Source organism: Monodon monoceros, unplaced genomic scaffold (genome assembly GCF_005190385.1).
Source record: "Monodon monoceros isolate NGI ecotype Baffin Bay Population unplaced genomic scaffold, NGI_Narwhal_1 Super_Scaffold_15, whole genome shotgun sequence".
NCBI classification, from domain to species: Eukaryota; Metazoa; Chordata; class Mammalia; order Artiodactyla; family Monodontidae; genus Monodon; species Monodon monoceros.
In genome coordinates this window covers 80,797,851-80,869,939 of record NW_021703771.1, presented here as the reverse complement: position 1 = coordinate 80,869,939, position 72,089 = coordinate 80,797,851, and the positions used below count along the sequence as shown (strand labels likewise).

General features: G+C 43.6%; 2 protein-coding genes across 4 annotated transcripts in view; one reads left to right on the top strand and one right to left on the bottom strand.

The window, feature by feature from the left end:
- Window positions 1–4,417, bottom strand: part of WTAP (WT1 associated protein) — a 28,434-nt gene extending 24,017 nt beyond the window's left edge. The window contains exon 1 of one of the 3 annotated variants that reach the window (XR_003793691.1): window positions 2,275–2,456. The gene's annotated coding sequence lies outside the window, so the exon portion shown is untranslated. Of the gene's footprint in view, window positions 1–2,274; window positions 2,457–2,568 lie in introns of those variants that run through there. The other 2 variants (XM_029223678.1, XM_029223677.1) reach the window with 2 other exon arrangements.
- A 21,549-nt stretch (window positions 4,418–25,966) lies between these two features.
- On the top strand, window positions 25,967–36,578 carry SOD2 (superoxide dismutase 2). Its single transcript, XM_029223997.1, has 5 exons — window positions 25,967–26,066; window positions 26,484–26,686; window positions 29,911–30,027; window positions 31,874–32,053; window positions 33,790–36,578. Exons 1-5 carry the CDS (start codon window positions 26,044–26,046, stop codon window positions 33,933–33,935), a joined length of 669 nt encoding a protein of 222 aa, XP_029079830.1. The 5' UTR covers window positions 25,967–26,043; the 3' UTR covers window positions 33,936–36,578.
- The last annotated feature ends 35,511 nt before the right edge of the window (window positions 36,579–72,089 follow it).

Genomic DNA, 72,089 nt, shown 5'->3' with positions numbered 1-72,089 from the left:
TAACAGAGAAGCAAGTACCAGCCAACACAACTTCAGTAAGAAATCACGTACCTTGCTGAAACTAATCACAACTAAATGTAAGAAACTAATAATCTGACACTGTATTAGCCTAGGCACTATAGTAGAAGTGTACTTGTTAGGAATTGGAAGACCAACTTTTCTTGACTATGTTATCAGTCATGTGATCTTGAGCAAGTCACTTTCTCTAGATTGCAGTCTCCAAATCAGCAAAAAGAGGATACCAGTTTTGCCTGCCCCACAAAGTGCTACAAATGTCAGTGTTTTAAGTGCCATAAAGATACTATACAAACAAAAGATATTCCAAATAAAATACTAACATTGACATAAAAGAGAATTTTAATGTGTATTTAGGAAAGATTAAAGTAAATTCCACCAACTACATTTTCAAGAGTTGAGAATGTTTATTTATAGCACTGAATCTAGCCTGATACACCGCCTTAATATCTAATGGGATACACTGTTATAGGAATATTGAAAAGTTTTGCTCTAGTAAGCTTAGTAATAGAAAATACTTAGATGCAGAAAAATGGAAGGTAATAAAAACAAGAATAAAACCAAATACTATCTATATCTTGCTTTGCAAAAGCAAAGCAACAGAAAATTTTTAAGAGCAAGAAAAATATTTTTTTTCAAGAGCAAGATAATGTACAATTGAATGAAAATGATCAACACCTCTAAACAAAGAATATTTTCAAGGGAATTCCATAATTACACCTATACATACATACAAGAGTGTACGGACTCTGAAAGCTGTAACGTACTGTACAAATACAATTATTACAACTCTCATCTCCATGCCACAAGGCTGCTACGGATTTTCTGTATTATACCAACCCATTTCTGACAAATACTCAAAATTCAATCAGGAAAGCTATATATTATGAAGTTCTATAAATTAGATGAGCTAAGTAAAAAACAGCAGTGCCTGGGATACACTTTTATCAGTACTTTTGTCCTTTGGGAGTTAGAAATTTAGGTAGTTTGCCTAAGTTCCGCCACTGAGAAGTGAAAATACTGATCTCTTAGCTATACCTATCTGCTTAAGATAACGTAAAATCTGAACGCACTCTAGGAATACAGCCACCAAAACCCTTGAAATTGAACCTCCTCTTTATCACAAGCCCCAATTTCTTTCCCAATTTCTAATGGACCGCAATTTCTTTCCCCAACTTGCCTAATTAGATGCTACTAAATGGCATGTGTACATATATAACATTTAGGCATCTTGAAAAGATTTTCACGGTAGCTTTATACGGGGTTTTAGATGTCTACAGCATGTTTATCTGTCATAGAAATCTTAATGGTCAAAGTTTTTAAATAAAAAACCCGGTCGATAATCACTTTGTTGTACACCTGAAACTAACAACATTGTAAATCGACTATACTTCAAAAACAAAACAAAACAAAAACCCGGTAGGGCTTGTGGTGACAGGCGCGTGACTTCCACGTATCTTCCTCAGCAATGGAATTAACTAAATTCTGAGAAGGAAAACTACATGGACAACTCAGGACTGTAACATGATCATGAAAGTATTTCTTTATCTTTTTAAATCTCGGGCAAAAGAATCGTTTCTTGCTTTATAAACACGGTTATTAAGGATTTTAACACAGTCCTCTAGGATCAAATATCCAACTGACTTCATCAAAACAAACTTGGACTTTTCCACTATGTGCTCCCTACTGACTAGTGAAATATGGTTTAAAAAATTAATAACAGCCTTACAGGGATCCGACGTGGGACTCTAAAATTTCACGAAAACCTCTAATTCAATAAATAATTTTTCTCTTTTTAATTCAGAACGCATGCCATCATTTAAAAATGGAAGTCTACAAGACAACGCAGCTGCAATATTAAGCTACTGCGCGACGTGCGATTTGATCAACGAACGCTGCTTTCCTTCCCCTGCTGAACTCGTTCGTGCCGCCAGTCCTCGCGCTCCGGCCGAGGTGGGAGCCGGCGACACCGGGGCGGGGACTGGACGCGCACCGAGAAGGCGGCCTCCGATTGTCGCCCGCCCCGCGGGAGCGCCCACCTAGCCCCCGGGACCCTGAGGACGGAGGTAAAATGGCCTCGGGGTGGCGGAAGTGTCCCTGCAGGCGGAAAAGCGGCGCGGCTAACGGGAGGCCGGCGGGCCCGGGAACGCCGAGTCGCCCCCTGTGCTCCGTCCGCCCCTTCCCGGGCCAGGCGGCCGCGCCTCAGCCCTGGGGACCCCGAGATCCTCGCCGCCGCTCCGGCGAGCGGCCCGCACCTACCTCTCCTGACGGAGGCCGCGCCGGCGCCGCCCAGTCACATAGGCTGACCCCGTGCTACCCGCTCGCTGCCCAGGCCGCCCGACCCCGCTGCCGCCAGCCCCCGCGCTCCTCCTCCCGCCACAGCCCCGGCTCTCCCCTTTATTTGCAGGTCTCGCTGCCACAAAATGGCGCTGAGGGAGGAAGCGAGGTCCCGTCGCCCCACCCCCTTCCCGCTCCTCCCGCCGCCCCGCCCCGCGACGCCGCCGGCGCCCGCCCGCTTCTCCGCCCCGCCATGTTAGCGCCCGGCCCACTCACCGACCAGTTGTCTCACGGACGCGGCCACAGCTTTCCGCCCGCCGGGCCCAGCCGCGGGGAGGAAAGGCGAAAGGAGGGCGCCCGCTGAGGGCCTCGAGTCGCTACAGGCGGAGCTGCGCCTGGTGGCACGCCCCGCGGCCGCTGAAGCGCTGCGAGCTCGGCGGGGGCGGGGAGGGAAGCGGGCCTCAAGGAGTGGTGAGCCGCGAGGTCGCAGGTCAGCCGCGGGGCATCACGGGAAGGGCGGCAGGGGTCGCGATTGGCGGCGCCGGGTGGACACGCTCCCCGGGCGGACAAGCTCGCCGGGCCACCTGCGGCTGCGGCGCTGCCTCTGGCGGAGGAATCTGGGCGAAGGCGGCGTGTGATTGGCCGTCCTTTGGTACAGCATCCATCTGTGATGCTTCCGCGCGCTGTCGGCAAGGTGCAACCTAAGGAGCGACACCGTGGGCGAGGAGTCCGAGCAATTGAGGCTTCGTGAGCCGTTGCTGTTTGAAGTTTTGAGAATTTGGAAACCGATGCTCTTTCTTCCGTCAGGAAGTGCTGCCTCCTGGACGCTTGGTTCGTCCCCGCCTTGAAATCTCGAGGCGAAACCGGGGAGCTATTGTCTAGTACGTGGAGGTTTTACCTATGTCAGCAGCTCTAGGGGCACCTTGCTAACGCAGAAGCGAGGGGAAGGCGAACCTTGTGAGGTTTTAATGGAGCCGATAATATAAGTTTTTTAATTCGAATATACGCCCTTACGCAAGGCTGTGTGTCATCCGGACCGTCGCATAAGACCGATGGTGTTACCTGGTAGACGTGAAACAAGTCTCATACTTCCTACAGGGGTCAGGTAATCTTTTGATTGGGCTGCCCTTATCCAATTTTACCCAAACCGTTTATCCCCAAAGGAGGTGTTCTGGAATGAGGTGATTTATGGGGATGAGATTAAACTATACTCCAGGTGGTCAAAGACCAAAATCCGAAGAGAAAAATGGGCAAGGACATGAACAGACATTTCACACAAAAGACCAGCAATGGTCCGAAACGTAAAAGTCTGTTCGTCCTCACTTATAATGGAAATGCACATTGAAATTACACGGCAGTGGAGAAACAGTGCTCGTAAATTTCCTGGTGGGAATGGGAAAATGATTCAAGCCCTGTGGAGTACCAAAATTATTATATGCACTTATTCTTACGTCTTGCAATTTCACTTCTAACCCTAACCTTATTCTGAAAATACACCTTCACTTATAGAAGCAACATGTAGGCAGGGTTACTTGTTGTAGTGTCATAGCAAAAGTTATGAAATAACTCAAATGTCCATTAATAGGGAACTGGTTAGACACCGTACATCCATAACATGAAATACAATGCAACCCCCCCCAAAAAAAGAATGAGGATGCTGTTTATGTGTTGCTTTTAAATGCGTCCCAGGCTATGTGGAAAATTGGAAGCATATCCTAGAAACAATAAAAATGGTTACCTATAGAGAGTGGTGGGGAAAGGTGGAGGCGAAAGAAATAAAAGCAAGACTTCTCTGACTTTGAACTTTTGAAGTTTTAATAGCCAAAAAGTACATTGAAAAGGAAACAAACCCAAAGTTGATAGCAAATTAAAATAAACTTAACTGTAAGTCACATTGGTAATGCAATTATCTTGTTACACAGAGAAAGGAATTAATTCCCCAGGGCTTTTGGACATAGTACTCTAAGAGAATTATCTGTGGTGAGATACATTCTAAGGTTGAGAAAGAACTGCAAAGGAATCTTCAGCTTCGCTCAGTGGTTTATAATTAATGGTAATTTTGTTGCTGTGGTTTGAAAGTATGTATATTGTAGGATAATACAAATATTTTCTTTCTTTTTTTTTTTTTGCGGTGCGCGGGCCTCTCCCGTTGCGGAGCACAGGCTCCGGACGCGCAGGCTCAGCGGCCATGGCTCACGGGCCCAGCCGCTCCGTGGCATGTGGGATCTTCCCGGACCGGGGCACGAACCCGTATCCCCTGCATCGGCAGGCAGACTCTCAACGACTGCGCCACCAGGGAAGCCCCAATATTTTCATTTTTAATGTACAAGGCTTTAAGTGTAAGAGAAAATGAGGTACAAATATAAGATCAAGGAAGTTCAGAAAAAACCTGTAATACATTTAAATTGGATATATCAATTTGAGCGTATGATTTAAAAAGTAAATTTACTGCTTCTGTGCACCGAAAGGGCCTAGAAGCACTAGGGTGATGACCAAGTGTCCCAGTTTCCCCGGGACTGAGGGGATTTCCCCAGATGCTGCACTTTGTGTTAAAACTGAAAGTGTCCCAGGCAAACAAGATGGTTGGTCGCCTTACAGTAGTAATAAGCACATTTGCCATGCCTTGGTTTCTAAATTCCATTTCCACTAAATAGAACCAGAGCTCCTTGGAGAATTGGCTGATTCCTGTTCTTGAGCAGGGAACGTGCAAGATGAATCAGACATTTTGTTGTGCCTGAATGTAAAGGTAGTGCTTAGGTTAATAAAGATAGGTCAACAGGACTTAGGAGAATAGGCAAAACTAATCTATAGGGATAGAAGTCAAATCTGGGCTTGGCTAGGAGTGGAAAACAGCAGGAATCGGTTGGAAAGGAACACGGGGGAACTTTTTGGGGTGACGAAAATATTGTAAATCATGATTAGAATGGTGGTTACCCAGTATATACATTCGTCAGTATTCATCAAACCGTACCACTAATGAGTGCGTTTAATGTAAATTATACCTCAGGTTTGTTATACCTCATATAACTTTTACCCTCATGTGTATGTAAATGAACCTCAGTAACGCGTGAAGACTAACCCAATGAGAAAAGCAAAGACTATGTCTTCAGAGCTTGCTATAGGAAGAGAGTCAACCATGATCACTTGCATTTTGGCAGAGACTCAAAGGCAAGCAGAGGAGTGGGAAGGCTTCACAGTGGAAAAAAGAAGGGCTTCAGCTGTGCCCTGTTGGAGGCTGTTGGCACAGAGGAGCTGGAGGTGGCTAACAAGAAGCAAGGCATTCTACGCGGTTGGATAGGGCTGCATATTCGGCTTTCTCTCGTTGGTTCCAAGTTGGAAGTGGGGACAAAAATTAGAGAAGCAGTCAGATTTTAATCAAGTCCTGGCCATTTTGAGCTGATTGTTATACTCATTGTTTATCTTCCTGGATTGTTACTTGTGATAGCAATCTGACTTCCTCCAAGTGTGACTTACAGCAGGCTGGCTTCCGGGGCTGGTTATGGAAGCTGAGGGGATTGGTTTCCTGGGCACGCTGCTGCAGGTTGTGGGTCAGAATTCTTGTTCCTTTTGTGGTCTGGCCATGTCCTTCTGTATATTCAGTCTTCAGAAGTAAATTTTTATTTTTACTTTTTTATTTATTTTGGCCATGCCCCGTGGCATGTGGGATCTTAGCTCCCCAACCAGGGATCGAACCCTCGCCCCCTGCAGTGGAAGCGCGGAGCCTTCACCACTGGACCCCCAGGGAAGTCCCCAGAAGTAAATTTTTAAAAGACACAGGAACCAGCTTGAAGGGTCTCCCACAGGCCAAATTTAAGGCAAATTTTAGCATCAAAAAGAAAATGACTACAATTGACTATAAATACTGAATAGATAAAAATCTGTGACTCTCCAGTTACACTTGATGAGAGACGAAGGGGGACTGTTCCATCACTGGAAATGGCTATCACATCAGCTTCTTACTCTGAAAATTAGTTATTAAAAGGAAAAATATCGTTTGCTCTGCCTTCCTTAAAAAAGGAAAATTGTGGTTCACTCTGGGTGGTTGAGGAAAAACTCTTCTTTACAATAGGGTGCTAGCGGGCTTCCCTGGTGGCGCAGTGGTTGAGAGTCCGCCTGCCGATGCAGGGGACGCGGGTTCGTGCCCCGGTCCGGGAAGATCCCACATGCCACGGACCGGCTGGGCCCGTGAGCCATGGTCGCTGAGCCTGCGCGTCCGGAGCCTGTGCCCCGCAACGGGAGAGGCCGCAACAGTGAGAGGCCCGCGTAACGCAGAAACAAACAAACAAAAAAACAATAGGGTGCTAGCGAATAAATGATATAATTAGAAGGTAATTATTATGCAAGTCCTAAAGAAAGAATTGATTCAGGCAAGGATTATTAATGGACTTTAAAACCTTTATGTGGGACTTCCCTGGGGGCACAGTGGTTAAGAATCCGCCTGTCAGTGCAGGGGACACGGGTTCCAGCCCTGGTCCGGGAAGATCCCACATGCCGCGGGGCAGCTAAGCCCATGCACCACAACTACTGAGCCTGCGCTCTAGAGCCCGTGAGCCACAACTACTGAGCCTGCGTGCCACAGCTACTGAGCCCGCGTTCTAGAACTCGTGCTCCACAACAGGAGAAGCCACCGCAATGGGAAGCCCGCGCACCGCAACGAAGAGTAGCCCCGGCTCGCCGCAACTAGAGAAAGCCCGTGCGCAGCAACAAAGACCCAACGCAGCCAAAAATAAAAATAAATAAGATAAATAAATTTACTAAAAAAGAAAAAGCTAATGGTGTTTAGTCTTCTTTGTCTTTGCAGACCACAAAGAACTCCACAGGTACTCTAAAAAATTATATATGATTAGATTTCTATCATAATTTTTACTAGTACTATTTTTTATATATTTAAAAAAATTTTATGTGTTTATTTACTATTTAATCAATTTATTTATTTTTGAATGCGTTGGGTCTTCGTTGCTGTGTGTGGGCTTTCTCTAGTTGCAGTGAGCGGGGGTTACTCTTCGATACAGTGCACAGGCTTCTCATTGCGGTGCTTTTTGCTGCGGAGCACGGGCTCTAGGTGTGCGGGCATCAGTAGTTGCAGCACGTGGGCTCAGTAGTTGTGGTGCACGGGCTTAGTTGTACCGTGGCACGTGGGACCAGGGATTGAACCCGTGTCCCCTGCATTGGCAGGTGGATTCTTAACCACTGTGCCACCAGGGAAGTCCCACTAGTACTATTTTTAAAATGCTGTTTCATTGTACCTATCTCTTTGAATATAAGGCTGAACACTTTTCCAGGCTTTGCTTCCTTGTATTGTTTTGAATCGATATATTTGTCATACGGGCATCCCTGATGGCGCAGTGGTTGAGAGTCCGCCTGCCAATGCAGGGGACACGGGTTCGTGTCCCGGTCCGGGAAGATCCCACATGCCACGGAGCGGCTGGGCCCGTGAGCCATGGCCGCTGAGCCTGCGCGTCCGGAGCCTGTGCTCCGCAACGGGAGAGGCCACAACAGTGAGAGGCCCGCGTACCGCAAAAAAAAAAAAAAATTGCCATATACCCAAGAGATATTCACTAGATACCTGCCATTATTGTATTAAGTACAGTCTTCAAAGAGATTTTATCTCCCAAATAGTAGCTATATATTTGGATTTCAATCATTCTGAATCCTTGGTGGTAGCAGGGAGCAGAGATACTAGAGGTGTAGGGAACTCAGACTCACCTGTTCTTGGAAACAGGCTTGTCCAATTACTAGGAAGTCCTTTCACTAGTAAAAATAAAGGTGACCCTTGGAGATAACTTCCGTGTCTTGATCTCCATTCATTGTAAATAACAGCGCTTTCTGAAAAGGAATCAGTGTGCCAGCATTGACTAAGCAACACCATCCCCCTTCCAACCTCCACCAGGGTACCATGGCACAACTGCTGGGAGCCATGTGCTTCTTGCTCTTGGTCCCCTCATTGTGTTTGAGTCATCAGCCCATGAGATGAATTATGGATGCTATGAGCCAGTGTTTCTTGGTAGGAATGCTCTTGGTATTTTGAGTAAGACAAATCTTTTTGTGTGTGTAAAAGCGTACTGTACATCTTAGGACATTTAACATCCCTAGACTAACTCACTAAATGCCAGTAGCCCCTTTCTTTTTGTGTGACAACCAAAAGTGCCCCCTCTATATTTCCAGTACCTCTGGAGGGGCAGGATGCCCCTGCTGAGAACCCTAGTCAATTGTGGGCATTGTGGTCTTTACCAAATAGTGGCGCCCGGTCTTCTTGCAGGCAGAATTGGCCAGTTGACCAGTTCTGGCCAGGACCAGCGGATACCTCCTGGGGCTTCTGAGAAAGAGTTTCCTCGATGACAAGAGACATGTGCATGAGGAGAAAGTGCTTTTTCCCCCCTCCCTTCTTGTCTCTTAACTGGCTGGGAGGGGCTGTGATCCTTGCATCTGTAGAAACCAACTTATGACCATGACGTACCAGGTGGGAAAACAGAAGCCAGCCAGCTAAGAATGCAGAGTAGAGGGTGGAAAGTCCCTGGGTCCTAGATGACATTGGTAAGCTTCCAAACTAACCCAGGGACTGCCAGCTGTTGGGCTTTTTATGAAGTAAAATAGAAATGTTCTTATATTTGAAACCACTGTCCATAGGATTCCTGTTACCCATTGCCAAACACATCGTGACTTACACAGAGAAAAAGCATATTTACATGATAAACAAGTTAAAGAAAACGGAAAATTACCAACAAAGCTAGGTTTTTCTAAGGAATATATATATATATGTATAAAATAAAGGAATTTACCTGCAGAGAGTTGACTGTTCAAAGTCTTAAGATATGAATGAATTGTGTTTCCTTTACTGAACCCACGCATCAAAATAATTGTCCTTCCTGCAGCATTTTGCTTTATTGTTGCTTTGACATTACTTTATGACTACAGCCCTCATTGTTCAGCAGTGCGATAAAGCAGACATTTCAATTCCATCATTCACTTCCAGAAAATCAGACTTTACAAGACACAGACTTGGGCACATTAAAAATATAAGGAGCTTGGAGAACCTTATATTCAGAACTTTTCAAAATACTATTCTGTTTGCTCTGATGCTCACAAACTGTGTTTAACCTATGGGAGCAACAGGTAAATTCTGTTGGGTCGAACACTCAGTGAAACCTCTTCTAATTTTTAAAAAGGAAAGCTGTATGTTCCCCACAAATTAAAGACCTACTAGCTCAGGAGACGGTCCATCTGGAAACCATATGCCCGATTCCCCAAGACAAACTGCAGATCTGTGCTTCTGCCAGAGAAGTGCACTGGACTCTGGGCAGTTGTTCTAATACTGACCGTGCTGACCACCTGCTACAGATGTCTGTTAAGAACAATTGCAGACTTATTTTCATTGCTCTTTCCTGCCTTTATTAACCTCCTAACTATTTTCCTCTGTCCCACTCATCTGTGTCTGGTGCTGCCAGCCAAGTCCAGGCCTTCATCTTTTCTCCTAGTTGGTTCCCTGCCGCCCATCAAAACCATCTTGCACACAGGAAGCAAGCCCTTTTCTAATGTAACTGAGCAAGGGCTCATGTGGCCGCAGTGCAGAAAGCCCGACTCATAGTGGGTGTTTGCAGCAAAGTAAGGGCTTATTTGCAGGGTATCAGGCAAGAGAGTGGGAGACAAGCCTCAGGTCCACTCTGTCTTGGACTTTGAGTTAGGGATGTTTTAAAGGGGAAGAACAAAGAAACTGGGATTAATCATCGTTTTGTGACATTTCTGACGAGACGTGATGGGGCGCATTCAGGGTGGTATGGCCGTGGATTTGTGACATTTCCTAATCGTGGTTTTAGGAGCCAGGATGTCTGCGGTTTACCATTCCCTGGCCAGGTGGTCCGTGGCTCCGGGGTCTGTGAGCTCAACTTGCCCCAGAGAAACAACCCGAGTCTGTACGTTAATGATAAGATCTTCTACAACTTTAGTATGTTAATGATAAGATCTTCTACAACTTTAGTACATTAGACGTTATCGATACAGCAATCTCAGGCATCTGACTCTGGTTGGTTAGTGTTCAGTTAGCACAAGATGGAGATTGGAGGAGACAAGAAAGGAATTGAGGTCAGAGGAGACAAGCAAGGCAATAAAGTTTGGGATAGAGAGATTAATCATGAACTCAGCAGGGGAACTCAGTTTTAGGGAGACTCGGTTTCACTAATACAATTCCGGGAGAGTTCCACCTCTGGAGAAACGGAGTAGACAGCCTTTTCCATGTCACTCTGTCTAAGCACAACTTAAGATCCCAGACATTACATGTGAAACAACCACAAGCAAGCACGTTGGCTGGGGACCTCAGGACCCTGGGCTTTGTTTTTGCTTCATAAACCCCAGAAGCAGGCAATCTGGAAAAACCAACAGGTGCTGACAAAACATGCTGCCGCAACAAAAGCCTGCCGCCTGTAACCAAAGGACCAGGGAAGGGGCAGCCCAGCAAGACAGCCTCTAGACAGCAACCACTGTCTCCATCATTTACTCCTGCAAAGGCTCTTGATCTCAACCCCAGTGAGCCTGGATGGGATTAATTGGAGAAGACACCAGGGCTGGATTGCCCCACAACCTTGACACTGGAATCAGAGTCATTTGGTACAACTTTTCAACAAATTGCAAAAGAGAAAGTGCTTTATAGTACTCTGGGAAAGAGCACCACCTAGTGATGAACCAAAAGCAAAAAATGTAAACGTAAATACTGTGCTTCCAAGCCCTCGGTCAAAGCCAAGTCAATGTGGGTTGTTAAATCATAACCCAATCCCAACCTGGGGAGGCAGGCGGGGGTGTGCAGTCAGGAGAAGAGACTGATGAAGCCCAGATGGAATGTGCTAGAATGTTGCAGTTCAAAGCTGGGCTCATCCCTCTTGGGATGGGAAAAGTCTGTATGAGATGTGTCACCCAGTGTGGGGCTCAGAAATCCAAGGTGTGGCTGGGTTTCTGGAGAGGAAAAAAAATACGGGGGAAGGTATAGGCAGAAAGAGAGGTGGGAAACTATGGCCAACATTTTGCTGGATGTTTCCATACGTTGTTTCATTAGTCCTCACAACCAGACATCTAGAGGAGTAAAGGCTTGTATTTGTCGCGTTTGACAGATGGGAGAGCTGAGGCACAGAGATTCAATAACAGCACAGATAAGGAGGGGTAATCAACTCGGATGAAGTTAAGCTGATTTCAGAGTCCACTCAAATGTACACAACAGGCTTCCCTTAGGGACATATGCAAAAATAGAAACCTTTGGCAAAATAATGGTCCAACTACGGCGAAGCGTGTGACCTAGAATATGTTTAATTTCATCAGACTGATATTTAGATAAAATGTCCTCTATTTGGGATATCCTTATTTTCTGCCCGCAGACCCTTGAACTGAATAATAAGTCTCCCTCTCAGCAGAAGAAACCTTAGATACAGAGGAAGGGGATTTTGGTTTTGGTCCTGGGAAATAAATGCTGAATATAGCCAAGCAATCCAATAAGTTTGAGTAGTGCTTCTGCCCCAGACAGAGGAATAGCCAAACGGTAATGAGGGCAGGTTTGGGTAGGAGGCAAGGTAAGAGGGGCTGCAGTGTCCCCAGAGTCTATCCTAATAAGGAAAACCAGGCTGTCCAAGGCCATGTCCAGAAGACATGGAAAAGTTAGATGTGTCTTGGCAAACAAGTGTTTTCAGAGGCCCATTCTGGGAGCAGGGCCCAGCAATGATGTAGGACTGAGGGGGAGCCATGTGGTGGTACCTGCTAGTTACATTCCCAGTAAGACCCCAGGCAGAAGCCCAGATGCAGAGAAGGGGACCAAGCTGCTAGAAGAAGGGACAGGTGAGGGCCAGGAAGTGTTTGCAGGCCTCAGACATTGGAAAAAGGGAATGAGTAATACATACAGGATCAACACCAGCAGACACATGTGCTTGTTGTGGGAAGGAATCTTACTAGAAGGCATTAAAACGAGGTAAGTATTTAATAAGTTTTTAAAGGATGAACCACGGTATGGCGTTGACCAAGGCATTTTTCTGAGCTCCACTACGTACTTGACTTCAGCCTTGGCCTTTGAAAAACTGGAGTCAAGTGCTATCTTCCCTGTCATTTGGGCCATCTGACCTCGTGCTGGAGAAGTGATTGTGTAACAGCTAAGGTTACCACCATATTCAACTGGAGTAATGACGTCAGCCATATAATCAAGGCGTGTTGTTCAGATTAATTTGAAACTCTAGAGAGTTCCTAGATATAGCATGGGGTGACAATCTTCCTATGTTCTGTGTTCATTGAAATTCTATCAGTTGTATAAATGAATATTCATTATACAAGAACTTTAAAGGAGCTAAATACATCTCCCTTATTAAATATCATTATTTAAATTCTTATAAACATTTATTGACTCAAAAGAATACAACAGTCTTCTTAAAGTTACCTACTTAATATTTAATATTGTTATAACTTTCAGCCTATCTTCAAATGTATTTAACCTTTTAAAAGTTCTTAATAATTATCTTTGTACATAAGATGCATGATTAAAATTAACTTTCATAATCACCATTAAATGTTATGGTATTTAACCCTTGCAGTAATAAGTACACACTTATACTTCAGTTGACAATGACAGTTGTCATGAGGTATAGCAATGACCTCATCAGTAATCTAGCAGCTGACATGCTGAGAAATTATTATAATATGAAGTATTTAAAATTACTTTAAATTTAAATTTGAACAACTGCTGAATGTTTTAATAAGAGAATAGTTTTATTTATTTTGAATAAAACTTCAGATTTATTCTTGAATTCCAAAGGTTCCTTCTGTGATGGTGCTATTTGTTGTTGACCAAGCATTGATCATAACAATTGGCTATTAGACATTCAACTAAAGTGTGCATTGATTGCATTTCTAAAGTCTTTAGAAAGTGACTAATAGAATTATCATCATATTTCTTGGTATCCTGTGAATATTCATTGACATCTTAACACTTATTACAATTACCAGTTATAGAATCCTTAATATATGTATTTGTGTGTGTGACAGACACCTGTTAAATACCCACCAAGCCCATTTCCTCCTCTTCCTTGGCACGGAGGTCAGCTACATGGTCCTGCTTCTCTTACAGTCAGATGCGGTGCGTGGCTGAGCAGAGAATGGTGTGTGGGCAGAGGGGATGTATGGCACTTCCAGGCTGGGCCCATTACCACCTTTCTCATTCTCTTTGCCATCTACCAGCCGGTGGAGCGGAAGGCAGGAGCATGCACGCTGGCCTGTGTGATGTAAGCCCTGGAGAAGTGGGAGTCTGTCTGTCAGAACAGCTAGTGCTACTCTTACTAATAGTCTTCTAAAGGAATTTCAAGAAATGTTTGAAAACAACTCAGGAAGCCATTAAATGTCTAGAAGCATCTAAGTTATAACTTTGCATACTCCTTTATAAATTTAAAGGTCACGTCTGGGCTGATTGGGGATGGGTACTCTTAGGCAAGATGCTGGCATGAGCAAAGTTCCTCCTCTAAAATTGCACCAAAATGACTCATGGGACAGACTCATGGGGAGAAAAGTCCAGATTAGTGCTGGAAATCTGGAGGCCACTCAAAGGCCAGAAATATGGGAGGATTGCTGGTAGATGTAGCATCGATGTGTTACCATCACATTGAGTAACAGTGACTCATAGTATGTGGTCATAAAGTGACTTCCTTTTTGTCCCCAACTGTGTCATTATATTGGCCTGGTGGACTTGTGTTTTTCCTTGCCCCTGGCCAAAATGCTGGCCCCATGACCATTTAAAAAAAAATTCTTAGTTAATAAAAAGTCATAAAATCACTTGAAGTCAGAACATAGGCACTATTGTAAATGTCCAGTCCTGTGTCATAAAACTCTGATTTAAAGTTGGGACTTTGCCTCCTTCAGCACAAGCCTGTAGGAAGCCAGCAGCCCGCAGTGAAAGAAAGGTGGGAAGCCGGTGGGTGTTAGGTTTCCCTCCTTGTTCTTGCGTTTCTCCTCTTCTAGCAAGCGCATTGTGGCTTCAGACTTCTCCAGGGATCAAGCTGCGGGAATGTGGAGGTTCTGGTACTGTTCTTGGTGGTGGAGTGGGGGGTTCGTTGCGGGGGGGTCTTACCTGACTACCACTGTCTTGCCTGGCCGTTGTTTAAAGTGGACTCTTTATCTCCTGGTTTTGGAGACCATCCTGATGCTGAGGATTTCTCACTTGGGGTTCAGTCTGAAAACCGAGGGACTGCATCGTGTTCCAGGGACACAAGAAAAGAAACCCAAATCTCTGCCTTGGACTTGAAAAGTTGAGGCTGAATCTAAAAGAAAACCAGGCCAATGGAAACTCAAAATTTAACAAAATGGAATTATGTCCCAAAGACCAGACCTTTAAACACAACTTCCAAAGTGTGATCACAGAGATATTTGTTCTTCATTTAGCACGAATAGATGAAAATCTTCTTCCATGTGATCAGAAAAGTTGGAGTCACGCAGACATAGAAAAAAACTTATGGTTACTAAAGGGAAAGGGTGGGGAGGATAAATTAGGAGTTTGGGATGAACAGATACACACTACTATATATAAAATAGATAAACAACAAGGACCTATTGTATAGCACAGGAAACTATACTCAATATCTTGTAATAACCTATAATGGAAAAGAATCTGAAAAAGTTATATATATTTGTGTGTGTGTATATATATATATATTTACATATGTAACTGAATCACTTTGCTGTATACCTGAAACAAACACAATATTGTAAATCAGTTATACTTCTGGGGACTTCCCTGGTGGTCCAGTGGTTAAGAATCCGCCTCCTAGTACAGGGGATGCGCGTTCGATCCCTGTTTGGGGAACTGATATCCCACATGCCGCGGGGCAACTAAGCCCATGTGCCGCAACTACCAAGCCCGTGCGCTGTGGAGCCCACGCGTCACGACTAGAGAGAAGCCTGCGTGCTGCGATGAATATCCCGTGTCCCGCAACTAAGACCCGACGCAGCCAAATAAATTAATTAATTTTAAAAAAAGTTGGAGTCAGAATAAAATGTCACACGGTTACCTTAAACAATGTATTTTATTTATTATTATTTTATTTATTAATTTATTTATTTTTGGCTGCGTTGGGTCTTTGTTGCTGCACGCAGGCTTTCTCTAGTTGCGGTGAGCGTGGGCTACTCTTCGTTGTGGTGCACGGGCTTCTCATTGCGGTGGCTTCTCTTGTTGCGGAGCACGGGCTCTAGGCACGCGGGCTTCAGTAGTTGTGGCACACGGGCTCAGTAGTTGTGGCTCGTGGGCTCTAGAGCAGAGGCTCAGTAGCTGTGGCGCACGGGCTTAGTTGCTCTGCGGCATGTGGGATCTTCCCGGACCAGGGCTCGAACCCGTGTCCCCTGCATTGGCAGGCGGATTCTTAACCACTGCACCACCAGGGAAGTCCCAACAATTCATTTTAATATAAACAAGCAAATGCATATTCATTCAATACTTTTCAAATGAAGAGACAGAATTGATGCATGGCCTGTGAGTTCCATTTTTAGTTCTCTGAAGTGGAGTGGGAACTTAGACACCTAAACAGCAATCTGATCCTTTATCTGTTTCATGATTTTCCCGATGTTGTATACTTGTTTTGCCCACATCTAATTGAACAGCGATTGTTTTTAGTGGCTCACCTTTACTGTCTTCACAAAGCATTCAATTTAGTTTTCATTAAAATAACTTCCTTTCTTTTCACACTCATTTTGTCAGTTGACAGAGTACTTAATTAAATTACATAATTTCAATAACTAGTAAATAAGTAAGACTAGAAGTGAATCTGTTTTGGGAGCAAATACACCTGACTCCTGGTAAAGTGACTCAGACTGTTGGGGGCAGTGGCGAGTGCTCTGGCCTGATCATTCGTGGGCCATGGGCATCCGTCCCAATGCTCTACAGACGAACAGGAGAATGTCTGTTAATCTAGAAAGTTGTTGAAATAGACTGTCTATTAAAAAGCTTCTACTGTATTTCTTCTGCCTGAACCAGCATGGTATAGTGGAAAAAGCATATGAATCTTGCGGTCAAACAGACCTAGGTTTAAATCTTGTATTGTTTCTAGTTCAGTGACTTTAGGAAAATTACTTAATGTCTCTGAATCTCAATTTCTTTATTTGTAACAATTGGTAAACTATTCATGAGAGTTAAACAAAATCAGTTAGGGGAATTGCCTAGTGGCGCAGTGGTTAAGAATCCACCTACCAACGCAGGGGGCACGGGTTCGATCCCTGGTCAGGGAAGTAAGATCCCACATGCCACGTGGTGTGGCAAAAAAAAAAAATAAACAAAACCAATTAGTAAAGATTCTGGTATGTAGGTGCTCAGTAAACAATAGCTGTTGTTGTTATTTTATTATTATTATGTGTGGTTGTTTACCTGTTGGTCTTCACTTAACCAAAAATCTGGTTTTGTTGTGCCAGTTAGATGTCTTCCATTTCATCCCTAGCTGGGCTGGCCACGCTGCGAAATGAGTCTGATTCCTGGGTCTGCAGCCAGCTGGCTTTGTCATCCTCCTCTGGACTTCCATGACTCAGCTACTGTGACTGACTATGTGGTGGTTACAGACAGTGGGGGAGAAAGACTCTCACCATCTTCCCGTCCCGCGTGCCAGTGCATCAGAAGGACCCCCGCTGGTAAATGTTGCTGCACCACTGGCTGCCCGTGAGTCCCCCGAGGATACGCTATGTGGAGTGGAATAGGCTGGCTTCTGGACACACAAGTCCAACTAGTGGGATTAACTGGTTTCTTGTCTGGAAAGACCTAATGGGTCCACCCCTAATGGCACTCAACATAGCATGGGGTGACAGATCTGTACTGTGACTGCTGACCCCTGGCTAGGCCACCAGAATGTTTCTTTTATTTATTTATTGCTATTTTTGGCTGTGCCATGCAGCAGAATGTTTCTTTTGAAGCCAGGCCTTCCCCTCCCCGTGGAGGTGGTTCTGGGTTTGTGAAAACCAGGGGTGGCCTTGCCTTCCTTATAGCTGGACAGGATACTGCTGCCATTGACTCCCTTTCCATTGACCCAGTAAGTGCTTGGCTCCAAAACTTGCCCACATCCTGGCAAATGACTGTTGTGAGCATGCTAGGTATCTTACCCTTGATACTCCTTGGCTGCGGCTGTCTGGATTGTATTGTGGTATCTGGTTGCAGGGCCCCCTACGTACCTGACCCCAGGGATATCGCGGAAGAGGAGTGGACCAGGATCATAAGGGCCGTGCAGGGCACGTAGGGGTGGAGCGTGTGGCCAGGCCACTCAGGATGGCAGTTCTCTTGCTCTCGTCCATCCCCTGCTCTACCAGGGCCTGCTTCACCTACACCTACTCACATGACTGACCTTCCTACTACTAGCCCCAGGCCCCAGCCGGTGATTATTATTATCAAAGGGGTGGTGAGGGGCCTGCCCCTCTGCTGGTTTCCCTGGTAACTAATGAGCCCACCTGAAGTCAATTCCCCCCACAACTGGTCATCTCCCCTTCCTCCTGGGGGTGAAGGCTGCCTCCATGTCCTGCTGAGCACCCGTGGGGTGTTGCTCCAGGACCTTGCTTCCCTCCCCCTTCCATTAAACCATTGATGTCAAGAAAGAAAGGAAGAGAGAGGGAGGGAGGGGGAGAGAGAGAGAGAAAGAGAAAGGAAAGAAAGAACGAAAGGGAAAGAGAAAGAAAATCTGGTTCACTGTCCTGTTTTCCCACTTTGCCCAATGCCCCAATGTTTTGCTCACAGCTGCTCAAATAATGCCTCCCAAAGGACATTAGTAATTTTTCACAACTGTGTTTACCCTTTTGATTGAGAAACTTGTGGGTGATGATGTATGGTTGTTTTTTTTTGCAGGTACACACATTCTTTCCCAGATTGTTGGCATCGTTTAGCCTAACTTTGCTCCAATTTATAGGTTTTCTGCAACTATGTTTTTCTTAGTAACAGTTACTAAAAACTTCTTTAACCCTTAGAAGTTATTTGTCTTGCTACTAATTGTAAGTTCATCAGACCAAGCTTCAGGCCAGGACTGTATTGAGGCTGAGAAGACTTGAACATGGAAGGGCTGGGGTAGCATCACATGCAACGGGCCAACTGTGCCCAGAGCATCACCCACCTGGCGCCTGGACCTCTCTGATCTCCTTCTGAGCCCTTCTTGGTCCCTCATTCTATTCCTCAACCTTGCTTTCCGTGATCTGGCATCTCTTTGCCGACTAACTCACTTGGTTTGACATTTTTGTTAATAGTTTTACCTCTAGGACAGTGGTTCTCAACTGGGATGACTTGGCACCCAAGAAACATTTGGCCACGCTTGAGGCATTTTTGTTGTCACGAGTGGAGGTGGGTGAGGGCTACCGGCATCTAGTGTGGCGTGGCCGGGCGGCAGGTGAATAGCCTACAATATGCAGGACAGCCCTCTCAGCGGGAGGGTTATCTGGTCCAAAGCGTCAGCAGCACTGAGGTTGAGGTTGAACCCCCTGCTCTCTAGGTTCTGGCCTTTGACCCCAGTCTCCAGTCTTTGAGTGGCCTCAGGCCTTCCTGTCAGCACCCCCAGACACCACTATCCTTCCTGGGTGACAGGCTCCGCAGGACTATGACAGAGCTCCCGAGGGTGAGGGCAATGGCTCGTTCTACCCCGAGCTCACAGCAAGCTCAGCACCCAGAGGACTGTCCGTGCAGGTGGTTTGATGAGCAACAGTAGAACGTGAGTTTAAAGCACTCATTGAAATCCATTCTCAACTACCCTCCAACTCAATTAATTGTGGCAGCTGCTACTGAAAGCAAGATTATGAAATCCCCGAAGCCTGGAGCAGAGGTGGAAAGGCTCTTGTTTCGGGCGCGCTGGGCAGACTGGGCAGCTTTTCCCATCAGGAAATACAGAAGAGGGACTGAGGAGAAATAAGAGCTGCCTCGGGCTTTAACAGAGTGTCGGGCTTGATCCTTCCCAATTTTGCTCCCCCCTCACGCCCTCGGAGAAAGGGGGTCAGGGGGTGAATGCAGCTTGTTCATTGAGGGTGAACTTGGACACCAGAGCCCACTTTTCTTTTTTGGCCACGTCGCTTGGCACGTGGGATCTTAGTTCCCCGACCAGCGATTGAACCGTACCCCCTGCAGTGGAAGCCTGGAGTCCTAACCACTGGACCGCCAGGGAAGTCCTCAGAGCCCACTTTTCGTCACCACGTTTCTGAAGGTGTGGGCACCAGCTGGTCTTAAAGGGAGCGTGGTGAGGAAGCATGAACCAGACTGCCCTGGACGCTGCATGACTGGTCAAAGGAGCATTCACCCGGAACAGGGGCCGGGGGCCAAACAGAGGCATGGTCCTGCCTGGGCAGGGGTAGGGGGGTCTGTGGCAGAGAGCCAGTCGGGGTGAGGCTGAAACAGACATGTCTCCTTTACGAAAACTCGCCATATGTGGGGACTGTTAAAATGGAGTTGAGTCAGGCCAAGAGAGACTGCACTTCTCCCTCAGCCCCTTGTGGCTGAAGCTGGCGTCGCTAGGACCTGGGGCCAGGTGACACCTAGGTGGGAGCCCTCCGAGAAGGGCCATCCCTCTGGAGTGCAAACTCCCCTTCCTCTCCCTTCAGGTGGGTGCAGTCAGCCTCTGAAGGAGAGGGGAGGGCCAGCGGGAGTCCCAGGTGGGAAGGGAGACCCTGTGATTGCGATGATAAACTCCACAATGGCTGACATTTTGATAACCAGATTGGCTTACAGAAACTACTGACCTGCTGTATTAGTTTGCTTGGGTTGCCGTAGCAAAACACCACAGACCGAGGGGCTTAAACAGCAGAGATTTATTTCCTCACAATTCTGGAGGCTGGGAGTCTGAGATCAAGGTGTTGGCAGAGTTGGTTTCTTCTTAGGTCTCTCGCCTTGGCTTGTAGACGGCCTGCTGCTTGCTGTGTCTTGTCGTGGCCTGTGTGTGTCTGTGTTCTTACCCCTTTTTATAAGGACACCAGTCACACTAGTTTAGCGCTCACCCCAGTGGTCTCGTTTTACCTTAACTACCTTTTTAAAGGCTCTGTCTCTATACGTTTGTTTTCTAAGCCTGTGAGTCTGTTTCTGTTTTGTAAGTTCATTTGTATCATTTTTTTTAGATTCCACATATAAATGATGTCGTATGATATTTGTCTTTCTCTGTCTGACTTGCTTAGTATGGTGGGGTGGGGAGGGATAGGCTGGGAGTTTGGGGTTAACATAAACACACTACTATATATAAAATAGATAACCGACAAGAACCTACTGTGTAGCACAGGGAACTCTACTCAATATTCTGTAATAACCTATATGGGAAAAGAATCTGAAAAAGAATGGATAAATGTATATGTATAACTGAATCACTTTGCTGTACACCTGAAGCTAACACAACATTGTACATCAACTATACTCCAATATAAAGTAAAAATTAAATTAAAAATAAATTTAAAAAAATTAAAAAGTGCCTGATACAAAAAAAAAGTCTCTGTCTCCAAATACGGCCACATTCTAAGGTATTGGAGGTTAGGACTTCAACACATGAATCTGGGTGGGGACACAATACAGCCCATGATAGCTGAATTAAGTTCTAAACTGGTCTGGGATAAAATTAAGATATCTGCTCAAGGGGGACCGGAGTGTTTGGGGCGAAATGTGGAGAGCAGGAGATCTGCTGGTTTGTGCGTCACTGAGAGGCTACTCTTCAAACGCAATAAAAGAGTTACTGATCAGCCTTCTTTCATAGTCAGCCAGAGCATCTTATACCAACGAAAAGCTGACTAGTTCCTTAAACTAAATTAATATCTTAAGGTTAAAAATACCTGTAGGCTTATTGTACATGCTTTTATCCAATTACCCACCAAAGGGCCAGTGCAGATGTAAGCCAGCACCAGAGTTAGGTGATGCAGGCCAGGATGGGGAGTGTGCTGGGACATGCCTGAGATGGACCAAGTTCTGGCATGAACCTCCGTGGTATGTGAGGCCGTGCATCCTGCATATCTCCTCTGCATCCCTCAGGGTGGGGATGCAGCCCCTGGCGTATGCTGGCCAGAAGACGTACCTGGCCTGAGCTCCTTGTGCTTGGTCATTGCCCTCAGTGGTCAGTGTCAGTTCATCTTGGGTAGCGCTTGAGAGTTATTCTTAGAACTGTGCCCATGAATTCAACCTCACTCCATGATAAATCCTGGGCTATTAATTGGAATTCTGTGGTATAATGACTAACAAATCTCCCCACCCCTTACACAGAATGCCTTGCCCATGTTGTGTTTTACCTGGTGTGATGGTTAGTTTAAGGTGTCAACTTGGAGGATGTTTTGGATGAGATTAGCATTTAAGTCAGTGAATTTCTGGGTAAAGTAGATTGTCCTCTCAAATGTGGGTGGGCCTCATCCAATCAGTTGAAGGCCTAAATAGAACAAAAACTGACCTCCCTCAAGCGAGAGGGAATTCTCCATCAGATTGCCTTCACACTGGCTGCACCACTGGCTCTCCTGAGTCTCCAGCCTGCTGGGCCTCACTACAGATTTTGGTTGTGCCAGCCTCCGTAATTGCATGAGCCAATTCCTTATGATACATCTTTCTCTTGATATATACACCCAACCTAGCCGTTCTGTTTCTCTGGAGAACCCTGACTGACACGCCTGGAGTGATGATGATGGTGGGTTGTTCATTCCCCTAAAGGGGCGGACATTGCCTCGTTTTTATGGAGGGATCTTATGGAGGCATTTCCTGGACTCTAAATAGGAGACCACCTTTCTTTTCACCCTTCCTCCATTCTGTTCTGGTTTCTCAGGTTCATGGCCAGCCAGTCTAATTCTCTCCATAGACAAGGGTGGGAAAGTCAGTCAGGTGGGATGGTGCCAAGGGAAGCTCCAGGAAGCAGGGTCTTCCCTGAGGCTAAGAAGCAAATGTGATTGAAGGGGCAAATGGCCCAAGGGAGAACAGAGGACCAGTTCAAGCCTCAGGGCCAAGAGCTAGGACCTGAATCGTTTGCAAGAGTTGAGGCCGGAGATGAATCAGGAGTTGAGAAGACAGGAATAAGCTGGGAAACAGCATAGGAGGGGGAAGTTTCAAACACTGAGCTGCAAACAAGACAGGGTTGAGTTCAACTTTATTGGGTGCAAGGGATGTGGCAGAGGGTGTGGCAGCTGTTTAAAGGCACAGTGATGTCAGTGTTAATAGAGCAGTCCATTCGAAGCCCAGCTCTACTACCTACTGGCTCTGTGTGTGACCTTGGTCAAGTCACTATCTTTGTGCAAAAGAGGAATAATAAGCCACTCTACAGAGATGCTGTGTGAATTACGAGATGATGTGGAGCATTAGAACCTGTACCCAGCACACACTGAGGATCTACTCAATTACGTCAGTTCCCTTCGCCCTTTGTGGATACGATCAACTGACCACCCATCTTGTTCAATAACACACTTCTATTCTGAGACAAGCTTCCCCTATCCGTTCTAGTAGTTAATGTGTTCTTTGAGGATGCAATCTAATTATAATTAGCCCGATGATGTGGGGGAAAAGCTCACTTTGAAACCTTTGCTAATGATACTATATCTCTACCATCATTTTCTCTTTTAGCCTAGATCACTGAGTTCATTTTGGCAATTTAAGTACTACTCTCGGTCCTATTAGCAATCCCAGTTACGCAAAGGGAAGTTGGTCCGGCAGTTCTCACTTAGATTCCTGCCTGCATAAGATTTGTGAGACAAGGGACGAAAAGGAAAAGAGAGAGAGAAAAAAGAGAGAGTGTAGCTAAAGTCATTCCATAAATGGTCAGAGCTCATAACCAAGCATGTGAAAATATGTCTTGTAGAAGGATATGTGGCAGAGACTATTTTCCAATCCACTATTCATTTTCCCTTTAGTTAAGGAATTCCACATTTTTCTTCTTTTTTTTTAAAAAATTAATTATTTTTTGGCTGCTTTGGGTCTTTTTTGCTGCGTGCAGGCTTTCTCTAGTTGCAGCAAGCGGGGGCTACTCTTCCTTGCAGTGCGCGGGCTTCTCATTGCAGTGGCTTCTCTTTGTGGCGGAGCACAGGCTCTAGGCTCTCGGTCTTCAGTAGTTGTGGCTCGCGGGCTCTAGAGTGCAGGCTCAGTAGTTGTGGTGCACGGGCTTAGTTGCTCCACAGCGTGTGGGATCTTCCCAGACCAGGGCTTGAACCCGTGTCCCCTGCATTGTGAGGCGGATTCTTAACCACTGTGCCACCAGGGAAGTCCTCCACATTTTTTCGGACTGGAAATGTCCACAGGTAAATGACTATGTTTTCCAGCCTCCTCTGTAGTTAGGCGCAGCCTTCTACCTAAATTCTGATTGGAATTTGTTGGGTGAATCTACTACAGAGGATCCTTAAAAGGGAGACAGGGACAAAAGGGAGGCCCACCTTTTGTCCTTCCCTCTTCATGGAAAGAAGGTGAAATGGCTGGTGCTCCAGAAGCTTTAATGGATCATGAGGCAACTCTGAGGACAGAGAAACCTGGTTCCTTGATGACTTCATGGCACTTTCATCCCAGCCCTGGACTACCTACTCCAGATCTCTTTTACGAGGGAATACGCTCTTCTGTGTTTGAGACACTGCAGCTGGACCTGTTATTAGAATACGAATGCAATTAATAACTGGCTCAGAATGAATTCCTCTCAACCCACATTTTTCCTCCTCCAGCCAATGTGTTGATCCAGACTGTGGTGGGTCTGAGGTGGCTGTGAAGTAGTCTTGGGAAGTTTATTGAAGGGAAATCCATAATTATGGTGCCCAGATGTGGCAGATGACATCCTGAGCTGGCCAGAGGAATTTGGGACAGACTCCAGTCAACAGTAATTTAATACCTTGGGCCAACTGAATGAGTACTTCTTATAGTGGTCAACTATAAAAGAAAAAGAGGCCTGTTTACTGAGTGTAAGAAATTTCTCAATATCTCCTATAACCCCCAAGCCCTTGGTCTCAATCCTGGTTACTCTTGCAGTTGGGGTCGTCTTCTGGAAGGATGTAGCTGATGAGAGATATGATGTTAGAGACACTTTTACTTGACTGCTAATGTCACCTCCCCACACCCCAATCTTTGTTGCATGCTCAGAAGGGCATGTGGGGGGAGTGTGGTCAGTTTAAATCTCGAAGTGTCTTCATTAGTACAAACAAGAAGTACATCGATGCGGCCTGACTGGGCACAGTGTCCTAATAGTGATGTTTTGTTCTCACTGGAACAAGCCCTTTTATTAGTGACTGACCCGTCACTGAATTCTGTTGTTTCATCCTTCAAAATGCTTTCCTTCCAGTTCCAACAGCTATTACCCTAAAACCGGCTCTTAGAACCTCATGCTAGGATTCATGCAACAGTTTTCTAACTAGCCTGCCCCTCAAATCAATGCCAGACTTGCTCGCCTGAAAAACTGCTTTCAATGTGCTTCACTTCAGCTAAAGTGCTTTCCAGTTTCCTGTTACTAATCACATGTTTGAGTTTTAAGGACATCCATCAGCTGGTCCCAACTTGAATTTCCTCCTGCATCTGGTGACATGCTCTTACATTCACCTGACTGTCAGCAAGCCCCGCCCTTTCTGTGAAGCCCTGCTCCGTGGTTCCCCTTTCTGTCCCCCTTGTCCTCCCAAAGCTTAGTCATCCTTGGGGCAGGGGTGGGGTGAGGGTTGTGAAGGGGGTGCAGGAAAGTAACTGAAACTCTATTCGGCACCTATTATCTGCTTCCTTTCATTTTATTCTATTCAGTAAAGGCCCAAGTCAGGCCAGCAACAGTGTAAAGCTTTCCTAACTTCTTTACAGGGAAGAGTTACACAATTCAGGATTGTTTTGTTAATTGTTGAGAAAGCATTTGATACTTACAGCTCATAGATATAGGACACTGCAGGAAAGAATCCTCTGTTGTACTTCTTTTATATTCTCCCAACAAGCACTGAAGACTTGACTGCTAAGGCCTGGTGATCAAGAAAGTATGAACTTTGGGTTCTAATCCTGACTCTTTCACTTATTAACGGTGTGACCTGGGCAACGTGCTCATCAAGCTCCTTGAGCTCATTAACCGTCACCTGGAATCAATGATACTTCTCCTGGGGTGAAATAAAGATAAATGTATGTAAACTCTGCAGCGCAGTCCCTGACACGTCGTGAGTGCACGGTAACACTATTATCAGGCCTGGCGGAGATCCCAAGGTCAGTTCACTGGGAAAGAAAGGTCACCCCGGGCAGTGGTTGGAGGGACACTGGCCCTACACCATACCAGCGCCAGGGCCCGCCTTCCTGGGGGACCTGACAGGCCCGCTGGGGCGCTCCGAGGCCTCTCAGGGAAACACGAGTCTTTCTTCCGGGGGTGGGGGGTGGGGTCACCAGACCCCGAGGCTGCACCACCGCAACCGCAGGGAAGCTGCAAGGACTCCGCTCCCAACAATTCCCTCACACGCAGGCGCAAGCTGAGTCTCCACCTGCGGGCAGCGCTGGGCGGTACCTTCGTGGGGCGGAGCCTGGGGCCGGACCATCTCACACGGCGTGGGGACGGCGGCCTTTCCTTTGGCGATACGCCCAGAAGCGCGCAGGGGGGCACCGCGGTTCGTCTGGCCGCTGGGGAAAGTGCCGAGTCTCCCTTCCTCGCGTTCCCTGGGCCCAGAGCGCGGGCTCGGGGCCCTTCGCCCCCTGTGCCCCCGAGTTGGAAGCGGCGAGCGCAGGGGGCGGGGTCGAGGCGGGCGCAGGGGGCGGGGCCGCGGGGGGCGGCGGTGTACTTGCTGCGCAGCGCGCAGCTCAAGTCAGTCCTCGGCAGTCAGCGCGGCGGTGCGTTTCGAGCTCTAAGAGGCCTGCGGGCTGCGTCCACCATGTTGTGCCGGGCGGCGTGCAGGTGAGGCGCCGGGCGGCGTGCGCAGCGGGGACGCGGCCCCGGCCCCACGGGCGAAGAGGCGCGGGCGGTGGCCTCGGCGGGTCGGCGCGGTGGCCGCCGCTGTCCCCCACCGCCTCCCGCTCTGCCTACTCTCTCGCGCCGGCCCCGCGAGGTCCAGGGCACCTTCGGGGACCCGGCGTCGCAGGGCGTGGCGAGAGGCCGGGCCTGAGGGCAGGTGTCCGTTGAGCGCGTCCAGGTGCCGCCGAGGCGCTGGACCGCAGCGTTAGTTTAATGGCAAAGACTGGACAGCGAGGGGGCCAACGACTGGAAGGCCCCCCAGGGGCGCGGGTCCTTCTAGCCGGGCCTGCGGAGCCGGGCACGCGGCTTAACGGTTGCTGCCCGCGTCAGCCGATCGGGCTGTGTTTGCTGTCTTTCCAGCACAAGCAGGAAGCTGGTGCCGGGTCTGGGGGCTCTGGGCTCCCGGCGGAAGCATAGCCTCCCCGACCTGCCGTACGACTATGGCGCCCTGGAGCCCCACATCAACGCGCAGATCATGCAGCTGCATCACAGCAAGCACCACGCGGCCTACGTGAACAACCTGAACATCGCCGAGGAGAAATATCGGGAGGCGCTGGAGAAGGGTGGGTGCCGGGCGGCCGTACTTCGAGAAACCGGTTACAGGGAACCGTGGCGGCGAGGCGGATCTGCGCAAAGCCCCACCCCTGCTTTCAGCAGGATCGCTGCACGTGTTCGCGCGTTGACTTAGGGAGCAGAATTCACAAGGAGAAGAGCCGTTTCGCGGGGGAACTGAGACAGGCTTGTATTTATTTGCTAATCTTTGGAATTAAGTGAAAGTATAACACGGAGTTGGTATTTGTTTTTTAAAGGAGCTCAGGTGACAAAACCAGTCGTGCGTGGACTTCTTTCGTGTTTTGCATCTGGGGGCATGTATGGGAGTACTAAGTCTTTTCTGTACAAAATAGCATTACACTTCGAATCTGTTAGTTAATGTTAGTAATGTTAGTGGTTTGCACGAGGGAAATAATTGTGTTTCCAGGCTATATGTATGGCTGAAACTGCTCAGTTAAAAGTGTATTTTTTTCTTAAATATGTTTTTATCGAATTTCAGTCCTGTGAAATTTGAGTGAATTTTAGACTGTGACATCTTGTTGAGTGGGGACATCTAGTGGAAAAATGTAGTATTTCAGTCTGTGTGTGAGGTAATAGGTAAACAAAAGGAAGAGGAAGTTACCACATTCTGGAAGATTTACTTGTGATCATCAGAGGGACCGCAAGTGCAAGTACGGTAAAGGAAAAGGTTCAGAGTACGGGAAGAGGTTCTGTGATTTAGGACAAAACAAATGCGGGAAGAATGTGGTAATGGGGAGAGGCTGGGATAAATCCCAGTTGTGAAACTGTTTCCTGGATGACAACATCAGACATCCGTGAACACTTCTCTTCAATATTTTAAAAACAGCTTAATTTCAGTCCTTTTCTTGTGCAGTCAAAGCTTTGCTTGTTTAATTAAAGCCAATGGAAAAAAAGCTTTACTATATTATATTGTACTGTATTGCCTATAAGTTAATGAATGTCTGTAGAGCTTTCTTTTATTTAAAAAATAATTTTAAAAATCATTAAGGAGTTAAATTTTCATGTTTGAAAATTTGGGAAAAATATCATCAATCTTACCGCATTTAAGTATGTAAATACTTTTCAAACAAAATACTTAACTTTTATTGTATTCAACAGAGAAAATTGGCCATGAAGCCAGTGAAAATGTTGAGCTTCAGAAAAGTGTTCTTAAAAGCGGATATTAACCCCCCCAAATTTCTATTAAAATTTAAAAAATGATTAAGTAAACTTTAAGAGATTGTGATTAAACTAGTTCTCAAGAAACATGTTTCTTTCCCATTAGAAATATTTAGTTATTGTTGACTTATTAAAAAACAATATAAAGCCTACATTGATTTTTAGGGTGATTCTCCAAGAAAAATCAGTAAGGGAAACACTGAACTGTCAGAAAGTTATTTTATAAACATAACAACGACAACAAAAGTTGACATCTTAAACAGAACTCTCAAAGATTATCTGTGTATTCAGATATCATTGGCCCTCTCCGCCTTTCTGAATTGCTAAAAACTGGAGGTTTTATTGTTTCAGAAAGCGACATTTCGTTTTTTTTGTTTTTTTTTAGAAAGCGACATTTCTTACGTGTGTTCTTGGCATGTGTCCCAACAACAGAAATAGGGAACTTGGATTGCTATTATGTAAGCCGCCCAAGGGCAGAGATCTCAGTGGTTCTCTGTGCCCTTCACTTTGCCTCTTGGTATCTTGTGAGTCATAAGAACTTAATACTTAACTGAATAAGGGAATTCCCATTTTTCCTAATAGTTCCGTTAGTCTGTAGCTTCTTGAAGGCATCAAGAAAAATATTTTGTTTTGCCTCCATGTTTAGCAAGGTAGTAAAAACAGCTTCAAATATGACATTCTTTTTAAGTATAGAGGTCAGAATTTTCTTTCCGTGGAACTCCGTTCAGCATTCACGAGTGCCTGCTGCACGTGAGGCAGTCTGTTGGGCCTCAGGGACACGGCAGTGCACAAAAGTCCTGTCCTCGCTGGAGCCTTCCTCCTAGCGGAGACACGTGAACAAGTCAATATGGAGTGTGCCGGGGCTGAAGTCCTACTGAGGAAAACAAAGTAGGGGAAGTGGTCTGGACGCGGGGCGGGGATTGCCCATCTTATATTGTGGTTAGAGAAGCCTTCTGATGAGGTTGACGTTTCAGTGGAGACTTGAAGGAGAAATGGGGGGAGTGAACCATGAGACTGTCTCCGGGAAGTGTTCCAGCAAAGCCCTCAATGGTCAGTGGAAGCCCTAAGCCGGGAGCATGCCAGGCCTGTCGCCTAAGCGCCAGGAGGCCATGGTGGCCAGAGCTGGGCCAGCAAGGAGGTGCAGAGGGTCGGATGATGGGCACCTCTGTACCGATCGTCTGGACTTCGGGTTCACTCTGAGAAGAGCATCCTGCAGAGGGGTTTGACCAGACGTGTGCCGTGATCAGTGGGGGTCTAGAGAAGCCCTCTGGCCACTGTGTTGAGAATAGACTGTAGCGGCAGGAGTGGAAGCAGGGGACCAGTGAGAGACAGGGGCACGAGTGCGGGGCGGAGGTGCTGCTGGTGGCACCACAGGCAGGAAGAAGGGGTGAAGTTCTGGGTGTTTTCCGGAGCTGGCTTTGCTGGTGGGTGTGCTGGTGGGCTGATGTGGGGTGTGAGAGGACTAGCGTGAAGAATGACCGCATCATCAAAGATGTCCTGAGGAAACAGCTGGCACTCACTCAGGTGGGGAAGGCCTTTGGATGAGTAAGTTTGGGGTGGAAGATCAGGGGTTCAGTTTTGAACGAGTTGAGTTTTTTGTTAATGTAACGTTGACGTATTTCCCAGTGGATGGTTGTCTATCTAGAAAATGGGAGTTGAGCATTTTCCATGTGGTCTGTATACGGAACCATCTATTTTATAGCATTCCACTATTTTCTGTCTTTGTTCTCTTTTTATTTCATTTACTGAAATCTTTTCTACCCAAGAAACCCGAGTTCTTTGAAGCCCAGGAGTGAATTTTCTACTAGCTTTGCCACCCCTGCTGGCTTCTCACTAGTTGTTTGGTACATTATTAATTGAACTGAAAATCCACTGGGACAAATATTTTGGGGAAGGTTTTTTTTTGGGTAGAGTCTTGAAATTGTGAAATTTTGGGACCAATAGGGATGTTACAATGGTCCAATTATCTAATGTTTTACAAAGGAAAAAAAATAGTGTATAGAATGGTCAAAAAAGTAAGAATTTTAAAAAATGTGTTTTTACTTTAACCTTTCAGGTGATGTCACAGCTCAGGTAGCTCTACAGCCTGCAATAAAGTTCAACGGCGGAGGCCATATCAATCATAGCATTTTCTGGACAAATCTGAGCCCTAACGGTGGTGGAGAACCCGAAGGTTGGTTTAGATTGGTGCAACCTTAGCTACGTCTTGTGCACGATAGGAATGACTTGATTTTCTTAAGTTACCTTTAATTCTCCCTGAGGTGTCATAATGGTATGTCTTTCACAGCAAGCAGTACGACAAAACTGTAACTTTCAAAGGGACACGTGCAAGAGTGGAGAATACATTCAGGGAATTATATCGTCAGATTTTATACACACGCACAGTATCACATACAGTGTCACCTTTCGGTTGAAACGTACTGTACATTAGGGAAAGACTGAGAAACTTCGTTTTTAGGAAAGATGAGTTTTCACTTACTAGCTCTAGACCCTGGGACAAGATGTTAGCCATTCTGTACCTTACCTTCTTCATCTGTATGCTATGGGGATAATAATAGGGCTGTTTTAAAAATTAAGTGTTATTATAGAATAGTGCCTTTTGCTGTTGTTTACTACTCTTCCTAACTGATAAAGAGTCGGTTGTCCCAGAAAATTAGGTTTTCCAGGACAACTGCAGGTAACAAGGGAGTACGGAGCCGGTGATCTTGTCCACTGCTTGTTCACTTGACCTCCTGTGGAGCACGCAGAGACCCAGAACTTTAATTATCCTCCCCACCCCAGGGGAGGTGTGGGGTGTAAATATAGCTCTCCTCCTTTGTTTCTGCTCTTCTGGCACGTACCTTAAGTTTCTGTGGCATTTTTTTTGTTTTTAGTCATGTTCTAGAAGGCATCTTGTGCCCTTGACATAAGCAGTTTCATTTGGAAGTAAAGATGAATGGGGGAATAAGTATGGGAAGCTGGACAGTTCATTTTTTCTGAGTTAGGTCTTCAGACCGTGACTTAATACTTTCGAGGTGTTGTGAGTTACCAGAATACCAGCAGGTTCTGGTGCTCTGCCACTTTGTGTTGTCTGGTACCACTTTATTCCATCATTTGTGCTTAGAACAGATGACTACTTTTAAGCCAATAAAGTAAGAGAGGTGATACTTTGGGCCTAGTTGACTTAGTTGATGTGCTCAGTCTCGAATTGTATTCTGTATTGCTACAGAATAAAAAGGGTGATAACTCTTAAAGTGTACCCTTAGTTCATTAATAGGCAACATCACTCTTTTTTTTTTAAGATGTTGAGGGTAGGAGTTTATTCATTAATTTATTTTTGCTGTGTTGGGTCTTCGTTTCTGTGTGAGGGCTTTTCCTAGTTGTGGCAAGCGGGGGCCTCTCACTATCGCGGCCTCTCTTGTTGCGGAGCACAGGCTCCAGACGCGCAGGCTCAGTAGTTGTGGCTCACGGGCCCAGTTGCTCCGTGGCATGTGGGATCCTCCCAGACCAGGGCTCGAACCCGTGTCCCCTGCATTAGCAGGCAGACTCTCAACCACTGCGCCACCAGGGAAGCCCCAACATCACTCTTTTTAAAATGATATAATTGAGATAGGAAAGATCTAGGCTGCCTTGGAGAAGAAGCAGATCTCACCCATAACATTTTATTCCCAAATTGAAACATAGAGTAGGTAGGGTAGAAGTCAAAGTAAAATCTTCTGTTGATGGGAAAAAAGAAAGCTAATGAAAAATATTATTTCTTTCCTTATGGAAACAGCACTGTGAGTGAAGAAATCCCTCTAACATGTTTCAGCAACAAACATGTAAATTAAAATTGTGAGATGTTATGACCCTGGTGTCAGGACAGGAATAACACTGTTTTGTAGGCTCACTTGGTCATGTAGTGTTTTCCATGTGTTTCTAGTTGTGTCTGGGGCCATATGACAAGAATATTGGGATATATTTTATATAATAAAATATTTTATTGTAATTGTTGCCACCTGTTCATTTGTGAGTGGTTTTGGGGTGTTTTTTTTTAATAGGGGAGTTGCTGGAAGCCATCAAACATGACTTTGGTTCCTTCAAGAACTTTAAGGAGAAGTTGACCACCGTATCTGTTGGTGTCCAAGGCTCAGGCTGGGGTTGGCTCGGTTTCAGTAAGGAACAGGGACGCTTACAGATTGCTGCTTGTTCTAACCAGGATCCCCTGCAAGGAACAACAGGTTAGGCTTAAGAATTATTACACGTTTATTCGGGAGAGATGGTTCACTATAAAGCATTTACCGTGAAATACGGAAGACTAGCAGTGTTTAAACCTACCCTGAGCACGTACTAAATTGAACAGATCTTAGTAGATGATACCCAGAGTCTTGTGGGAGCAAAAATCTTTCCAAGTCCTTGATATTTTATAAAATGGGCGCGTGTAGTTTTACAGATATGTTAACAAAACATGTTTTAAACATAAACTCTGCTTCATTTGACAGAGAATTCGTATCAGCCTACATAATAATTATATGCACTAGAATAAAAAACTAAAATTAGATAAACAACATGAAGGAGGAAAAGACACATAGTCTGAGTCTGACTTCAGAGCTTGGACTCTCAACTCCTCTGCTGAGCACCTGTGGTCAAACTGGGACCAGAGCTCAGGTTTCCAGACATCTACCTTCCTGAGGATTTTTTGGCGTAGGAAAAGATTGGGCTTAGAAGCTGCAGGCTGGGTTCACCAAATCCTTTTTTTATGTTGAGCCAGATGGAAGTAGAAGCTCTTTAGGAAATAGTCATAAGGATCCAGCAGTTTGCTGGAACTTTGATGTGAGGTGATACCTTAGCATCAATCAGCAGTAGGTCTCAGCCATATTTTCTACCTCTACACGTGTCCGGAGACTTGCTTACGTGACTCACTAACCTGGATATGTTCAGATTAGCCAGAATCTAAACAGCTCTTTAGGGAAAGTGAGATGCCACAGAATTTGGAAAAGCAACCAAAGATGTGTGAGCCCTGAGTGCTCTAAGAGTCAGGTACCTGACCGAGGAGGCTGTGATTGGCAGGTCAGTCCTAGCAACACCTTCTTCTCTCCTGCTTGAAGAAAGCCCATTGGAATAAAGATAAATGAAAGTTATGGTGATTTATCTAGGGGGAAAATCATGTATAAATTTTGTTCCCTTAATTATAAGTTATTAGTGACGCACCTCACAATTGATTTAGACATGCTGGTTGATGCTTGTTTTCCTAGAGGAGCGCTTTCAGTTGGAGAGGTTTCTTAAATGAATGTTTTATAGATTTAACTACTTCTTCACACACTTTTCAGAAACTAAATAATGTATCTTTTTCTTAAGCCTTACTCAGTTTTCCTTGTTAACTTAATTTTTATTATGTCTCATAAACGCTCTTTTATTTATTTATTTATTTGCAGTAGAGTTGCTTTACAGTGTTGTGTTAATTTCTGCTCTACAGCAAAGTGACTCAGCTATACATGTGTATAATCGTAAACGCTTTGTATTCTCTGTGACTAACATCAGCCCAGGGGAGCAGAGCAGGTTTTCCATAGACTCCCCCAAATGCTCAACACCTTTGGAAGGTCCTCAGCCACACCCACAAAGAGAACACACCCTTCCTGAGACCCCTATTGAGGACCACTGAGAATTGGCTCTTGGATAAATCTGTTGATATTTTAAGAATAGCTGTTAAAATACTGTGGTTAGTTGATTTTCCCAAGTCTGTTTTAATTACTTTTACTATTTATCACATTTTCTTCCAAAGAGTAAAGTTTAAAATCTTTTTCTAGGATATTTATTCTTATGCAAATTTCCTGTTTACATAAGAAACTGAAAAATGGATGAGAATGTTGTAAAGGGTAGTTTCGTGTGCATAGGCTAATTAAAGTTGAAAGCGAGAAGATACAGTGTTGTAGAGTGAAATTCATAGCTTTTGTTTCTTTCCCCTTCTTTCCAATAGGTCTTATTCCACTGCTGGGAATTGATGTGTGGGAGCATGCTTATTACCTTCAGTATAAAAATGTCAGGCCTGATTATCTGAAAGCCATTTGGAATGTAATCAGCTGGGAGAACGTAGCTGCAAGATACACGGCCTGCAAAAAGTGAAACGCCAGCCTTCCACTGAGAGCATCAAGCTCTTTGTGACTATGTTTGTAGTAGTGCAGAGAACCACGTATACCAGTAAGCTGCTCCATTGTAGTGTTTCTGAGTGTGGCTTATTCAAATATTTGATAAACATAATTTAGTGCTGTGAATAATCTCTTTTAAAAGCTTGTTATTAGGCAACTGTTTGAAAATGTTAAATGCTTTGTATAATTTAATCTTTTGATTGAACATTTTCTTCAGAGAGCTATAATAGTTAGGAGATTATAATTTTCATCAGAAAACCATGAAGGATGTTTCATCCCTATACTGTTGGAGTGTCTAAGGAAGCCTTTCTAATCCTGTTCTATTGCAGTTACAGAAAATCTGGTCTTTTGCCCCATTTGTTTAATAATAAAATACTAAATTTATTTCCCAAGGGAAATATTCAGTTTTCTATTGAAAATTGCTCTTTTTGTAAGTAATCCTCTGTCCGGTATTACTTCGGGTGGATATCACCCAGTGGTCTTTAGTTACTTATGATCACAGGTTCTACAGGGTTAACACTAACCATTTTGTCATTAAAAATATATATAACTTGATTGCTAATTGCGAATTGCTTTATTATGAGAAGGAAATAGTAGTGCCTCTGAATTTTTCTGTGGACAGAAAAAGACTTTTGTGAAATTTTGTCCTCAAACATAGAAATGTGTGTTGTCTAAGTGCTCAAAGTGGACAAATTAGGGCCTAGTTAATAAAGTCAGTGATAGGGATGGGCCACAAATCTGCCGGCCAGACACTTGCCCCTCTTCTTTTGGGCCTGCTCGTGAAGCATCCCTCTCAAGAGAACCAGACCTGGGTCAGGGCCTGCGTTGCCAAGTAATGAAAGACACATTGGTTTCAGGATGCAGTCAGGAGCATGCCTCTATGAGGAACATTTGTTTTCAAAGATTTGATTTTGAGTTATTTCATCCATTTTGATGTTTTTTGTTTCTTCTAGAAAATGTACAATCGCTATAGAAGCTTTATATTGTTTTATTGGTTTTTCCAATAAAGGGAAAACCGTATCCCTAATATAGTGACAGGGCAGTCAAGTTCCATTCCTGTTGGGTTTTTGCGAATGGAGCTGTTCAGTGCAGCAGGGTCCTTTCTGTACTTGGCTTCACAGTGTCAGGTGTTCCGTGTTCTTCATCATCTTCTCTCCTTTTTTATCAACTGGACATTTCCTAATATATTTTACAGTTCTGTCACTGAAGATTTCATTTGTTTCTGATCTGACGATTACAGGTAATGCTATTCTGATACCCCACACAGGTTTTACCTTCTATTGGAATATTTTCTCTATGTAGGTTTTTTTCTTAAACCTATTTTAGTAACAGGGTGTTTTCTCAAGTTTATTTTTTCATTAAAAAAATTTCCCCCTAACTTTATTATCCTATTTCTTTTTCATGGAAAAATGGAGTGACTTAGCAGTTTCAATATTGAAGACTGAAGTTTTAAAAAAAATTTAAATTCAAGGCACTTTACTTTTAGAATTCAATTAGAAAAGTATTTAGGCTTTCTGAATTGTCGACAGCGTTGATGAGACTAGTGTTAACTGTGTATGTGTGTGTGCTTGTGGATTGAAAACACTTCAGAGACTATGATTGCCATCCTTTCTATACCACAGTAAAATGGCTTTAATGGGGCACAACTGAGAGCCGTGTGACCGCTGCTTACATATATCCTATACACACATATATATATGCCTATATATTATAAACAAGGCAGTGAACTCTGTAAACAGACCATTGAGAAAATAGGACCTTCTTGAAAGATGGGCTTTTGAAAACAAGTAGTCTTCTAGATCATGAACTAACAAAGATATGCAGAGACTACTGACTTATATAAAGCTTTTGGACTCTCATTAAGCTTTAAGATTAAAAAAAAATTCAATGTTGAAATTTCTATGGGGCTCTATTTTTGCTTTGATTGTATCATGTGAGAACAAGGGAAAGCATGCTGTCCTCCACTGCACTTTTGGATTTTAAGAGACTAAGATAACGTACAGAGTAGAGATTTTAATCATCCAGCAGAAAATGAGACTCTATAAGATTCTGTTTAGCCCTGTTTTTCATAATAGAAAAGAAACAGAAAAGCTAAAACAACCGTTTCTTCTGGAAAGAGCAAGTACTGTTCACCCAGGAAGGATTTTTGTGACTGAATCAGCAGTGCCTGCTGTAGTCATAGACGGGCTTCGAAAATCGTAGCATGATTGCTGCTGCAGGGGAACAGGATGCAGAACAAATACTGTCTGTGAAATAGTATCTGTTGCTCGAACTGTTGTGTAATAATTAAACTTTGATATTGAGAAGTTACAACTTTATTACACGCCTCAGATTCATGATTCTAAAATGAGATTTGAATTTCTGTGGAGTGCCTTTAAAAAGTAACATCAAAATCATAAAATTAAGATTGATGTGTGTTGTCAGTCATATCTAAAACTAGGTATAAATACAAATTTTGTTTCCTGTTTTAATTTCAGGGGAACTACTGTTTGGGAAAGCTGTTCGGTAACTGTTTTATAAATTACTGTCTCTCTTTTTCAGTCATACCCTAATGATCCCAGCAAGCTAATGCCCTGTGTTCTAAGGTACACATGGTACATATTAAAAATCCTGTAAGGTCCTGGAGAGTTTTCATTTAATTATTCATTAAAGAAGCATTTATTTTCATATTGTAAGTGTGAAGCTTTTTGATTATTAATAAAAGAATCTGTTAACCATCAAAGGAGGTCTGTATTAAGTGTGTGTGTCAGAAACATTTATAATCTTGCAATGCTTTATCATTTTTACTGTAGGAAAGGAATAATAACTGATAGGTAGTTGAAATTTTACTCTAAAAACCCAGAAGGCATATGAATTCTGTCTCTGGGAGGAATTCTTTTGTGCATGGTTCTCATGACTGTGGCTCCACCTTCTGGAGGCTCTAATTTGGAGGGTCTCCATGGTTCATCTAGGGGAGGTGATGGGCGGTTTCCTCTACTTGGAGAATGCATAGCTTTCAAGGCCTGATTTCTACCAGTACAAGTTTGAGAGGTCTGAAGGTTATTTAAAAACTCAAAGATCGAAAAACTTTTTTAGTCTGATTCCATCGTTTCTTTGGCAATACATTGGCCTTAAAAACTTTGTGGGTTTCTAACCCATTTGCAGCCAGTTTTACGTGCCAATATCCACAATAAACATCCACAATGAAAATTTTTTACTAGATATACTAGATGTAATTTTTTTTCTAACATCTTTATTGGAGTATAATTGCTTTACAGTGGTGTGTTTCTGCCTTATAACAAAGTGAATCAGCTATACATATACATATATCCCCATATCTCCTCCCTCTTGTGTCTCCCTCCCACCCTCCCTATCCCCCCTCTAGGTGGTCACAGAGCACCGAGCTGATCTCCCTGTGCTATGCGGCTGCTTCCCACTAGCTGTCTATTTTACATTTGGTAGTGTATATATAAGTCCATGCCACTCTCACTTCATCCCAGCTTACCATTCCCCCTACCCGTGTCCTTAAGTCCATTCTCTACGTCTGTGTCTTTATTCCTGTCCTGCCCCTAGGTTCTTCAGGACCACTTTTTTTCTTTTCTTTTTTTTTAGATTTCGTATATATGTGTTAGCATACGGTATTTGTTTTTCTCTTTGACTTTCTTCACTCTATGACAGACTCTAGGTCCATCCACGTAGATGTGAGTAATTTTTATCCTTGCTTCCTTACCCCGTCAGCGTAAGAGCAGCTACCTTGAGCTAAAGGTAGTTAAAACAATAAGCTCGGGGGTGGCGGGGGGAAGCCCACATCCTTCATCCTTGCTTTGGGGCTGAGACTTGAGCATTTGCTCAAAGCCGTTTTCAGTCTTAACATCTTTTACTGTTTGGGATTTAGAAGTAGTCAGCTTTCCCAGCCTTTCAGGACCCAAATTTCTGAACTGTATTTCCTTTCATTTCTGCTTGCAGACCGGCCAGTTCTTTCCTGAAGGCACGAATGACATCTTGCTAAAGGGGGAGATAAAAGCCAACACACAGGGTCAGTCTGGTTCTTCTCGAACATTCTAGAGCTGCAGTGGCTGTGCCTTTCACGTTACCGCAGGAAGCAGGTTTACCGCATGATCTGCCACTGGGAAACACGGCTTTCCAACTTTTCAGCTCCCGATACCAATTTTCTCACTGGCCGCTAAGCCAATGCCACATAGTTTGAATTTATTTATTTATTTATTTTCGGTACGCGGGCCTCCCACTGCCGCACCCCCAACCACCCCCACCCCCCCGTTGTGGAGCACAGGCTCTGGACACGCAGGCCCAGTGGCCATGGCTCACGGGCCCAGCCGCTCCGCTGCACGTGGGATCCTCCCGGACCGGGGCACGAACCCACGTCCCCTGCATCGGCAGGCGGACCCTCAACCACTGCGCCACCAGGGAAGCCCTGATTTTTTTTTTTTTTGGCTGGGATAGTACCCACTTCAACGTCCTAGTATTTGAATTCATTTGGGTAACTGCTGCTTTGACAACAAACTCCAAATATATAATGGCTCAAATACAATAGGTTGTTTTTCACTCAGGTAAAGTGTATATGTGTTTCTGGTTAGCGCCGGAGCTTTCTACTCGCAGTGATTTGGGGGTCCAGGCTCTTTAGCTTTTACTGCTTTGCCGTCCCAGTAAGTGCCGTCTGAGGAGCTCTTGTCACCGTCATTGAGCCTGTGGAGTGCAAACCAGCATGTGGGTCACGTGTATGAAGTTTTATGGGCCAGGCCTGGAGGTGGCGCCTGTGTGTCTGCTGTTTTACTGGTGACCACAGTGCACCTAAACACAAGGAAGGCTGGGAAGAGAGCTTAGCTCTGCTCCTGTGCCCAGAAAGGACAAGAAACAGCCAGTCTCTCTACTGCTCTGGGATTCTGAGCAATCTGTTTGACCTCTCTGTGCCTCAGCTTCTCAGCTGACCATAACGGGTTTCTGTGAGTTTACGGGGTCTGGCATGAAGTGAGCACTGTTAAGTATAGCTATCATAGAAGTTGTTTTACACGGCTTCTCAATTTTTATCTTGTCTGATTCAGCCACCCTGCAGGGAAGGCAGAGGGGATACAGACTCAGGGACAAATTTGTACCTGGGACTCTAGTGGCCTGTTCTGGGGTCCTCTACCTGCTTTAGTGTGCTTTCTACAACAGTGCATTATATTCTGAAAGAATACCTTGATGTGTACGTTCTAAGTCGGGGCCAGGGGAAGTGTCTTCATTTAGGAAAAAGCTGAAATACCCAGATCTGTTAAAGCAATTCCACCAATGTTTTGATTTACTTCTCCATCTACATGTTTTAATTACACCCTTTCATTTCCTCCCCAGTACCAAAACATAAAACTGCTTACAAAGCAATTTTTTCCTAAAAAGCCTATTTTTATTTGGTTAAGCCTTTCTGTGAGAATGCCTGGGAGAAGCCAAAAGTGAGATTCCCCCCATCCCCTACCCCCAAAAAACAAAACAAACCAAAAAAAAAAAAAAAAAGAGTCAGATGGGAAAGGGTGTGTGGCTTTAACTTCTAATTTTGGCCTCTCACTGTTGTGGCCTCTCCCGTTGCGGAGCACAGGCTCCGGACGCGCAGGCTCAGCGGCCATGGCTCACGGGCCCAGCCGCTCCGCGGCATGTGGGATCTTCCCGGACCGGGACACGAACCCGTGTCCCCTGCATCGGCAGGCGGACTCTCAACCACTGCGCCACCAGGGAAGCTTCCCCATTTCTTCTTTTTCCTAGAGAATTCATCTTCTCCAAGTTTGCTGGGATGGGGAGTGAAAAAGTTTGTGTCTCTATTGTACCCCTTGAATGTATCCCTTCCTCTTAAACTCCCCATTCGCCCAGGACACATCTGAAACCCAGAGAGCCATCTGTCATCTGCTCTGAGTCTCAGATTTAATTCTAATGCAGGCCTCAAGGTTAAAGGGCCTGTTTGCCTCGGTCTCCAACAGCCTTTAAAAGTCAATCCCCATAAAAAGCTTTATTCTTCCCCTGTCCAGAGGAAACCTCAGGATTTTTTTCTTTTACCCTAAATATATTTGCTCTACACCAGTAGGTGGCAGTATTTCTATGCTTTTCTCCCCTCCATGCTCTGCTATAAACAGGACTTATGCGAAAGCAGAGTGGGTTGGAACAGTATTAAGGGTTCCCCTCCCCACCCCAAAGGAACACATTACCTTGTTAGTTTTGTTCATTTGAGAACAGATAATCTTTTACTTTTTAAAGTTTTAAACTTAAAAATTCTTTTTATTTTGAAACCATCTCAAATTTACCTAAAAGTTGCAATTATAGTACAAGGCCCTTAGCTTTTTCAGAATATTTTGAGAGTTAGTTGCTGTTGTGAGGTGCCATCACCACCGAGTACTTTGTATTTCCTGCAGACAAGGGCATTCTCCTGCAAGCTCTAGACGGCCTTCAAAGTCAGAACATTGGCAATTGTGTGTCACTATCCCGTAACCCTCAGATACCGTTCAAGTTTCACTTCTTGTTCCGGTGATGCCCTCTACAGCAGACGGACCCAGTCCAGAATGACCACTGCATTGAGTAATCATGTTCCCTCCCTTAGAAGCTGCCACGGTGTAGTTAGAAGTTCCCTGCATCACAGAGCCTGTGGAAATGGTGATGCAGGGAAGAACACTTCTTTCTTTGTTTGCGAATCTGATCCATATGGATAGAGTATTTAGCCTACATGCAGAGTCTTGTAAAGGCTCCAAACAGGAAGCCTCTAAATTAGCCAGCAGCGAGTTTTTAAGGTATGCCGATTTCAATCAGTTAGCAGTTCTCTTTCTTACAACAAAGTAATTCCCTTTAGGCAAGAGCTCAGCCTTCATTTTCCTTTTTTTTTTTTTTTTCCAAATCCTTTGTTCTGATTTATTTAGGTTACCGGGATGCCATATTCAGTTTTCAGACATTCTTACCAACCGCAGTTGAGGACAACCGTGCGTGGGTGTCAACCATGATGTTGCTTTTCGATTTGACTCCCTCCACTTCCTGCCAAGGATTTTCTTTCTACGAGAAGGTAATCAGATTTGTGCAGGTTCTATGTCTCAGTTCTTTTTTCTTTAAATATTTCACTTGTTCCCTCCATCTATTTCTCTTGGGAAAATCCACTATTCTCTAAGATTTAGTGTAATGGTACCTTTTTTTGACACCTTAGGCCAAATTGGTCATTCCCCTGCCCTCTATCTGCCCCTCTCTCGGTCCTGGTACTCGCTGGTCTATATTGCAACAACTTGCTTCTAGATCTCTTCTCTCCACGAGGCTTGGGGTTTATCCAGGGTGGCAATCGGTCTCTATTCATTTTGTATCACTAATGCCTACGACAGGGCTTGACGTCTAGCAATGGTCAACTTCAACCGCTCTTTCCTTTAGACATTTCTTCTCATATTTTAGTCTAACATTTTTCTCAACGTAGATGACACATGTTTTTAGTTGTGGAAAGTGGAATAGGAAGCATTATCCCATAGGCTGATGACATGGTCTTATTATCAATAACTAGGAGCTGTCTTAATAGACATCTAATTATTGCCAGAGAACATAAGATAGTCTCTTTGAAAATCTAAATTGTCATTTTGTTTTTTTAAATTTTATTTTAAATTTAATTAATTTATTAATTTATTTATTTTGGGTGCGCTGGGTCATAGTTGCAGCAGGCAGCCTTCTTAGTTGCAGCTCACGAACTCTTAGTTGTGGCATGCATGTGGGATCTAGTTCCCTGACCAGGGATCGAACCCAGGCCCCCTGCATTGGGGGTGCAGAGTCTTAACCACTGTGCCACCAGGGAAGTCCCTAAACTGTCGTTTTCAAGGCTTGTTGCTAACGACTCTACATAGCTCAATTGCTTTAAACTTCTTGAAAGTTAAAATGTTTCAAGTCATTTCTGGCTCTTTACTAAGATTTTAAAAAGTGGCTACAAACAGTGTTTGGTAAGATTCATTAAAGACACCTGCCTGGTGAGAATTATCGCGCGTGTCCATGGCCTACGACTGGACTTTAAGGGTCCATTAGTCTGCAGGCTGAAGTAGACCTACCACTGCCCTCTGGGGAAGACCATGTCTCCTGCTGCCTCTAGGGCTGCCTCCTTGTAGAGTGAACGGCCTTCTGCCTGTGCACATTGTAGTTTATTCTCTAAACCTCCTCCCCGCAAGCCAACTGACAGAGTGAAGGGGTACGGACCTGCCTGTACTTTGTAATATATAATCTGCACTTCAGATAGTTCTCAGAGTAAAACCCCAAACTCTCTGCTGACCAATATTTATAAAAACCAAGAAGTAATATTTATAGGAGTATGTCTGAAGCATGATGCTCGGTACCTCCCATGGAAATCCTTGCCCTCTCACTGTCATTCTCGTCTGCTTCCTCCTCCTTGTTATTATCATGATAAAGGTGACACAATGCACCTGTTCCCTAGGTTTTGCTAGACCCGCTAGCAGTCATTCTTGGACTGGGTGGCCCACTGATGTGCTATCCACACACACTGCATTCGTTTGGTGTTTTGTAGAGCTCCGTTTCCTAAATGGGCGAGCCGTATAAGACAGTGGTTGAGAGCTTGACCTTCGGGGACAGATGTTCCTGATTTGAATCCTCGCTCTAATCCTGGCCGTTCCCCTTGCCGCCTATGTGACCGCTGGCGAGTTACCTGATCTCTCTAAGTCTCCGTTTCCCCTTCTGCAGCATAGGGTGAGAATACCCTTGACAGGGTGTCGGCACCAATTAAACAAATAATTCACGTGCAGCATTTAGCACAGTGCCTGACCCCTAGTAAGTACTCAACATATTTTCAAAAACTACTTTAACATAGTTATTAACTGCACATTGGCGTGCTGTCAGTGGCCCACATGGGGGTAACATTAAAGACAGAGGTCCCCTGTGCTGTTGCAGTCGGGATTTGCGGGGGGAGCAGATATCCAGGGGAAGATCACTCCCCGAAAGCCTTGGGGTCGGGTGGGCTCCTGGTGGCTTCCAGGAATAGCCAGGAGACCAGCGGGGCTGGAGAGTGAGGGGCTGGGGGCTGGGGGAATAGTTCACTTAGGCCTGTGGCCTCTGGAAGGATACTGGCTTTCACTCTTCATGAGATGGGAGCCAGTGGAGAGTGTGGGTGTGGAAGATGCTGTTCATTGCATCTCACAGTTTTCTCCTCCTTCTTTCCTTCTTCCTTCCTTCCTTCCTTCCTTCCTTCCTTCCTTCCTTCCTTCTTTCTTTCTTTCTTTCATTCTTTCTTTCTTTCTTTCTTTTCTTTCTCTCTCTCTTCCTCCCTCCCTTCCTCTCCTTCTTTCTTTCTTTCTCCCTCCCTCCCTTCCTTCCCTCTTTCTCTCTCTTTCTTTCTTTTTCTTTCTCCCTCCCTCCCTCTCTCTCCCTCCTTCTTTCTCCCTTCCTTCCTTCCTTCCTTCCTTTCTCTCTCTCTCCTTCCCTCCCTCCCTCTTTCTTTCCTTTAAATAAATTTATTTATTTATATTTTTGGCTGCATTTTGTGTCTTCATTGCTGCACGTGGGTTTTCTCTAGTTGTGGCGAGTGGGGGCTACTCTTCATTGTGGTGCGCAGGCTTCTCATTGTGGTGGCTTCTCTTGTTGTGAAGCACGGGCTCTAGGCATTTGGGCTTCACTAGTTGTGGCATGTGGGCTCAGTAGTTGTGGCTCACAGGCTCTAGAACGCAGGCTCAGTAGTTGTGGCGCAAGGGCTTAGTTGCTCTGTGGCATGTGGGATCTTCCCGGACCAGGGCTTGAACCCGTGTCCCCTGCATTAGCAGGCAGATTCCCAATCACTGCACCACCAGGGAAGCCTCTTTCTGTCTTTCTTTCTCCCTTCCTTCCTTCCTTCTCCCTTTTCTCTCCTTCTCCTTCTCTTTCCTCTTCCTCCTCAATGGGAAACTTTTGTTCAACTTGCAGTATCAGGTCAACTAAGTCCCTGGACAACTGGTGGGTCTTCAGAACAACTATGGAAAGTGTGACTTGTGTGACTTTTCAGGTTGTGTTCTTTGTGTTGACAGCCAGAAATCTAGTCTACGTCAACTTTCTGATCAGAGCAAAGGCCCCTTTTTGGCAATAGAATATCAGGTTGATGACCTGTCTTGGTTATCTGTACAACGTCCTCGCAGCTGTAGGTGACTTCAGAGCTCATACCATAGTGGTTATTACTTTGTTGGCTGCATGATTGTGCGGTTACTAATGATTTTCTCCACTAGACCATAAGCTCCATGAAGGCAGAGGCCATGGTGCTGCTTTAAAATTCAGCACTGCATCGCCAGAACCCACTACACTGTCCTGTATACTTAATAAATAATGGTTGAATGAATGAATACATTAAATCAGTATGATAATTTTTATTTTCTTTACTGCTGTAATGCTGGAGCCAAACATTATGAAACCTTTGTTCAGAGAGCCATAAGCAATTATATTGTTGGATAAAAATCTATACATTTAAGAATACATTGCAAGACTGTATTTTCTGCCAGCAAATGTGGGCCAGGGGTCCCAGCTTTGGTCATGATTTAGCAATTGTCTGAAATGTCCCTGCTCTGCCAATCTGTTGGAAAGGCAGATAAGAAGATTTCAGAGGAATGGTAAGATTTGATAAGAAAACCCATTTTTCTGTGTGTAAATAAAAGAATTCAGGAGACTCAGTTAAGTTTTTTTTTTTTTTTTTTTTTTGCGGTACGTGGGCCTCTCACTGTTTTTGCCCCTCCTGTTGCGGAGCACAGAGTCCGGACGCGGAGGCTCAGCGGCCATGGCTCACATGCTCAGCTGCTGCGCGGCATGTGGGATCTTCCCGGACCGGGGCACGAACCCGTGTCCCCTGCATCGGCAGGCAGACTCTCAACCACTGCGCCACCAGGGAAGCCCTCAGTTAATTTTTTTATATTAAAATTTTTTTATATTTAATATGAATATGTAAAAATATAAACCTATATAGAAATCTCATTTTTTGCAGATCTTATACAACTATAAAATCAAATAAATATATCATTTAGTGCCAACACAATTATGAAGCCAATGCCATTCCAATGGACAGCATCAGTGAACCTGGGTCATGCCTCCCCTTGTGAACATCTCACTGCCTGCTCCCTGCTCCTGTCTTTCGCTTGGCAGGTTCCACATCATTCTCTGAGTTAATCCAATTCCCTGAGTGTCGCCCAACACTCTCCTTTTCTCAAAATATTGCAAAATATATATTCCTTCTGCCATCTGCAATGCAATTTACCTTTTACCTTTACTGGCTTAAAAATGCCTTTTTGGTGGCTTCCCTGGTGGCGCAGTGGTTGAGAGTCCGCCTGCCGATGCAGGGGACATGGGTTCGTGTCCCGGTCCGGGAAGATCCCACATGCCGCGGAGCGGCTGGGCCCGTGAGCCATGGCTGCTGAGCCTGTGCGTCCAGAGCCTGTGCTGCGCAGCGGGAGAGGCCCCGACAGTGAGAGGCCCGCGTACCGCAAAAAAAAAAGGCTTTTTTTATCTCTTAAGTCCATTTCTGCTAAGCTCACCAAACAGTAAGTGCTGTTACCTGTTGACCGTGTGATCAATAAACATTATGGCAAATAAAATCATCTTGCATCCTCAGACATAAAGCAGACATCCCAATAGCCCAGAAAGCGCTTACATTAACATTTTTTGTATTACTACTGAAATGAAAAAAAGTTTTACTAATTGTGTAGAAAAACTTGAGCGTATCCAAAAATGTATCAGAGGACAGTAACTTAAAAACATTAGGCTAAATAGTTATTTACTGCCTGTTTATTTAGACCCAAAAATCGATTTGTGTGTGTGTGTGTGTGTGTGTGTGTGTGTGTGAGAGAGAGAGAGAGATGGAGATTGAGAGAGATCGAGAGATAGAGAGAGAGAGAGAGAGAGAGAGAGAAGAGTTACTCGTTAAGCATTGGGTTGGTTGGCCAAAACGTTCGTTCGGGTTTTCCGGTAAGATGTTTCGGAAAAACCAGAACGAACTTTTTGGCCAACCCAATATAATTGTTTAAGCTGGTCTTTAAATTTTGATGGGTACATAATCTCTTATAGAGATCTTTGAGGAGAATCAGGCAGAATGTTTGCCTCTGGTTATTTTCAAGATTTTTAACATTAAGTTGGAATTCTTGAGATGAAAGTTACTATGTAAAATAAAGAGTTGAGAATGCATGTCCTGGGCAAATGCCAGGACTATTGTTTTTTATTTTCCACTTAAGTCAAATATTTAAAAATTTTGTTTGGAGATGGTGTTTATCATCTTGATATATTCTAGACTATTCATCAGATAGTTTATCTAAAACATTGGTTTTTATTTAGATTATAATAAACAGGTTAGTTATCTGTTTTTTAGTCTTTTGTAATAGTCATGAGGCAGACTTCAGTTACAGTGTCAAGTTAACTTTTTTCTTGACTTTACACAAACATTTTCTGAAGGGTTCTGTGAATTCTTCAAAAATACAATATACACTTTACTACTGCCAGAGAATGTATGTATCTTAAATTTGAGTATTTGAACTCTCACATCTGAACATTTGAAATGCATTTATGTTTCAAAATCAGATTTTGAAATTAACATGGAATCTGTATCTTGAAAATGTATGAGAGTCTCAATATTTAAATGCCCATATTAACAAAAAGTGTAGGGACTTCAAATTCAATTTTGTGTTTTTTTTTCTAGTTCTATTTATAGAGCAATTCTAGTGGTTTACAAATAAAATATGTTAGCTTTTAAGTAGCAAAATACACAGAAGTTAAAAGTTGGTTTTTAAATTTAATTCTGACTTTGATAAAGAGCAAAGCTGTATTACAGAAAGAGCATGGAATGGAGAACTTAACATGTGAAATCTTATTTCATATTCCAAATCCATGACTACTTGGAGACACCCATTTTTATTTGATTACTTTTAGTTTTCAACCAGATGTTTGGTATTATGTATGCCTGGCTGTAGCGCAGCATAGCTAATAGGCCTATTTACTTATATGGAGTGTTTGCCATTGTGATATCCTCAGTGTAATGCCTGTTTATCACAAGTTTTGCTCATTATTTTTATTAGGTCCTAATGGTTATTACAATGGCCTTTAAAATCTTATCCTAAACCTTAACCCCAAAGCATTTAAGTTTCATTGCCACAGGGAGATACTGTTAAAGTAATTTTGGTAAAGTGTCATCATTCCCCAAACAGTGATTTTTTTCCTTCTAGTTAAGATTATGGTAAGTAGGCTGTGTGTGTGTGTACTTGCAGTTATACAATGTTTATTGTGAATATCACTATTTAATTTGTTGACATATTGTAGAATACAAAAATATAAGCTCAAAATGTTATGTTATTTGGGAGGGATCAAGATGGAGGAGTAGGAAGACCCTCAGCTCACCTCCTGCCATGAACACATCAAAACTGCAGCTACAGGACTTCCCTGGTGGCGCAGTAGTTAAGAATCCACCTGCCAATGCAGGGGACATGGGTTCGAGCCCTGGTCTGGGAAGATCCCACATGCCACGGAGCAACTAAGCCTGTGTACCACAACTACTGAGCCTGTGCTCTAGAGCCCACGAGCCACAGCTACTGAAGCCCGCACACCTAGAGTCTGTGCTCTGCAAGAGAAACCACTGCAATGAGAAGCCAGCACACCACAACGAAGAGTAACCCCCGCTCACTGCAACTAGAGAAAGCCTGTGTGCAGCAACAAAGACCCAATGCAGCCAAAAATAAAATATAAATAAATAAATAAACCCCCAAAACACAGCTACATATTGAGCAACTCTTGCTGAGAATCACCTGAAGACTAGCAGATGGCTTTTCTATAACCAAGGCTGTAAAGAAAGAACCACGTGGAGTCTGGTAGGAGGGGAGGAGAAGCAGTCTATTCAGGACTCACACCCCTAGTGGGTGACCCAGAAGAGGAGGGGGATATCACAGGCTCGGGGATCTTCCCTAAGGAGTGAGGAGCTCAAACCTCTAGTCAGCTCGGAGACCTGGAGGCAGCTCAGAAGTGTGGCTTCAACCCCTCAGGACCCCAACCATGCCCCCAACCCAGGTGGAGACTGCCATCACACCAGGGAGAAGCCCAACTCCATCAGGGCTCCTGCTCTAACCCCTTGGGCCCCAGCCCCACCCTGCAATAGGAGAAGCCCAGGCTCACACCTGGCTCCAGTTCTAGCCCCTCCAACTCCAGCCTTACCTCTCACCAATGTGGAGGCTGCCAGCACACACAGAGAGAAGATGTAGCCTGTGCTCATTTCAGCTCCAGCACTCCCATCAAAGCCACTGGGCACACATAGACTCCATACAGATGCTCCCACACAAGGACACACCTTCCAGACCAGGATATGTAACTGTTTTGCCTAATTTCATAGAGACAAACATAGAAAGTTAAACAAAATGAGAAGAGGGAAGATTATATTTCAAACAAGACTATGTTTCAAACAGTCAGAGCTGAAGAATATAATAACTGAAATGAAAAATACATTAGAAGGGGTTAATACCAGATTAGGTGATACAGAAAAACACATAGTGACCTGCAAGATAGATTAGTGGAAATCACCCAATCAGAAAAGTAAAAAGAAAAACAAATTTAAAAATGAGAATAGTTTAAGGGACCTCTGGGACAATATCAAGTGTACTAACATTTGCAGTATAGGCATCCCAGAAGGAGAAGAGAGATTGAAAGACACAGAAAATGTATTTGATGAGATTATGGCTGAAAACTTCCCTAACCTGAAGAAGGAAACAGTTACTTAGGTCCAGAAAGCACACCAAACAAAATGAACCCAAAGAGACCCCTACCAAGGTATATCATAATTAAAATGGCAAAAGTTAAAGGTACAGAGAAAATTTTGAAGGCAGCAAGAGAAAAACAGAGTCACATACCAGGGAACCCCCCATAAGGCAATCAGCTGATTTCTCAGCAGAAACTTTGCAGGCCAGAAGGGAGTGGCATGATATGTTTAAAGTGCTGAAACGGAAAACCTACAACCTAAGATACTCTACCCAGTAAGATTATCATGCAGAATTGAAGGAGAGAGAAAGAGTTTCCCAGACAAGCAAAAACTTAAAGTGTTCTTCACCACTAAACTGACGTTACAAGAAATGTTAGAAGGTCTTCATCATGTGAAAAAGAAACAACTATAACAAGAAATAAGAAAAAAATAGGGAAAAAAATCTCACTGGTAAAGGCAAATATACAGTAAAGGTAGTGGATCAACCACTTAAATAAGTAAGTACGAAAGTTATAAGACAAAGTTTGTAAAATCGATAACTACAATGAACATTTAAGGGTAGACATGAAAATGTAAAATATGACATCAAAAACACAAAATGTGAGGGAGGGAGCGTAAAAATGTAGATCTTTTAGAATGTATTTGAACTTAAATGACTATCAGCTTAAAACAAGTAAATACAGTGTAGGTCAACATATATAAACTTCATGGTAACCACAAGTCAAAAATCTACAATAGATTCACAAGAATTAAAAAGAAAGGAGCCAAACATAACACTAAAGGAAATCATCAAACCACAAGGGAACAGACTAAAAGAAGAAGAAAAGAACAGGGAAGAACTACAAAAAAACAACCAGAAAACAAGCAGTAAAATGGCAATATTACATATCTATCAATAATTATTGTAAATGTCAATGGACTAAATGCTCCAATCAAAAGACATAGAGTGACCAGAGGGTAGACAGCAGAAGCAAGAAGAACTACAATCCTGCAGCCTGTGGAACAAAAACCACATTCACAGAAAGATAGACAAGATGAAAAGGCAGAGGGCTATGTACCAGATGAAGGAACAAGCTAAAACCCCAGAAAAACAACTAAATGAAGTGGAGATAGGCAACCTTCCAGAAAAAGAATTCAGAATAATGATAGGTAGATGGTCCAGGACCTCGGAAAAAGAATGGAGGCAAAGATCGAGAAGATGCAAGAAATGTTTAGCAAAGACCTAGAATAATTAAAGAACAAACAAACAGAGATGAACAATACAATAACTGAAATGAAAACTACACTAGAAGGAATCAATAGCAGAATAACTGAGGCAGAAGAATGGATAAGTGACCTGGAAGACAGAATGGTGGAATTCACTGCTGTGGAACAGAATAAAGAAAAAAGAATGAAGAGAAATGAAGACAGCCTAAGAGACTTCTGGGACAACATTAAACGCAACAACATTCGCATTATAGGGGTCTCAGAAGGAGAAGAGAGAGAGAAAGGGCCAGAGAAAATATTTGAAGAGATTATAGTTGAAAACTTCTGTAACATGGGAAAGGAAATAGCCACCCAAGTCCAGGAAGCGCAACGAGTCCTGTACAGGATAAACCCGAGGAGAAACACGCCGAGACACATAGTAATCAAATTTGCAAAAATTAAAGACAAAGAAAAATTCTTGAAAGCAGCAAGGGAAAAACGACAAATGACATACAACGGAGCTCCCATAAGGTTAACAGCTGATTTCTCAGCAGAAACTCTACAAGCCAGAAGGGAGTGGCATGATATACTTAAAGTGATGAAAGGGAAGAACCTACAACCAAGATTACTCTACCCGGCAAGGATCTCATTCAGATTTGATGGAGAAATCAAAAGCTTTACAGACAAGCAAAAGCTAAGAGAAGTCAGCACAACAAAACCAGCTCTACAACAAATGCTAAAGGAACTTCTCTAAGTGGGAAACACAAGAGAAGAAAAGGACCTACAAAAACAAACCCAAAACAATTGAGAAAATGGTCATAGGAACATACATATCGATAATTACCTTAAATGGGAATGGATTAAATGCTCCAACCAAAAGACACAGGCTTGCTGAATGGATACAAAAACAAGACCCATACATATGCTGTCTACATGAGACCCACTTCAGACCTAGGGACACATACAGACTGAAAGTGAGGGGATGGAAAATGATATCCTATGCAAATGGAAATCAAAAGAAAGCTGGAGTAGCAATACTCATATCAGATAAAATAGACTTTAAAATAAAGAATGTTACAAGAGACAAGGAAGGACACTACATAATGATCAAGGGATCAATCCAAGAAGGAGATGTAACAATTATAAATATATATGCACCCAACATAGGTGCATGCACCTCAATACATAAGGCGACTGCTAACAGCTATAAAAGAGGAAATCGACAGTGACACAATAATAGGGGGGACTTTAACACCTTACTTACACCAATGGACAGATCATCCAAATTGAAAGTAAATAAGGAAACAGAAGCTTTAAATGACACAATAGACCAGATAGATTTAATTGATATTTGTAGGACATTCCATCCAAAAACAGCAGATTACACTTTCTTCTCAAGTGCACACAGAACCTTCTCCAGGATAGATCACAACTTGGGTCACAAATCAAGCCTCAGTAAATTTAAGAAAATTGAAATTATATCCAGCATCTTTTCTGACCACAATGCTATGAGATTAGAAATCAATTACAGGGAAAATAACGTAAAAAACACAAAAACATGGAGGCTAAACAATACGTTACTAAATAGCCAAAAGATCACTGAAGAAATCAAAAACTACCTACAGACAAATGACAATGAAAACACGACGATCCAAAACCTATGGGATGCAGCAAAAGCAGTTCTAAGAGGGAAGTTTATAGCTATACAAGCCCACCTCAAGAAAGAAGAAAAAAATCTCAAATAAACAATCTAACCTTACACCTAAAGGAACTAGAGAAAGAAGAACAAACAAAACCCAAAGTTAGCAGAAGGAAAGAAATCATAAAGATCAGAGCAGAAATAAATGAAATAGAAACAAAGAAAACAATAACAAAGATCAATAAAACTAAAAGCTGGTTCTTTGAGAAGATAAACAAAATTGATAAACCATTAGCCAGACTCATCAAGAAAAAGAGGGAGAGGACTCAAATCAATAAAATTAGAAATGAAAAAGGAGAAGTTACAACAGACACCACAGAAATAGAAAGCATCCTAAGAGACTACTACAAGCAACTCTATGCCAATAAAATGGACAACCTGGAAGAAATGGACAAATTCTTAGAAAGGTGTAACCTTCCAAGACTGAGCCAGGAAGAAATAGAGAATATGAACAGACCAATCACAAGTAATGAAATTGAAACTGTGATTAAAAATCTTCCAACAAACAAAAGCCCAGGACCAGATGGCTTCACAGGTGAATTCTATAAAACCTTTAGAGAAGAGCTAGCACCCATCCTTTTCAAATTCTTGCAAAAAATTGCAGAAGAAGGAAACTCCCAAACTCATTCTATGAGGCCACCATCACCCTGATACCAAAACCAGACAAAGATACTACAAAAAAAGAAAATTAGCAATATCACTCATGAGTATAGATGCAAAAATCCTCAACAAACTACTAGCAAATAGAATCCAACAACACATTAAAAGGATCATACATCATGATCAAGTGGGATTTATCCCAGGGATGCAAGGATTCTTCAATATACACAAATCAATCGATGTGATACACCATATTAACAAATTGAAGAATAAAAACCATATGATCATCTCAATAGATGCAGAAAAAGCTTCTGACAAAATTCAACACCCATTTATGATAAAAACTCTCCAAAAAGTGGGCATAGAGAGAACCTACCTCAACATAATGAAGGCCATATGTGACAAACCCACAGCAAACATCATTCTCTCAACGGTGAAAAACTGAAAGCATTTCCTCTAAGATCAGGAACAAGACAAGGATGTCCACTCTCTCCACTAATATTCAACATAGTTTTGGAAGTCCTAGCCACGGCAATCAAAGAAGAAAAAGAAATAAAAGGAATCCAAATCGGAAAAGAAGAAGTAAAACTGTCATTGTTTGCAGATGACATGATACTATACATAGAGAATCCTAAAGATGCCACCAGAAAACTACTAGAGCTAATCAATGAATTTGGTAAAGTTGCAGGATACAAAATTAATGCACAGAAATCTCTTGCATTCCTATACACTAATGATGAACAATCTGAAAGAGAAATTAGTGAAACACTCCCATTTACCACTGCAACAAAATGAATAAAATACCTAGGAATTAACCTACCTAGGGAGACAAAAGACCCGTATGCAGAAAACTATAAGACACTGATGAAAGAAATTAAAGATGATATCAACAGATGGAGAGATATACCATGTTCTTGGATTGGAAGAATCAATATTGTCGAAATGACTATACTGCCCAAAGCAATCTACAGATTCAATGCAATCCCTATCAGATTACCAATGGCATTTTTTATGGAACTAGAACAAAAAATCTTAAAATTTGTATGGAAACACAAAAGACCCCAAATAGCCAAAGCAATCTTGAGAAAGAAAAACGGAGCTGAAGGAATCAGGCTCCTGGACTTCAGACTATACTACAAAGCTACAATAATCAAGACAGTACGGTACTGACACAAAAACAGAAATATAGATCAATGGAACAGGACAGAAAGCCCAGAGATAAACCCACGCACCTATGGTCAACTAATCAATGACAAAGGAGGCAAGGATATACAATGGAGAAAAGACAGCCTCTTCAATAAGTGGTGCTGGGAACACTGGACAGCTACACGTAAAAGAATGAAATTAGAACACTCCCTAACACCATACACAAAAATAAACTCAAAATGGATTCGAGACCTAAATGTAAGGCCAGACACTATAAAACTCTTAGAGGAAAACATAGGAAGAACTCTTTGACATAAATCACAGCAAGATCTTTTTTGATCCACCTCCTAGAGTAATGGAAATAAAAACAAAAATAAACAAATGGGACCTAATGAAACTTCAAAGCTTTTGCACAGCAAAGGAAACCATAAACAAGACCAAAAGACAACCCTCAAAATGGGAGAAGATATTTGCAAATGAATCAACAGACAAAGGATTAATCTCCAAAATATATCAACAACTCATGCAGCTCAATATTGAAGAAACAAACAACCCAATCCAAAAATGGGCAGAAGACCTAAATAGACATTTCTCCAAAGAAGAGATACAGATGACCAAGAAGCACATGTAAAGCTGCTCAACATCACTAATTATTAGAGAAATGCAAATCAAAACTACAATGAGGTATCACCTCACACCAGTTAAAATGGGCATCAAAAGAAAATCTACAAACAACAAATTCTGGAGAGGGTGTGGAGAAAAGGGAACCCTCTTGCACTGTTGGTGGGAATGTAAATTGATACAGCCACTATGGAGAACAGTATGGAGGTTACTTAAAAAACTAAAAATAGAATTACCATATGATCCAGCAATCCCACTACTGGGCATATGCCCAGAGAAAACCATAATTCAGAAAGACACATGCACCCGAATGTTCATTGCAGCACTATTTACAATAGCCAGGTCATGGAAGCAACCTAAATGCCCGTTGACAGATGAATGGATAAAGAAGCTGTGGTACATATATACAATGGAATACTACTCAGCCATATAAAGGAACGAAATTGGGTCATTTGTTGAGACGTGGATGGATCTAGAGAGTGTCATGCAGAGTGAAGTAAGTCAGAAAGAGAAAAACAAGTATCGTATATTAACGCATGTATGTGGAACCTAGAAAAGTGGTACAGATGAACTGGTTTGCAGGGCAGAAGTTGAGACACAAATGTAGAGAACAAATGTATGGACACCAAGGGGGGAAAAGCAGTGGGGGTGGGGTGGTGGTGTGATGAATTGGGAGATTGGGATTGACATGTATACACTGATGTGTATAAAATTGACCAATAAGAGCCTGCTTTATAAAACAATAAAATAAAATTCAAAAATTCAAAAAAATAAAGACATAGGGTGGCTGAATGGATTAAAAAAAAGACCCATCTATTTGCTGTCTACAAGAGACTCACTTTAGAGCTATAGACATACACTGACTGAAAGTGAGAGGATGGAAAAAAATATTCTATGCAAATGGAAATGAAAAGAAAGCTGGGGTAGGAATACTCTCAGACAAAGTAGACTTTAAGAGTCTATAATAAAATACAAAGAAGGGCCCTGGTTTCCTTGCTCTCATCCTGCACTCAGCATACTGGACTCTGGTGCAGTTTCCCAAGCTTAGCAGTCAGGCTCCGTCTGTCCCCCCGTCTTTGCGCAGGTGTCCCTCCAACTGTCTAAACCAGGTCATGTTTGCTCCTCAAGACCTGGTCAAGCACCAGGTCCTCTGGAAGTCACTCTGCACCCCTAACCCCCATGTCCTGTGCTTAAGGGCTACATCTTGTTCATTCTGCTCACAGAACCATCTCCTTATGTTTGTTGATTGATTAACCGAACCAACAAATAAGTGAATGAATAAATATACTACTTTATCAACTTGCCAACTTAAAGGCTTAGGAGGTTTTGCTTCATGAAGTATTCAAAGATTATGAGATTCCCTTGCGAGCTGAATCTTTCTCTCCTGCGCACCAGGAAAGAGCCTGTGGGAGTAGAAGGAAACCAGGGGAAGCGTGGAGGTTAGTGAAGGCAGAGGGAGCATGGGAAGTGGGCATGGAGCATGGGTTGAGGGGCCAGGGACAGTGCCCTGTCCAGGGCAGCCAGGCAGGGAGGGTGCCTGGGACTAGTGTGAGGAACTGGTCATTTTAGTGCTGTTGATGACTTGGATCTCCCTCCCTGTGCACAGGTGGATTCCTCTGGTGATAGAGGACAGACTCCACTGTAGTAACAGTTAGTACATGCACTCTCGATGGGGGGAAATCACAGAAACTTGTTCGTGGGAAGTAAAAAATCTTAGATTATTACAATGGTTTATGGCCTTCCAAAGGGCTTCAGTCCACGAGTAGAGGTACAGTATATATGAGGTATTAAAATTTTATGGGAGGGGGGCAATTTGGGGGAAAAAAAGGTCTAAAAAGCCTTCTTGGGAGAAGGGTGGTAATGATAAGATAAGAAAAACTGGGCTAGTAGATGGTCTTGAGGTGAAAGAAGAGGGATTCTGGCCAGAGATACCGTGGAAAACTATGACCTTTTCTGCACAGGCTGAAGGTTTGTGGCTGAGGAGGTGAGCTGGGCTGAGATCAGCCTTTCGGTGGGTCCAGCCCTGAGCCTTGTGTACCTGCAGGAGGACCCTTTTAAATTTGCACATGGCAACTTCTATGCTCCTGGAGGCCCTCGTTCTGGCAGTCCTGCCTGCTCATGCTTGAGTCTGAGCTGGTGAGGTTGGAAGGTTCAGACTGAAATAAGAGCTGATTTATGGGTAGGTGAGCCAGGCAGGAATCTGATTCACAGAGGGCCCTGCACCACCGCTGGAATAAATCAGCAATGGGAGTCATTCCAAGGACGTGTGGGTCCTTCCGTCACTGGACACACATAGGTCCTGCTCCCCCAGGTGGAGAGTGCCTGGAAGGAGGTGGTGGTGTGAGGCTGAGGCAACACCCCCATGACACCAACCGTCCCTGTGTTTTTGTGATGTGAGGGCGTCCTAAGTCAAGGCCCGCGGAAGCTGCTGCACACATTGTTCTATTTACTGAGAACTGGTTGTATTGTCCTAAATCAAATCTCTTTTGTTTGCCTTCTGGAATCATCTAAATCTGAAAGTCCCCAAAGAAACCTAAAGAGAGAAAAAGAACAGCAGAAAAGTGGGAAACTTGCCAATTTCCCCTCGCAAAACACTGACTCTGTGTTGGTCTGTGGAAATGAACTAGTCACAAACCTGTTTACATGTACATTTACAGTGATAGAAGATCAATCAATGAATATTGGCTTCAATAAATAAATGTCAAACAAACACTTAAAGACAATCTGTTTGATGGTGATGGATGCACACAGATATTTGTAACTTTGTGTTGTAATTACAGGATGATGACGTGTTGACATCCCTCTCCTTGAAATAGTGGGATGTCTGGAGCTGCTGGGCTCTGGGGACCGTGGAGGGCACGGGTGAGGTCAGGGCTGTGGGCTCTGCTCCATCCCACACCCACATCAAGCCACACCAGGGGCCAGCGGGTGACAAGCGTGGCTACGCTGGCACCGCCCCCCCAACCCCCAACGAGGGAACCTCTCCCACTTTCAGCTGTGGTGGGGGCGGGTCAGTGAGGTAATTTTCACAGGAGACCAGCATACTTGATACCACAGACTGAGAAAGCTGTCTTTGCTCTCTTCTACAAATGGAAAAAGTTGGATTGTTTATTTTCTTGTGGTAAAGCTATTTAGTTCTGCTGGTGAGGGTGGAAACTCTCTCCCCTCGTTTCGCCCATTCAGGAGTGACACTCAGGCCGATGGTTGTCCGATGGCTGAGAAGGATTGTGGCCACAGTCATGTACATGGAATGAAGGCTGCCTCATCGTGGGGAGGGGCAGCGTATGGCAGGAAAAGAGGATCTCCTGTGTCAATATTCCAAAGAGGCAGCGTGGAAAATCAAAGAGCAGAAATTAGAGCAATAACGAAATGGTCCTTTCATTTTCATCTTCTGGGCAACCTCATTCTGGTCCCATCTCCTTCCTCAGCTTGGTGGGAAGATGAGTTACCTGTAACTGAGAGCTTATGGAGACAGTCTAGACCTTTCCGGGAACACAGATGGTGCCAATGTACTGGACCGTCATTGTCACCACCATCCCCCACCCCACCTCAGCCAAATAAAATAACTGGGTTGGAGGATAAACATATTTTCAGTTTTATTAGATAGTGCCAACTCTCTCTCCAATGCAGTTGTTCAAAATTTACCCTCAGGATGGAATGAGAATTTTTATTTCTCCATATCCTTTCCAACTCTAGCTATTTTTGCTTCTTAAATTTTTGCTAGTTTCATGGTGAGGTGCTATGTCCTAGGTTTGATTTGGACTCTTGTAATTACCAATGGAGTTGAGCTTTTTTTTTTTTCTTTGTTTATTGGAGGTTTGGAAGGATCCTTGTTGGAAGGATCCTCTAGGGATTGCCTAGTCATTGCCTTTGCATATTTTTATTGGGTGTTTGCTTTTTTCTTACTGATTCGTAAGCTCTTTTTTAAATTGAAGCAAAGTTGATGTACAATATTCTATAAGTTACAGGTGTACAATATAGTGATTCACAGTTTTTAAAAGTTATACTCCATTTATAGTTATTATAGAATATTGGCTATATTCCTTGTATAGTACAATGTATCATTGTGGCTTATTTTATAGATAATAGTTTGGGATCCTCTACCTTTATTGTCCCTCCCCCCTTCCCTCTCCCCACTGGTAACCACTAGTTTGTTCTCTGTATCTGTGAGTCTGCTTCTTTTTTGTCATATTCACTAGTTTGTTGTATTTTTTTAGATTCCACGTATAAGTGATGTCATACAGTATTTGTCTTTGTCTGACTCATTTCAAATGACATAATACCCTACAGTTCTATCCACGTCGCTGCAAATGGCAAAACTTCATTCTTCTTTTATGGCTGAGTAGTAATCCACTGTGTGTGTGTTTGTGTGTGTGTGTGTGTGTGTGTGTGTGTGTGTGTGTGTATGCCACTTCTTCTTTATCCGTTCATCTGTTGATAGACACTGAGGTTGATTCCATATCTTGGCTATTGTAAATAATGCTACTAAGAACATTAGGGTACATGTATCTTTTCAAATTAGTGTTTTTGTTTTTTCTCGGATACATACCCAGGAGTGGAATTGCTGGGTCATATTTGAGAAATGTAAGTTTTAAAGAAGGATAGATTGGATATTAATCCTCAGTTTTTTCTATGTAGGACAAAGACTTTTTCCCAGTCTGTGACTTCTCTTTTAATTCTATTTATGGTATCTCCTGAAGAATTGTAGTTTTACATTTGATGGAGTCAAACATCGATATTCTCCTTTATTGTTTATGCTTTTTATGTCTTATTTAAGAGATTCCTACCTACCCCAAAGTCATAAATATATTCTTTTATACTTTTTACTAATAATTTTAAGCCATTTTCTTCTTGTCGTATTTGACTCTTAGATCAATCCGGTATTGGTTTTAGGCATATGCATCTAATTTAACTCTTCAGTATGGAAAGTCTGCTGCCCTATTACTATTTATTGGGTGGTTCTCCACTGGTTGGTAATGGCATCTTCATTATATACCAAGTTCCCATATAAATACAGGTCAATTTCTGGGCTCTCTATTCTGATTCATTGATCTTTTTATCAATTCTTGCACCAACACCAAACTGTTTTTTAAATGGGTTGTATTGAGGTGTAATTAACATACAGTACACTGCATGCATTTAGTTTTTAATTTCAAAAGTCTGACCTATACACTCATGAAGCCATCACTGCACTCAAGACAATGGCCATACCATCCCTGCAAAAGTTTCACTGTGGCCCTTGACAATCCCTCCTTTGTCCCTCTCTGACTCCGCATCCACAGGCCACCATTGATCTGCTCTCCATCACTATAGATTAGTTTGCATTTTCTAGAAACTTGTATCAACGAATCACACAGCATGTACTCTTTTGTATAATTTATTCCACTTGGCGTAATCATTTTGAGATTCCTCCACGCGGTTGTGTGTATCAAGCGTTCGCTCATTTTTATTACTGAGCACTATTGCATGGTACGGATATGCCACAGTTTGTGGATCCATTCAGTGATTTCCATTTGGATTGTTTCCAGGTTTCAGCTGTTACAAAGAATGCTGATATCAATATTTGCATGCAAGTTTGTATGGACATGTTTCCATTTCTCTTGGGTAAATAAATACCTAGGAGTGGACGGTCTGGGTCTTATTGTAGATGTGTGTCCAGCTCTTAAAGAAATGTCCCACCAGCAGCTGCCTCACACATCACCAGCACCTGACCTGGTCAAGCATTTTAACTTAGTGTATAGTGGCATCTCTTTTGATTTTAATTAACTTTTACCTAATGACTCAAGATGTTGACCATAATCATGATGTGGAGTGATAAGGGGGATGACAGAAGTAAGTGCAGAGTGCTATGGAAATAAAAGAGAGGAAGTGGCTAATTTATTGGGTGGGGTAAAACGGACAGGAAGCTGGGGACAGCTTCACAGAGGAGCAGACATGTTCACATGTCTGCATTCTTTTTTATTTCTTTCTTTTAGCTTTTTAAAATTGAAGTATAGTTGATTTACAATATTGTGTTAATTTCAGGTATACGGCAAAGTGATTCAGTTATACGTATATATATATATTTTTTCAGATTCTTTTGCATTATAGATTGTTATAAGAAATTTAATATAGTTCCCTGTGCTATACAGCTAAAAGGAGTTAGGTTTTAAAAATAATAGATATTCTGGTCATAAAAATATCCTGATTTTAGATGATTTTAAAAAATAAACAAAGACAAAAAGACAACCATTAACAACCATTTCTAAGATATTTTTAGGTGAGATATTTCTAGTTGTTTTTTTCTCCAACAAATGTGTTACATATTTGGGAACATAATGCTTTTTTACTTAGTGGTTTATGTTGACCATTTCCCCATGGCATTCAAATTCTTGAAAACCCCATTTATTACCATTACTTAATATCCCATCATGTATTTATAACCATTGGTCTATTTTTAGAAATCTAGGCTGTTTCTAACTTTTCCTCAGGTAATACATGAGTAAACGACTCTGCATTCCTTTTTTTTTTTTTAACATCTTTATTAGAGTATAATTGCTTTACAATGGTGTTAGTTTCTGCTTTATAGCAGAGTGAATCGGCTATACATATACATATACCCCACATCTCCTCCCTCTTGCGTCTTCCTCCCTCCCTCCCTAGCCCACCCCTCTAGGTGGTCACAAAGCACCGAGCTGGACTCTGCATTCTTGGTACCTAAAAACTGACTCTGGCTTGGCCTGTGCTTTCTCAGGAATCTTCATTCAAACTACCATGTAGTGATTTAAAAACTTAAAAAAATTATAACTGGTAAAGAAAACAGAAGAGAGGAACCTGATATTCTGGAAGTCAAAAAACATCTGGGTGAGTGGGAATCGACCTGCAGAGAGACACAGCTGAAACCTAAGCAGGCAGAGAAGGAAGGCCAGGGGTCCTCTGTGCAGCAGGGCCCCTGAAAGGCTCAGGATCTGGAGACCAGGAACTTCTGAGGATGCAGGTGGGGCTGGGATGGGAGGGCTGGTTGAATGTCTGCAGGGGTATTTAGGTTCCTTCCCCAACCCATGCCATCGCAGAAGATGTTGGATCACACGCGCTCTGGACTCAGGACACCAGGCACAGTTAAGGCTGGGGGTTACATGCTGGACAGTGAGATGCCTTAGAACCTTCTCCACCCATGTTCAGGATGCTGGCAACCAAGCTTATATGTCCTAAACAGGATATTGGAGGAGTTCTCTCTGGGGAAACTAAGCAGCCCAAGAGAAAACATGTTCATATACTGACAACCATATGTGTCAAATTAAAACTACACTCCAGCTTCTCTGTTGTGGAGTCCCCTGTCCACGAGTCCTGCCCATACACAGATATTCCAACCACTTCATTTGAGATTTACTCTTAAATAGGAAGAGGAGACAAAGATTACAAGACTTAGGGGAAAGTTTCCAACATTAAAGACATATCAGTAACAAACAAATGACAAAGACATAAACAGAAAAAAGGAACTTGAGGGAAATAGAGACACTATATGAAGAGCAGAAAACTCCCCCTCCCCCCAAGCCTTAATAACTGATAATTTTGAGAACACTAAAGAAGACATAGGCAGAAGTTCTTGCAGAGGATATCCCTTTTCAAATAAAAGGCAAAGCCTTACTAGGAAAGAGTTCTTTGTTCTTCCCCATTCTTTTTTCCTGGAATGTGGACACAACGGTTGGAGGTACAGCAGCCATCTTTTGACCATGTAGATGAAAGTCACCAGCAAGGATGGTGAAATGGAGAGGTGGGAGCCTGGTTTCTGAAGAACCTTTTGAGATTATTCCTGCCTTGGAATGTCTACACCTGGGCTTCTTTTTGCGTGAATTAAATTCCTTACTTGTTTGTCACTGTAGAAAGGTTTTCTGTTATGTGAAAATGAACATAATCCTAATCCATTTAACAAACATACTGTTTAGAAATATGGAGAAGACACAGTTAAAAGAGTTGAAAGTAGTTAAGACTTGCGTTGGGGAAAAATGGGGTAGGGGACTGCTGTTTTTCTTTATTGTAAGCTTTATAGAACTATTTTTCTTAAAAAATTACATACAGGTCTAACTTTGAGAAAAAGAAAAATTAATTAAAAAAGAAAGAAATTTGGGGGAGGGGGGAGGGCATTCTGGGCTAATGGCATGAACAGAAGAGGCCACAGGAGGTTGGTGACACATAGGGAAGATTAAGGGATGAGAAAAGAAAGGGAAGCTGGAGGTAGACTTAAAAGTTTGGTGCACCAAGCTAGAAAATTTGGATAAAAAAATCTCCTAAATGTTAATGAGTTAAATAGTAGGCTGGTGGCCTGGAAAAGCTAATGTATCTAAGTCATTTATCTGCAAGGGAACTACCTGTTCTCTTGGAAGAGCAGAGGTACGGCCAATCCAATTTAATCAGTAAATCCAAAGCGGGTGACATTTGTACTATGTTTATGATTTTGGGGGGTATGATCTATTTCTTCTGTTTCAGAAAAGAGATAAGTAGGGAATTTGATGATCACTAAACACAGACAAAAAAATGTGAAATTTTATTATTAAGTTTAAGTGCCGAGAGCAAATGCATTAGATCTGCTATGGGCCCAGCACTATTAGCTGTGTGACACTGGGCAAGTTACTTAACTTGTCTGTGCTTCAGTTTCTTCATCTGTGAAATGTAATAATAATACCTAATTTAGAGGGTTGTCAGGGAATTTGATGAGTTAATAAATGTAAAGTTCTTAGAACAGTGCCTGGAACATATAATAAGTGCTATTTTAGAGTTTGCTAGTATTATGGGGCATTACTTGAATGTTAAATGATAAGAATACCTGGAAAAAATATTTAGGATTCAAATAATATGGCAAATAACAATATTTTATATATTTATTTGGCCGCGCTGCACGGCATGTGGGATCTTTGTTCCCTGACCAGGGATTGAACCCACCTCCCCTGCAGTGGAAACGCGGATTTTTAACCACTGGACCGCCGGTGGAGTCCCAACAGTATTTTAATATGTAGAAGAGGAATGAAAAATATATTACCTATGTTGGCAAATAGGAGAAAACATTTGAAAACAATCTAAGGAGTGTTAATAAAGAACAATTGGGTAAATTATCTGTGAACAATGGCCCAATATAATATGCCATTATAGATAACTGGCTTTGGATGGAAGATTCACAGAGAGAAAGAAAGTGGAGTGTGGGCTAAGCTATGGAACTTGAGTCAATGATATGATCTAAGTATTATAAAAGGCAAAAGCCACATTTGGACCTGGTGACAAACCCGGGCTGACTAGAAGAACATGCTTCATTATCCCATTTCCTTCTGGGCTGTTCTGGGCTGCAGCTAAAGAAGGCTATTCAGACTTTGTTTGTTGTTACATTTCCAAAAATCACATATTGCAGAAAGGAGAGCAGCAATCTCGACCTAAAGTTTGGAAAAAAGAGGAATGTGGAAAGCTGATGATAAGGACCCAAACCAGATTGATGCTGATTTAACGATCTGGGGCTCATGTTTGGAAGAGAGAGGCTTCGATTATTCTAATTAGTCCTGAACAGTGGAATAAGAAATCTCAGTGTAAAACCGCCAGCAGGGCGAATAGATATTAGACACCAGGAATAATCTAACCACAAGAATGAATGGGTCAGTGGGATGGTGGCCAGTGGAGACTGTGATGCTGGGAATATTACGGGTTCAGACAACCACCCCCTCACGTCAGCTGTAGCACAGACATGAGCTCAAAGCTGCCCTGGGGGGCTTCCTTGGTGGCGCAGTGGTTGAGAGTCCGCCTGCCGATGCAGGGGACGCGGGTTCGTGTCCCGGTCCGGGAAGATCCCACATGCCGCGGAGCGGATGGGCCCGTGAGCCATGGCCGCTGAGCCTGCGCGTCCGGAGCCTGTGCTCCGCAACGGGAGAGGCCACAGCAGTGAGAGGCCCGCGTACCGTAAAAAAAAAAAAAAAAAAGCTGCCCTGGGAAAGGACTGTGGTCATAAGTCCTGCGAGCACCTGCCTGTCCTCGGCATTCCACCGGGTGCAGACTTCATTTACTATCCCTAAGCCAAGGACTGCCGAGGAGCATGGTGATGAAAGCCACACTCCTTGGTGGTGATAATTCCAACCTCCTTGGTCTTCCCAAATGTGCAATGAAAACCTTTTCCTCTTCATCTGTATTCATTCGATTTCGTGAGAAAACCATCGCGGGGTCACTGCCACTGCCCTTAACATGTGTGATCTATGCAAACTGGGAGGAAACAGGAAAAGCTGGTGTAGGGCTGGAAACAAAGTTAACTTGACCTGTGAAAGGGGCTTGTCACCCTGGCCAGTGCCTGTCCTGCAGTCAGATCAAACGTCGCCTTCTCAGAGGTGTCTTTCCTGCGCTTTCTTACTGAAGTAGACTCTGTTGGTTCATGGTAGTCTGCATGATATGTTTGATTCCTTATTCATCTCTGAACGTAAGTAAGACTCAGTGAGTCAGGTCATGGTCCTGACTCTTTAAAAGCCGCATCACTCAACACTTCAAGGGATGCCTGGCATTTAATAACTGTTTTTTTTTTTTTGAATGAACAAGAGGCAGTCCTCTAAGGTGGGATGGTTTTGAACTACCTGCCTCCTTTTGGTTAGAAAACATGCCTCCCTGAATCTCTGTGGAGTAAGGGTGCAGGTGGAAAGGTCAAAAATCTTTGTATATTGGTTTATTATTTTGGATTTTCTCGTTTTGGCAGGGTTCATCAAGGTGTCTGTGAAAGCCTGGATTTTGTTCTGGGTGATTAAAGATGTATCTGAAAGAGCAATAGCATGTGATGGGATGAAAACCCGATTAGAACAAAAGGCTAAAGCGTTCTTTCCCATGACTCACAGACTTATAGGGTGATCAGATGTACCAGTTTGCCTGGGACAGTCCTGGCTTATACCTGATGTCCTGGCGTAATTCTGACAGTGCTTGTTTAAATCCTCAGCAGTTTCCTGATTTGGGTGATAAATTTTAGTCATCCTATTTAGAAGGTTCTGTCCACTTCCTTACACCAGCCAGTCATACTAGACCCACAGTGTACACTGAGATGAGGGTAAAATATGTGTAAGAATGGGTAAGAAGTTATTATAATTTTGGAGTTCATAAATGATGTAGGAAAGTCTCAAATATTTCTTTCTTTTTTTTTTTTTTTTTTTTTTGCGGTATGCGGGCCTCTCACTGTTATGGCCTCTCCCTTGCGGAGCACAGTCTCTGGACGCGCAGGCTCAGCGGCCATGGCTCATGGGCCCAGCCGCTCCGCGGCATGTGGGATCTTCCCGGACCGGGACGTGAACCCGTGTCCCCTGCATCGGCAGGCAGACTCTCAACCACTGCACCACCAGGGAAGCCCTCAAATATTTCTTGATGCTCATAATATGATTCTCCTAAGGTTCTGCCAGTCAAATGGTCTTTGTGTTTCTTAATTTTCATTACCCAAGGGTGTTTGGGGCCGTAGCTATATGGTCTTGGTGGCATTATAGTCAGGCTACACCACGCTGCATGATTTTAAGATAGCACAGCTGTGTCGCAATGTCTTCCCAGGATTGTTATAAATCTCGGTCAGTTTTATTCACAGCCCTGCTCTCTCTAGGATGCAGGAAATCTTGCTGTTGGAGAGCTTTTCTGGGGACAACCAGAGAGATAAACTGTCTTCAGAAGAGTTTGGCCCAAAAGAGATTTTTAGCCCAAAAGAGTTTAGCCCAAAAAAGTTTTTAGCCCAAAAGAGTTTTTCTTGGACCAAGCTTCTAAACACTGATACCTTTGTTCTTCTCTTTTTTTTAAAAAAAATATTTATTTTCATTTATTTATTTGGCTGCTTCAGATCTTAGTTGCAGCACGCAGGATCTTTGTTGCGCCGTGTGGGCTTCTCTCTAGTTGTGGCGTGTGGGCTCTAGAGCGTGCGGGCTTAGTTGCCCCGCAGCATGTGGGATCTTAGTTCCCCGACCAGGGATCAAACCCACATCCCCTGCATTGGAAGGTGGATTCTTAACCACTGGACCACCAGTGAAGTCCCTGATTCCTTTCTTCTTAAAGATGAGTCATTTTCCAGGAGGCTTTTGGTACTTTTGGTCAGTACTTGAAGAGCGTTCAAGCCGTGTCCAGATATGTCAGAAACCTTGGGTTCATAGACAGAGTGCCCATAAAGTCTGCTTACATAGGCAACTGTCTGACATATTTGACTACTTTTAAGTGACCGATAATTAATGCCTGCAGTTGAAGGGCTGGGGAGGATCACTGAGTGAGAGCACGTCACCCCATTACTCCAGAGTGGTTAGCAGATTCATTTCCCAAACCAGAGTGGATGATGTGGCCAGTGGGAGAAGGCTACATGCTTGCTAGGTCTAAACACCCTTGATCGCTTCTTCTGGGATCTGCTAAAAGCACAGGTTTAGTTAGTGAAAATTGGAGGCACAGATCATCACAGATGCAGGCACAGGGGCTGGAGGAAATGCTGCCTCAATGCACTGTGTCCATCGCAACTTTCCTGTGCACTGCCCTGAGAGAAAGACGTTGAATATAACATGTGATGTCATTTCATACATCACACATTGTAATGTAATGTCAATAAATCATTTCCTATGTTCATTTGCCTATGGATCCAGACCTTATGGCCACCCTGTAGCTCAAGATGTGAGGTGCCCTGGGCTTCCCTGGTGGCGCAGTGGTTGAGAGTCCGCCTGCTGATGCAGGGGACATGGGTTCGTGTCCCGGTCCGGGAAGATCCCACATGCCGCGGAGCGGCTGGGCCCGTGAGCCATGGCCGCTGAGCCTGTGCGTCCGGAGCCTGTGCTCCGCAACGGGAGAGGCCACAACAGTGAGAGGCCCGCATACCGCAAAAAAAAAAAAAAAAAAAAAGATGTGAGGTGCCCTGATTTTTCCATTTTCCGTAATCTTCATCATTTAAAATGTCTTCGTAGTAGTCTGTTGGGTTGGGATACCATAATTTAAGCATTCTTCAACTTTTGGGTATTCAGGTTTTTTCATTTTTCTATTGTAAACACTGTAAAGTTGGAGGTATGCATGCACATCTTTCATATTTTGGGTTAATTGCTGTGAATATTTACGAAGAGGAGAAAGATTAAGGACTGTTTGACGAGGCAGCAGGAGGCAGAGGCTCTGAGCAGCAGTGACGTGATGTCTAAGGTGCTTCCTTGTCTATGCTACACTCCTCATGGCGTTCTGTTATCGGCTTGCAAGATGTCCCAATGCCCTTTGGAATGTAGAGTAGTAAACTCCCCATGCCAGGCTGGTGGAGACCTTGACAATCTGATGGTAAATTACCTTGGGGACCTTAAATAGAAAATATTGCACCCCAAATCTGGTCAGTGGGGAGGAAGTGGTGTCACAATATTGTTTTATCTATACATAATGATGCATTTTTTGGTACGAGAGTATGAAATATTTGCATTTCCATGTTATATATCTTGTTTCAACTTATACATTATTGTTTTCTTTCCTTTATCCTTTCAAAACATGTTAATGACCCGTGGGAGAAAATATTTCCATGAGTAAAAAGGTAGAATAAACTAGTGCAGAAGAAATTTCATGGCACGTCTTTCAAGTGTCTTCCCTGGATAGTTTTATATTCCCTCCCAGTCTCTTGAGTCCTGAGTCACTGCATTTGTTTGCATGTTCTTTTTTTTTTTTTCCCTCAAATCAGTACCTATGGGCAAATTTGCTCTGTCAAAGCTAAATTAGCCTCCATCATTTAAAATTCCAACCAACGACTGAGCTAACAAACTCACTCCCCCCGCAAATGAACAACCAACCCAACCCCCCTCAAATCTAACCAAAAACCTCTCCAAATAATTCAGGTCCTCCTTTTGGATCAAAACGTCAGACAACCGTAATTCGCCTTGCTCCAAATGCCAAATGGAAATTCAGATATGAGCAACTGTTTGAAAATTCTTGTTCTTTAAATATCCATTGTTCTCCAGTTCTTTATTAAATATAATTCTTATTAGAAAGTGCACCTTGGAAACCGCATGGGGAAGGAGAGAGTGTTTGGGAGAGCACGGCTTTCCTGCTTCCCTGCTGTTCATGGCAGGACATTAGGCTGGAGGTGCTGAGGGTCCTGGTGTGAATCTCTGAGGAATTGAGATGTTCCCCTAAATCTATCACTGGAGTTGGACAGGCCCCACTGAAGCCTGTCTGGTGGGGGGAATCCTTGGAGGCAGAGATGCCAGGATTTCATATGGGAGGGTCTAAGATGGGCATCAAGCTACAAGGGCATAAGGCCAGGGACTTGCCTTACAGCTGCATTTGCAGAGTATTTTTTACAAGATTGAGTTGATATTTCTTTTACTTATCAGAGACTATGGAAGAGGGCTGCTGCACTGATTGTGGGGTGGGGAAAGAAGGTCGATCCTTTCAGCCGCTTCTTGGAAGCCCCACCAATGACGAGGCTCCTGGGATTTGAATGGTGACCATGCTGGAATTTGGGCTTGTTGGCAAACAGACGATGGGAGAGGTGGAGGCGAGTGTGTTTGCCTGTCTGCAGAGGGGCCAGGCAGGGTGGGAAAGTCTCCGTCACTGGAGGGGAGACGTACTTCCAGGTTTCACCATGGATGCTGAGATTTGTCTCCCTGGTTAAATGATCTGGCCCTGGAAGCTGTTTTACTAACAATCCCTGTAAGACATGGAGAACCATGGAATCTCCCCAGTAATCTCACCCACATGCAACTCAAGTGGGTGATGAGACATCCTGCTTTCTTTTGCCTCAGAACAGCTTGGGCACCAGGAGAGCCCAACTGCAGCTGGGGCAGGGTCCCGCAGCTCATGGTGGAGATGGAGGGGGTGGAAGAAATACCGAGACTGAGAGGTGAGGGGGACTAAAGATGGGGGGGCATGGGGCAGGGCTGGAGGACTAGGGGTCTCAAATCGGCAAAGACAGGCCAGAACCAGTGCAGTAATTCTTACAACTGATGTGACCTCGTCTGTCCGCATAGATGGGGAAGCTTTGAGGAATCTAGGGTCTTACCCATATTCTAACTATGCCAGCTGTACACTCTGTGTCTAGATGCGTTTTTAGTCCAGATGATGAGCAGGCCCTGCCCCTCACCTTGCTGCCTGTGAGGGTGTGCAGGTGTTGATTACATGGGCTTCGGACCAGCTTTTCATAATGTTCCCCAAGCTTGGTTCTCTGCCCAGACAATTGCCCCAGCTTTGCTGCGCTTTGGAGGGACATTCCACTGGACACCCCACTCTGCCTATTACACAAATGTGCTATTCCAATCACATGCCCTGGGGGTTTTCTCAAGCCAAAGCCGTTAGACAACAAAATCATCAAGCTTAGAACCCTGTGGATAAAACTCAGACGTGACATATAACTGTGTGTATCTTCAGATATGATTGGGTAAACCAAAGTCAGTTTACCAAAATGTGTTAGGGTTTCAATGCCGGTCAATTCAGTAAATACGTTTGAGAGCCTCCTATGTGTTAGACACTGACCTAAATCTTACAAGAAGGTCTTTGATTACGTTCTTTAGACACTAGTCATTCTTCAGAAAGGTATAGAAATTCTTGATTCTTTATTCTGAAGTACTTACCATTGTTGATACTTTCCTAGTCGAATGTCTTTTTCCCTTTTATTATATACATTTTTGCTGGTGTATGGGAAAAAACATTTTCTCGCTTCTGATCACTTCATTGAAAACCTTCATCAATTCTAATTCTTTAATCTGAAATTTTACTCCTCATGATATAGGGTTGTGTTGTTTGCAAATGATGTTTTTTCCTCATTATTTACAATATTTATTTCTCTCAGTAAAATTCATAAGCATTTTGTAACCCAGTGAAGACTTTTTTTGTTTTGTTTTTGCGGTACGCAGGCCTCTCACTGTTGTGGCCTCTCCCATTGTGGAGCACAGGCTCCAGACGCACAGGCTCAGCGGCCATGGCTCACGAGCCCAGCCGCTCCACGGCGTGTGGGATCTTCCCGGACCGGGGCACGAACCCGTGTCCCCTGCATCGGCAGGCGGACTCTCAACCACTGTGCCACCAGGGAAGCCCCAGGGAAGACTTTTAATTCCAAATTATAAAATGTGCCAAAATTTACTTTATTTCCATCAGAGCTAATCTGATACATTTGGGCAGGCCGGTGTATGATTTGTAACAGTGAAGCATGTTCTTTGTAGATGGCTGCAGTGGTTCAACATAATTAATTTTTATTTCTTGTCAGAGAAGCATATATTCCAGCATGTGAGCTACTTTTGGAAGTTCTGTTATATATGCAACTGTACCAAGAAAGAGGTTTAATAAAAATTTCACAGGAAGTTTGATTAGGTGATATATATATGAATTTTTTTAGTCTTTGCCTTTTAATCCCCAAATAGACTTTGCAGTATGTGTAATCCTCACATTGGAGATTTGTTAAATGTGTCAGGTTCTTGGGCATTAGGTAACAAGGATGGACCCTGGGGGAAGGGTGAGACAAGGACTGGGTCCTGGAAAAGAAAACAGGAGTCTCTGCTCCAGGTCCTTCTGGAAGGTGGGGAACTGTGGTCCATAGAGCTGACATCTACCAGAGGTGGAATCCTGGTCTTAGAAACAGGTAACAAATGGAAGGCAACTTACTATTGTTTAATGTTGATCATGAGTTCCCAATAATTGTGAACATGAGGTCTTGTTGTAACATAAACATTTTCAGGACTCTTCATATGTGTGCCAGTTGTCTCTTTATTGCTACTCAGTGCTAAATTCACACTTCATTGCTTGCTCTGTGATCATGGAGCTGGGCCTTGTAAGCATCTCCCCCTTCATGGCCGGCGCATCGCTAAGCTCTGTCAGTAGAGTGCTAGACTGACAGTAAAGGAGGATGGGCAGCACATCCTTGTTCTGGTGTGATTCCTTTTTTAAATCACACTGTGGCAGTAAGTTGGCACAAGGAGGGAATCCAGGTGCTCACCTCCACTGAGTTTCAGTGGCATCCCTGCTGGTAGGTCTAGCAGGCAGCCTAGTGGTTGGCTTCTTAGCCTCGAGGCGCCTTCATCCCGGTGGGGTGTTTCCTGCTTGCCGGTCCAGCTGCAGTTCCTAGTCTGTATCTTAGTGCACCAGCACCCCACTGGGAGGCTCCCAGCTTGCCAATCCCAGGCCATGTTACCCTGTCTTCTAACTTTTGCCCAGGCCCTGTGGGCCAACTCTGGCTCAGGGGAGCCCAGAGAATCTCTCCACCATTCAGTGGGCTGCAAACTCACTTTTTCCAATGAGATCTGAATCCCAGCCTTCGGGAGGCGGGTGCTCTCCTTTTCAAGTTGTTCTTTCATTAGGCGTTCTCCTCCATCGCTTGGGGATTTTTTAGAGTTCTCTTTATCCCTTTATAGTTAATCTTCTGTTATAGTCAATAGTTCTTTATAATAAAGTCTTCCTGTTAAAATTAGTGTGGTTTCTGTCTTCTAGTTAGATGCTGATACAAGGTGATAGTAGAATAATTGCTAGAAATGTCTTCTAGTTAGATGCTGATACAAGGCGATAGTAGAATAATTGCTAGAAATATTGTTTGTTCCGCTACATATTTTACTTCTTGTTTGAGGCCCAGAGCGGAGAGAGGTCTGGGGTCCTGGTCCTGACAGGTGCCAGCCCTCAGCAGCTGTGAGCTCTACCCAGTGGGACTGGATCCCAAGCACCTGGTGGTACCTAAACTCACTGAAGATCTACACACTTAACAAAATCACCGTGGAGAATGGATGAGAATTGATGACATAGCACTAGCGCTGCTTGTGGGTGAGGGGAACCCGGAGAAGAATAGCTTGAATTTCCTGCCTATCCAAGAGCGATGGGAACTCAGAATCGAAATTAAGTTGATTAAAAGAAAGGAAAGAAATCTGACATTTCCAGTTAATCTGCTTTATGGCAGTTATGTGTATTTTTTACGTCAAATCAGTGCAAAAAATATAACTGTGAAAGCTGATATGAATTTGAATAATAATAATATGAATAAAAGCTTGCATTTTATCATTTATAAAGCATGGGCAAACATTAGAAAAAGTGGTACATATATCTATTTATTTATTATTTAGTCTACAGACATGAGGATTTCCTGCCTGAAGGTAATAACTCCACAACCCCACTGGGATCAGAGGCTCACAGGTCTGGGGCTGTCTTTATATTATAAGAATGGAAATAATACCGATTGCTATGTGATTGCTAATACATAATCTTGAGAGCATAGCATCTTTTAAAAACTCTTAACAAAAGGTGCAGAAACCTGGCTTTCATTTGCAAAACCTCCATCTCCA

Excerpts from the sequence above, each read along its gene's own strand:
- SOD2 (XM_029223997.1), top strand. The coding sequence starts at position 26,044 with ATGTTGTGCCGGGCGGCGTGCAG. Across the intron at positions 26,687-29,910 it reads TCGGGAGGCGCTGGAGAAGG|GTGATGTCACAGCTCAGGTA; the intron begins GTGGGTGCCGGG and ends TTAACCTTTCAG. Across the intron at positions 30,028-31,873 it reads CGGTGGTGGAGAACCCGAAG|GGGAGTTGCTGGAAGCCATC; the intron begins GTTGGTTTAGAT and ends TTTTTTTAATAG.